Here is a 53936-nt window from a genome sequence, read left to right on the forward strand (position 1 = left end):
CTTTATCCTCCCTCCTCGCTCCTGTCTGGGACAGGACGAGCTGGGGCGTTTCTCCGTCATCTCCTTGCCGGCAGGTTTCCGAGCAGAGGGCATCTCTGAATGGTGCCTCGGCCTCCAAGGAGGCCGGGCAGAGGCTGCCTCCCTGCCAAGCAGCATTCCTGCATGCCGAGCCATGCCGTGCCATGCTGAACCATGCTGTGCCAAGCCATGCTGTGCTGTGCCAAACCATGCCGTGCTGAGCCATGCCGTGCTGTGCCAAGCCGTGCTGCATGGGTGCCCGCACCTGCAGGAAGCGGCCCATGGGGCTCGTCCGGCCGCTCCGCGGGCAGCACGGCGGCTGCTTCCTCATTCCTGGCAGCGTCACCCTCTCCCGGCTCTGTCTCCACCACCTGGTGTTTCCACCAAGCCTGGCAAGGGTCCAGCTCCCTCCTCGCCCGTCCCAGACACCCTGGCAGAACCTGTGCGGCTCCATGTGGCTCCGGGAGGGCCAGGTTGGCTCCAGGAAGGAAACCAGCCAGGCCTAGGCTGGCGATTTCATCACTGAGCCCAGGCGGGCTCCTACCAGCCCTCGGCTGCTCCTTGGGGCTCACGCAGCTTCACCAGGTGGGACATGGTGAGGAGCTACGGCATGGCCAGAGGAAAGCAGGTGGTGCAGAGCCGGGGCTCCCTGCACACACACCACGTCCTGCAAGAGCTGCTCCAGCCTGTCCCCACGCGGCCACCTCTTCCTGCTCACGTGCGCGCCGCACTTTCCCTCCCAGCCCGCCATTCTGCTGATTCCCCAGCCCGTGGCTTCGTTCCAAGCCGAGCCCCCAGCATGAGCCAGGATTTTAAAAGCCCTCTTCCTATTTCGTGTTATTTATGCTGTTGGCAGGGGGAGAGGAGGGAGGCAGAAAGCCCTGGCCGTGCCATGAAGTGCAGCGCGGTGCGCAGAACCAGCCAGCGCTGTGGCTGGCATTTCCAACCGTGTGCTTGGGGCTAGTAGGGGGGCTTCTTTAATCCAACAAGCAAGGGCCATGGTAAGAGTCCCCAGCGGGGAGCAAAAGGTGCGGGAGGTTGGCTGGGACTGAGCCGAATCCTGGAGATGGGAGCCCAGGGCAGCAGGGCACCGTGCCCCGAGGCCGCGCGGGGCTTTGCTGATGCCGTGCGGTGCCAGTCCCAATTGCGGCAGCCTGGCCCCAGGCCCGGCAGCCGGGTTTCTGGGTGGCTCCTGCAGCAAAGTCACTGCTAATTAAATGTGTTCGAAAGGTTAGATCATTGGCTGTGATGATGGCTCACCTTTGACCATGCCTGTGCCAAACACATCAAGGACCAACCAGGAGAGCTTCTTCGGTTTCCTAGCACAAGGCATTCTTTTAGGTGCGGGATAAAAGCAATTTTGCAGATACTGCATCTCGCCACCACTTGGCCAGAGCAGTTCTGCTGGAACACTGCGGGCTTCCAGAAATTAATTGGAGTCAAAAATTAATTTATTTAAATGAAAGTTGCGGTGAAGCGGCAATCCTGGAAAACAAGAATGAGTACAAGTTTCCTGCAAAGGAATTAACTCCAACCATGCAGCCTCCACAGGGAAATCCCTGCTCACCTCCTGGTTGCTGTAGGTTGTCCTCCTCACCATCCTGCCGGGCCTTGTTTACATCAGCAAAATCAAAGCCTTACCTTTTAAAGAGAGATTCCCACTTTTCTGCCTATCCCTGCTCACTTGGATGTTATCTTCATTTTTATCTCCTCCCTCTTCCATGCACCTGTTTATCTAACCTGAATCTATTTCTCTCACATTTCTCTCACACGTGGGAAATGTTTTCTTTAGCTGCCTTTGCTGTGTTCAGACTCAAAGGGAGGGTAATTCTTTGTAGGATTACTGTGATACGTAGATTTACTTGGCGAATCCTCCACTGCAGCGCCTGGCCCCTAACTGCCCTGGTAGCCAGCAAGCTGCCAGGTTGCTCTGAAGTTGCAGGTCCGCATTAGGCAACTCCTTCTTGGCTGCCACAGGCCAACAAGTCGGACATGTCCTGTCGGAGCGCAGGTCCCATCTCCACCCAGCCCATCGCTCTCCTTGCCCAGCCCCAGAGCAGATGGGAAAGTGCAGCCCCCTCCTTGCACCCTGGGGCTCTTCTCTCCTGCTTTTTCATTTTGAAACCTCTCCACGTCTCCTTTCAACCCATACGCGCAACAGAGGAGCTGCCCACAGCGTAAACCTATTTAATTGCTCTTCTGTAACCGACCGGGCTGCTGAGTGCTGCTGGTGCTGATCACCAGGTTGGCTGTGGTGACTTCCACCCTTCTGCATGTGTTATCTCCACTCGGGCCGCAGACGTTTGGAGGCGTGGATTATCCAAGGGTTATCCCATGGATTATCCTGGGCGTTAACGCCGGGGCTGTCCCTCGGCGCTCCCTGAGCAATGTTACACTTGTTCCCCCCATGCTCTCCTGCTGTGGGCTGTCCCATGCCACCGCTGGGCCTCCCAGGCCTCCCAGGCCACCACAGCCATTGCTGGGTGTCCCAGGGCTACTGCGAGGCTCCCAGAGTCATTGCTGCCTGTCCCTGGGTCACTGCCAGGAGACCAAGGGCCATTGCTGGATATCCCAAGGCCATTGCTGGGTGCCCCAGAGCCATCACTGGTGTTCCAGCATCATCTCCAGGGCCACCTCTAGGTGTCCAGGCCGCCTCTGAGCGCCCCAGAGCCATCACTGGTGTCCCAGGACCACCTCCAGGGCCGCCTCCAGGTGCCCAGGGCCAGAGCCTTGCACAGGACGGGATTGGGGCACACGGATCTGGTGAGGATGGGGGCACTTTTTGCGACTTCCCAGAGGCTGGGGGACCCTTTGCAAGGATCCCAGACGGAGTGGGGGACACCCTTTGCGCGGTTTCCCGGTGGGGGGACCCTTCGCATGGATCCTAGACCGCGGCAGGGGGGGGACCCTTTGCGCCATTTCCCGGCGGGGGGGACCCTTTGCGCCGTGCCCAGACGGGGAGTGGAGGTCCCTTTGCACCGTTTCTCGGTGGGGGGACCCTTCGGGCCATTTCCTGGTGGGGGGGACCCTTTGCGCCGTTTCCCGGCGGGGGGACCCTTTGGGCCATTTCCCAGTGGGGAGATCCTTTGCGCCGTTTCCAGACAGGGAGCCGAGGTCCCTTTGAGCTGTTTCCCGGCGGGGGGACCCCCTTTGCACCGTTTCCCGGGGGGGGATCCCATTTGCGCCGTTCCCAGACGGGGGGACCCTTTGGGCCATATCCCGGTGGGGGGGACCCTCTGCACCGTTTCCCGCGGGGGGACCCCCTTTGCGCCGTTTCCCGGCGGGGAGCGGAGGTCCCTTTGCACCGTTTCCCGGCGGGCGGACCCCATTTGCGCCGTTTCCCGGCGGGGGGACCCTCCTCGCGGCTCCCCGCCGCGCCGGGGCCCTCCGCGCGGCTCCCCGCGGCCTCCCCGCGCCGCCGCCGGTGCCCGCCGGTCCCGCCCCCGCCCGCCCCGCGCCGCCCCGCCCCGCGCGGCTCATTCATGCGGCGGCGCTGGGCGCGGGCGGCGGCTCAGAGCGGCCCCGGCGCGGCGCGTCCCGCCGGGCCTCGGCGCATGTGAGCGGCGGCCGCGGCGGCGCCGGTGCCGGGCGGCGGATCCGCCATGCGCTGGCCCCGCGGCCCCCGCGGCGCCTGGCGGCTGCTGCCCCGGCGCTCGCTGCTCGCCGCGCTCTTCCTCTTCTCGCTCTCCTCCTCCTTCCTCTACTTCGTCTATGTGGCGCCGGGCATCGGTAAGCGGCGGCGGCGGGGGGAAGCGGGGAGCGCTCGGCAACGCGGCCCGGGCCGGGGGGGGACCGCGGGGCCCCGCTGCAGCATCCCGGGGGGGGCAGCGGGCCCCGCTCCGCCCCGCGGCCCGGCCCGGCCCTGCGCGCTGCCCGCCGGGCCCGGGGGGGCCGCGCTCTGCCCCCCCATTTCCCCAAGATGCGCCCGCCCTCCCTTATTTATTTTTATTACTTTTAATATTCACGTTTGCCTTGCGCTACCTGCGCGGGTGGGCGGCGCGGGAGGTGCCCAGCCCGGCGGCGGGAGCTGCTGCTGCTGCCGCAGAGTTTGTTTGGGAAAAGTGGCGGATTGTCCAAGTGGCTGTGGTCTGCAGCCTCCCCGGAGGAAAGCCCGCTCTCTTTTGTCAAGTGCAAGGAGGAGAAGTGGCTGTTTTTAGAGTGGCGAGTGTTGCCTTCTTTTTTATTATTGTTATTTTTTTCAGCGTTCTGTGCCTCTGAGGTGCTGGGTGTAGCTGTGTCCCCAAGGGACTGGTGGTAGGACCCGCGTGGTTGCCTGTCCCTCTGGCTAATGAGAGTTTCTCCTTGAAATGTCATTGGTGTTTGCTCATCATACATAGCGAGGAGATCCCACTGAGGCCCATGCATGCTCCTCAAGGTGACTTCTGTGGGTTTTATGGATACGTTATGTCCTGTGGCTGCCCCTGAGCCTTTCATGGGGTTAAACTGGGCAAAGACACGTGCTCTGGGCAGAACCAGCGGCAGGGCTGTCCCTTGACTCACCCCCGGGCCCTGTGTCCTGGCCTTGGTGGCCACTGAGCTCCCTGTGAGGCTCTGCATCCGTTCGAGGACAATTTCCTACCAGCGCTAATGGGCAGTGTGACCGCCGCGAGGCCCCTCTGTGAGAGCAGCGTGACTCTTCCCGTGAGCTGCCGGCGAGGCCGCGCCGCGATGGCGCTCGGGGTTGTTTGATCAGATGCATCCTGTAGCCCTTTGTATGGCAGGACAGAGGATGTCTTCCGCAAAAACTGCGGTGTGGAGGCCATGGCTTTGGAAACACGTGGCTGGTTCCCCTGCTCAGGAAGCGCAGCCGCTGACCCCCGTGTTGTGAGAGGCCATGTGAACAGTTGTGCACTGCTCTACGGCAGGTCTTTGTGGAGTTCATCTGTTTGGACTGGGACAAGGAATTTCCTTGCTGCTTATCAGCCCCGTGGCAGGGCGCGAGGGGAGCTCGTAGCTGCTGAGGGCCTTTCTGTAGGCGTCTCCTGGGCCTCCAGGGCAGCAGCAGTGGAGTTCCAGAAAGGGAACCTTTCTGGCGAGGATGCTCTTGTTCCTTTGCTGCCCACTAATTCACTTTGTGCTGCTCCAGAAGGCTTCTGTCATGGGTCTTAGAGCAATCAAAGATACAGCAAGCTATAAAGTTTTGGGATTTCTGTGTGTGTGTTTAACACATATGTATAAATACATAAGCTTTCTGCAGGGATGTTTCCTTCTTTGTGGATCACATGAAGCGTGTTCCCTTCCAACCCATGCTCTGGCCACCCTGCCAGGTGGCAGGAGGAGGGAGCAAAGCAAAGGTGCTCTCTGCTCCTATCGGCTTGTGAATGTGGGGGATGTTCTGAATCATCGTCCCATCAGGTGACAAGAGATCTGGTTCGCTTCCCCTCCACCCCCTTCTCTTCAGCCAAAAATGTTCCGTCACAAAAACCCAACCCCGCGTTCCCAGAGAGGCGAAGCTCATCCTCTCGACTCGTGGAGGGAGGTTTTTTCCTTAGGCTGACGTGATAAGGAGAAACTTGGAAGCGACTTGGATTTTACTGATAGGAAGTGAACTGTGCTCTTGATGTTAATAAAGCTACCGCATGGGGTGTGAAGCAGAAATGTTGTAAACTGCGTGTTCTGCAGCCCTGGCAGTGTTTGAACTGGCTGACACCTTCCCCTTGCGGTAGAGGAGGGCTGGTCTGTTTTTCCTTCGTACTCTGGAGAGCTTGGAGAAGCCTCTGTCGTAATGCAGGGAAGAGGCTGAGAAAGGGCGAGTTAAGCTATGGGAAGAGGAATGCTTAATCAAATTCCTTCACCATCCTTGAAGCAAAAAATCCATGTAAGCAGGATCTGAAGTTGAGGGAGCTCGCTGCAAGTTTGAAACAGCCAAATATATGGCCTTAAACGGCTTTAATTTGCTTGTTTAATGTGTAATGTTAATGAATATCTGCTCCAAAAGCGAACCTCAGCTTTTCTGGGGGGAACAGACCATGCAGAGTTGCATCCCTTCTGCGCTGCCTTGGTCTGAAGTGAGCCCGCCCTAACGCAGGCGGTGCCACCGCGTCCTTGGTGGGGACTCTGCCTTCCCCCGTGGTGGGCGCCGGGAGGCAGCGCGGGTCGTCGTGCTGGAGCTGGGTGAACCCCCTCGTGTTGGATCTGCTCTGAGGACCTTTAACTGTGTGCGATGCAAGCCCTGGGCTGAGGCTGGAGAGAGATCTGTGGTGTAACTGAGGCTGGTCGGGGTTAAGCCGCAGGGCCCCAAACTTGGGAGAAAACATGATGCTCGCGCTTCTGGGTGCTGCCTCTGCTGCCCCAGCTTCTTAGCATTGAGCTTTCACCTCGACAGCTGCCTTGGCAGCTAGAAAGGATAGAGGGGGAAGGAAAAAAATCTAGAAAAGCTGATGCCCTTCGGGGAAGGGGAGCAGAGAGCCCTCTGAGCCTGGAGGCCACTCAGGACAGCACAGGCCTCCTGGGTGCTCCCCACGCTGCCGGGTCTGGTACCCGCAGGGTGTTCGAGGCCGCCGTTTGCCTCGTCCCTGCCTGGCCTCGCTCCTCACCTAGGCCTCCAAACAAGATTTCTGCGTATGAAACCAGTAAGTCGTCTCACGGTCTGGAGCGTGAGCAGCGCAATCCAATGTAAACAGCCTGCATCTCCTCTGCGGCGCGCAAATAAAACGTTTGTGCGCGCCGTCCCCCGAGCTGCCTCCTTATTTACTTTCTCGGCCCGAGCTCCCGGCTCCACCTGGAGTGAGCGGCCCCGGCGCTGGCCGCGGCGCTGCGGGCGGCCGCTGTCCCGGCCCCGTGCCGCGCTGCCATTGTGCATTATGTGCAGCAGCTGCTCCCGAGCGCGGCCCTCGTTAAAGCCGCAGCGGCTCCGGCCCAAGGAGCTGCTCCCTCCTACCCAGTGCTGCCCGTTCGTGTGCGGCTTGGGCAGCTCCTCAGGATGGCGAGGAAGCAGCAGAGCTGCTGGGGGTGGTGAGGTGCATTTCTCTAATCTGCTGCCTTCCCCTCACCTTGCTCCAAGGCCTTGTTGTGAACTGCAGCGGTGCTTGAAAGGGCTGCAGAGCAGACTCGGTTTTAATTGCAAACAATTGTGCTGGCTGAACCTTTGGAATAAGTCGCAGGAGTTGGCACGTGGCTCGGCCGGCCCATGCGCTCCGTTCTGCTCCGGAGCCCGGCGTGCCGCCGTGCGTGCGCTCGCCCAACCTCAGGGAAGCCTTTCCTATCTCTGTTTCAACCGAGGCTTTCATTTTCAGTCACCACAGTACCTCGTGCTTCCAGTTTCTCAGATAGGTCTGTGCCTGGATAAGCTCAAAATAATAATAATGAGGTAAACGTGCTAAATAACGTGCTGTTCACAGGCGTGGAGCGAGGGGGACGCACGTGCAAACAGGCCCTGACCCCAAGCGTGGCGCTGAGTCACTCCTGTTTGCTCCCGCTCTGCGTTTCTTGCGTTATCCTTCCGAGGGCCACCGATCTGCCATGGAGCTATGGGAGGAATCCTGGGCTGCCTCGTGTTTCCATGGCAGGGTGGTTAACAGAGCTTTCCTGAAAATGTCCTTTCTCGCCAGCAATTGTGCTCTTTCAGCAGGGACTGGGGAATGGAAGGAAATTCGGCTTTGCGGCTCCAAGCAGCAGGGCTCTCGCAAGCCGCTTGCGCTGCAGGGTGGTGTCTCATCGTGGGGACTTTCACTTGGGCAGCAGGAATTTTTCAGGCCTTGTACTAGAGCCTCTTGGAGGGTTGTTGCTACATAATCTGGGAGGAGGGAGGTCAGAGGCCTTCACTGGGCTTTGGGCAGGAGCTTCCCGTTTTCCCCGAGGGATCTGTCCAGATTGCCGCTCTTGCAGGAGTCTGGGTTGTTTTGCCTGTAAACTTGGGCTTGTCCTGGAGCTTGAATCTGACAGGAAAATAATGCAGAGAATTTAGCTGATTGCCTGAAATATTGCTATTGCCCTCTTTGGGAGAGAGCTTTAATTCCCTCTGGTTTTGTCCTCTCAAAACTTAACATGAATTGCTCCAGACCTGTCAAAGGGGGTGTGAATTACCCCTGTTAGGCCTGAATCAAAGTCATAACAAAAGAACTTGATTTTGACAGGTGAAAACTCTTTGAAACACTGTTCATTCGATACCGCATTTTAGCAGTCGGCAATAAAATACTGTGGTGATGAACGGCCACTGCATTTTTGGTACATCTTGTTTGGCACTTTTATCCCTCATAAGAATATTACAGTGCCAAATGTGGTTGATCAGTTTGGTTATTTAATGCATCATCCTGGCAAATCTTTGGTACAGAGTAGTCCAGTTTTGAAAATACTAAAATATATGTTTTTTTCCCCTGTTTTGGCCCACGCTTTGGCTGCAGGGGTGCAGCGCGTTGCCCCGATGGGTACCTGGCTCCGGAGCTGCCCCGAGCCGGGTGCTGCTGCCCGGCTCCGCAGGCCGAGCGTGCCCATGTGCCCGGGATGCTGCCGCTTTGTGTGCGAGGAACGAGGGGCAGCCCCTGCTTTGCAGCTGGCGGGAGCCTTGCTGGGGTTTCGTTCTCCTCGCAAGGATGGAAAGTGACGGGGTGGTGCAGATCAGAAACGAAACCAGACTTGCACTGCAGCAGTTTCACCTTTAACTGCTTCGATCATCCTCCTACAATGTAGAGAAGTGTGGTGTTTTTCTATGAAAATACTGGCTGCGCTGACCTCTTTTACCCTCTTTGCTCTGCTGAGCAGAGCTTTGGAAACCAAAGAAGGAACAACCCATTTTCTCAGTATGTTTCACTAAGGTTTTGCAGTTCTCAAATACTGCATTGAGTAACCGGTGGCAGAAGAGATATCCATGAGTACTTCTTAAAACTGGAACTGGAGTTCGTGGCTCTGCTGAGTTATATGTGGAGGGCAAGTCTCAGCAGCTGGTAGAAACAGTCCCTTCTTCTGGACTGATTAGTTCTAGGACATGAAGTTTCTCATACATGTGTGCAACGAGGAGATTCTCTGCAGCCATTTGCACAGTTTTTACCATGCTGCTGGGCCAGGACCCTGGAGATGCGACGCATCCCTTGGAGGCTTCGTTTTGGTCAGGGCTCAAAATCTGCTTCCTCTGAGAGGGGAAAAATCCACTGAATTATGTTTTTCTTGGCCTGTTAAATGCCTTTGCCAGTGGTCCGTGCTGTCTGTCAGGTGCTTCTGGTTTGGGTCATTCTGCTGGTGGTTTTCTTGGTGTTGCAACTGCAGGTAGTGTGTGAATGGTTCACTTCTTGTCGGCCTTATCTCGCAAAGGCAGAACTTGTGAAAGCTGATGAACAAGCCACAAAGGCTTCCACGTAATGGTTCGTGCTTGCAAACCAAGTGCATCAAAACTTTAACGACCTGCGATGGACCAGACCCTATAGAGCAAAAACACTAGTGTGTCAGGCCGGATTTCCAGGGAAAAGGGTAGGCAAATTTTTGCATTTGGGAAAGCTAATAAATAACACGTATGAGTTTTGTGGCTGCAGAAGAGCTGCTGGACCCTTTCCGTGGCCTCGGGGCAGCCAGCAGCCGCGGAGGTGGCGGCTGGTGGGAAGGACACGATTTCAAGGGGCTCTCGGCCGCTTCTGGTGGCGGGTGGCCCTGCTAGGGATAAAGGCCCAGGGGCCGCTGCTTTGTTCCCTCAGAGGCGTCTGCCTCTTTTCCAGGTGGACTCATTAATTGCATTAACTCGGGCAGCAGCTGCTCCGTGAGGGTGCGATGGGCGCCCTGGAGATGGTTGTGGAGGACAGGGATGATCCGGGGCCGCGATCCGCTTCCCCCGGGCCTGGCGGCGGCACCGCGGATCCGGCTTGGCGCAGGGTTTGGCAGCAGCCCCCGGCGAGAGCTGCTGGAAGAGAAATGCGTGCGCCGCTCTGGAGCAGGAAAGTCTTCCCAAACGGCTCTATTTTTAAAGCATTGTTGTGACTTGCAGCAGAACATGTAGTCGCTTTGACACCATCTTGCTGGGTTAATTTGGGAGCTGGGATTATTTTCATACTAGCTTTTCCTGGCCTTGTTTGCATTTGGTCTCTTCGTCTGACCGCGTCTTTGGCTGCATTTTGAGCGTCATTACAGTGGCAATGCGTGATTTAACGTTCTCTTAGTGTGTTTTAGATACTGTTGATATTGGTCCTGCTTTGAGATGGGCTAGAAAGCCTGTTATAGACTGAACTGCTGAAGTGCAGAAGTGACTTTATCTGAAGTGACTTGATCAAGGAGATGCGATACAGTGAGGAAGAAAACTCAGCAGGCTGAGGTGCCTCATGGTGCCCTGTGTGTGGGTTGAGGGGGTGGCATTAAATTGCAGTTCTTAAATCTAGCACTTCTAGTAAGGCTAAGGCTCTCGCTGTTGTTTTAGAGCTGCTATTTTGATAGGAAAGGTAGGCCCAAAAGGCGGCGGGGCGATGTAAGCACCCAGCAGCCACCGTCTCTTGCAGCGTCCTCGGGGCTGTGCTCGGGGTCGAGGCCTTCCTGGCTTCGTCTCGGCTTGGTGGCTGAACGAGCCATGGGAGACGGTTTAGAGGGTTGCAGCAGCTGTGGGCAGCTCATGCACGGCCAGAGTTTCCACGCACCTGACTTGGCACCGGGCCGTTCCAGGGCACGTAAGCGCCGCTCCGTCGTGCGAGCGTCTGGCTTTGAAGTGCTGCACGGTCCCGAGCCGGCCCTGCGTGCACGGAGGGCTCGTTTTGGGAGTGCTGTGCACCCTCACGTCACCCTCTCCTCCTGCCCTGGCGTCCGGATGCCGAGGAGCACGGAAAATCCGTGTGGAGAGAATGTCACTGCACACTTAAAAGGAGGGAAAACAAACAGACTCTGGAAAAACCGCTCTGCACAGCTCCCATCCCAGGCTCTGGTGCATGCAATGTGCTCCAAGCAGCGCTGCTTGCATATCTAGGGAGTCTTACAGCAAAATAATCGATCAGTTTTACTGGAATGCTAGCGCCATCCAAATGATCTCTTTGAACGTGGGCATTGCCTGAGCTGTTCTGCTTTGGACCAAACTCCAGTGAGATTTGAACATGCTGATGCACTGCCAGAATGCTCCTGGTAGGGATGGATGGTTCCTGTGCAAACAAGACCGCCGGGCGTGCGCTCTCCGCTGTGATGTTGGGGACAGGAGAGCACATAAACTTAATTTATAGCGTCTCCCTTCCGTGGTACCTTTCGCCAGCAGGTGCTGAGAGGACCTGGCTCAGGATGCTAAGTGATGAGGACAGATAATGTTTATAAGGTGCCTCTGGCCTCTTCAAACTCTACAAAGCGTATAGAATAAAATGGAAAAACAAACATTGCGTTGGGCTACGCAGTCAAGTGCTGCCTGGCTCCTGCTTGCCCACCTCCTGTGGAGGGGGACGGCCTGTTCTGCCTGTTCCTTCACTGGCGTTGGCAGATACCAACACGAGCACCCCAGGGATCTGTTGTGCAACTCGTTCGTTCAATAAAATAGCAGTTAGCGAGGGTTCACGGCCATTAATTCTGGTAAGCTGGGGAAAGCAGGAAGCCACAGCAGGCTGATGGCTGAGCAGAGCCACCGACCCCGCCGGTCTCCTGGTGCGGGTGACGTGGTGCCGCGCGCGCTGCTGCCTTCCCGCGGTGCCGCGAGGCCACGCGGTCCCCACGCGTGGGGCGCCCGGCCCGCGTGGGTCCTTCTGCAGGCTCTGCTCCTGCTGGCGCCTGCGGGACGGCAGCGAGTGAGCAAAACAGCAAGAGGCATCAGGAGTCAATAACAGAGGTGGAGGCTGCAGTTCAACTGGCTAAAACGGAGCGGGAAAACCCCCGAGTGAAGCAGTGTAGTTGTGAAAACACCCCAGGGGCCATGCCCAGGTGTTGGTGCTCCGTTCAGGACTGCGGCACGGGGCTTCAGCTCGGAAGGGCCGCGCTTCCCGCAGCAGCCGCGCGGTTCCCGTTAGCCGGGCGGCTGCGAAGGGGAAGCCGCGGGCGCCCGCCCGCCCTCCCTGCTGCGGCCGACGCGTCCGGCCGCCCGGCATGGAGCGCTCGCACACACGCGGCTCTGTCTCTTGGGCTGCAGTCAGGTTTTTTTTTCCCCTCAGTGTTTTTCCAACTCATGTCTTGCTGCCAGAGTCGGTATTAATAATGCATGACTTTTTTTTTCTTCTTTCTCACCCCCCTCCGCCTCTTTTAAATGGTGCTTCCTTCCCGGCGTCCCTTTCTGCTGCTGAGTCAGAGAAGATTGTTATAGCAGCAACCTCTGAAGCAGTGAAATGCCCCTGCAATGCTCAACTGCTGTCATTTGTCAAACGCGGTGGCTCTGCGGGCAGCCCTTTCCCTTTCCCGACGCTGGTGGGGGATACAAATGCCAAAGGAATGATTTCTGCCGCACCAGCTGGTGCCTGGCGAGCTCTGCGCGCTCAGCAGCACGTTTCCTCCGTGCAGCACTTCATTAAAGGAGATTTCTCTCCTATCTGCTGCTTTTTTTTTTTGCTTTGTTTTATGAAGTCCTGTGAAGATTTTCTTATCTGCCTGAGAATGTGCTTTGGGATTGTGCCCGAGCGCATGGCTCTTTATTGCATGTGTGTGCGCGTGTGTCCTCCAGATTCCTAAATTGCTTTCCCCCTTCCCTGTGCAATCCCTCCGAGGGCTGTGCCTGGGTTTTTTTAGGGTAATTGAGACCACAGGATCCTCCCAGCGTGTTAGCACAGTCAAACCGACTTGCAGTCGCCCCACTCGGCAGGGAGCCTCAGTGCCGTGGGGCTGCAGGGCTCCTTCCACGGGCCCCATCCTCGTGCACCGTATCCACTGCATGGGAAACGCTCGGAGAGGCGGGCGGGAAGAGCGCTGCGGCGTTCGCATTCCAATTGCTCCATTAAAATCTCCCCGGGCGCGCGGGGCCGCGCGGTGCCGGCTCTGGGGCCATTGCTGACCCGCGGAGCTGCTGGCCGCGGCTCTCGGCGGGAGCGCTGGCAGAAACCTGCCAGGGGAAAACAAAGTTTAGGCTTCCTTCTGCTTCTGGGCTTAAAAATAGATTCCTGCTTTCCCCTGCCAGATACATATTTGTCTTCAGAATGGTCCGAAAGGCTTTCAGTAGGCTTAAAACCTCATTTTTTTGGGGCTGAGCAGGCAGCAGTGGGGCGGGAGGAGCACGAGGAGCCATTTGCGACGGCACCAGCGTGGGCCGGTGCTGCAGACGGCATCGGGCGCCCTCAGAGCGCGGCTCCTGCTCGCAGGGCTGCCCTTCGAGGTGGGAAACCAGGCCTTTCTGTCGAGGCCTTAAACAGCCTCGACTGCTTTTCCCCCCTGTGCTACTGATTCATCCTTTCCAGGGAAGGAGAAGCGTGACCGGCAGAGCACAGAATTCCCGCAAGGAGGCTGGTGCCCTCCTGCCTCCCGCGGCGCCGGTGCCCTCTCTCGTGGCAGAGCCCTTGGGGGTTCCTGGCGCTTTGCTGGCTCTCGGTACACGCCATGCCATGCACTGAGGCCGTGTCTGCTGGCAGCGCTGCTGCAAGTGCCTGCTCTTCTTGCTGGCAGCTCTTTGCTGCTGCAGGGGAAGCTGTGCACGAACCCCTGTGCTTTGAGTCAATACAATCTTGCCGGAGCTCCGAGTCCTTCTGCGGTGGCCGCCGGCTCCTCTGCACGGAGCTCCCTGCTGCTCCGGCCCTTTCGGTCCCCAATGGTGCCAGGGCACCTCTGTGCTGGAGCCTGCCCTGGTGCTTTCCCGACAGGGAAATAAAACACCACCTGCAACTGGTGAGACGAGCGACTTGCTTCTCAGCTAACAAGATTTACGTGGATTATACTATGTATTTAATCAAGGGCTAAGCTCATTGCCGTCTTTGAAATGGATCAAAGCCCTTGAAAATGCCAGCGCAGAGCCTCGCTGAGGAGCAGGAATGTTGTTCAGCGGTTCCCGTGTGCCGGGGGCTGCCCCTTTCGGGAAGGGCAGGAGTTCAGCAGGTGCGTTTGGGGCAGCAGTGTTATCCGGGTGCAAAACCAGGCAGGAAAAGTTGGAAGCAGCGAGGGGGAAGTGGGAGCTTGTAAATGGTGTTAGTCATCTGACATCCTGCAGGATTTCAGGAAAACATCTTCCTTTCCTCGCTTTGCCAACAGCAATCTGAAACCGTGTTTCCAGGCACGTAAGACCCTATGTGAGCAGATAAGGGAGACTGGCTGCCTCTCGCCGCTCGTTTGCCTTCCATGAAGCAGCCCTTGTCTGAGCTGCCTCTGCGCCTGCTGCAGCTCAGATGCTCCGGTGCGCCCGGAGGAGACTCCCTGCTGCCCTGGGGGCCTTGGTGCTTGCAGAGGGTCTGTGCCTGTCTCTGCCTGGGAAAGGCAAAAGCTGTGCTGGTAGCAGGAGGGTTGTAAAATAATGAGGTTTTCCTGGCTACTCCTCCTGCCTAGGGGCCTTCACTGGGCAGACCCTGTGCTGGAGGCTGCTGCGCGGGAGCCGTTGGGCAAGTTGTGTCACATCTTGCAGAAAGAGGTAGTTTTTCAGGGTAACTGCCTCGCTGGCTGTGCCGCTGGCCCGCGGTGGCCGCAGCCTTGGCTGGGAACAGCCGCTGCTTGTTCTGCGTGGGGACAGCGCGTGGCTCGGAGACACGGGACGGGGCTGCAGCGCGACACGAGCGACGCGCCTGGGGGACCAAATCTCCGGCCACGACGTGTCTTCGCGATAGTCCCGACCGGCAGCGCCGCTGTGAAGCCCGTTGTGCTGCGTCTGACGTGCCGTGCAGGAAGGAAGCTGTGAGCCGACAGCGCGGGCTGGTTTCAAAAAGCAAAATCTTTGTTCCCCACTTGTCGCTTTGCTGTGCGCTGGGGAGCAGCGTGGGAAGAGGCAGCCCAGGTGCGTGGCTGTCGGTGTGCGAGCACCGCGCCAGCGTCTCGCGCCTGCCCCCGCGGCGGGGAAGCTGCCCCAGCCCGGCCACGTGGGCTGTATAAAACCCGCCGATTCAGGTCCCCTCTCCTTTTTTAACGTGGAAAGTTGTTGCAGTTACCGGCTTCTCTTGCTGCTGCTTGACAGAAAGGGGGCAGCTGCAGGCGCGTGGCTCCAGCCCTGCGAACGTGACTGTTGGCACCTTCTCCAATGCAGAAAATACCCACAGTGGAGACTGGCTGGTCTGGAGGAGGCTGTGTGGTAACGCAGCTCCTGGGGCTTCTGCTTTTGAGGTGAACTTTCCGCTTTTTTGAGGTGAACCGACCTGTTTAGTTCTTCCTCAGCAGGTGCACGAACTCTCGGTGGCACCTGCTGCTCTGCTGGGCGATGCTCGGGCTCGGTGCAACTCGACCCCTCCAGCTCTTGGCCCTCCTTGTCTGAGCTGTACCCTGTGCTGCAGGGTGAGCACGGGACACAGGCGGCTGCTACATTGACTGCAGTCGCTGTCCCTGGGTTTGGGAGCTCTCATGCCAACCTGGCCGAGGCGTGTGCGACCAGCAAGTGCAGAGCGTTCTCTGCTCCAATTTAATCAAAATTGCAAACAAGGCTCTGCCCTGATTCCTCTCCAACCACTTGCATGTCCCCCGTCATGTTTCTCAGCTGAAGTCAAGGAGTGGGCAAGCATCCTTGTTGGCAGGTTTGCTGGCTCCCAGATGCATCCAGCAGTGCCTGCTCGCTGCTCCTTTGGGCTGTTTGGAGTGGTCTGGTTGCAGCCAGCGGGGTGGCTGCCCGTGCCCTGCGCGGTGCCACCAAATCACAGTACCCTGCTGCAGGGCTGAACGTCGCTGCTTTGCTGCAGGGTGCTCTGCTTTAGTGCTGCCTCCACCTACTGTAGAGGAAAGAAAGAGGTGGGTGGAAAAAAAAGCCAGTCAACACTGTAATTGTTGTGTTTACTGTTATACTATAGAAAGCTGAAAGCAAAGCACAGCTAAAATGCCTAAAGCTGGCGTGCTGACACCAAACCTTTTTTTATATTCTGCTTCTTTCCCCTCCCCCTGCTGTGATCCCTTGCCCTGCACTTGCTTTGGAAGTGGTGGCCATGGTGGCCTCAGCACTTGTCACTGGGGCCGTGCCCAGGGCACAGCAGGTTCTCTGCCATGCTTGGGGCTCCTCGTGGGCATTTTCATTGCACCAAAAAAACACCAGCGAGAAGAGCTCCTGGCTTCTGGCAGAGTGTGGGCGCTGCAGAAAGGCTGGAAGCTGCTCGTGGGGGAGGACCTTCCTCCAGGCCCTGCAGCACCAGCTCCTCGAGGGGCTGTGCTGGCAGCAGAGCAACCTCAGCTGCGTTTCCTTGCTCACCCACCTTGGTAAATGGGGCAGTGACTCCCTGCCTGGTGATAGAGCAGATCAAAGAAGACAAATTGCAGGATGAGAAGTGTGGTGCTAATAGGTCTGTGTGTACAGAGCCCTGGCAAGGGCTTGTCTGCATGAAGGAAAGGGGTGAGAGGGGCGTGGCTGTATTTAGCTAGAATACCTTGCAGAAGCAACCACAACCTGGATAGGTCAGATTACGCCATTTATCCACTCAAGTTATCTAAATATCTGATTATCTGGTGGAAGGTGGAACACGGGATAGCAAGGGCTGAGGAGCTGAGGAGGAGGCCGGCCGGTGCAGGGGGAGCTGGGCAGGCACTTGGAAACAGTGTCTCTGGGTGGGAGCTCCAGCTGCTGCCTCTGGAAGCCCCCTTGGGGTGCTGTGATCGCCCTGTGCAGCGTGGAGATGCGTTTGGAGCTGTGCAGCCTCCCAGTGCCTCTTCCTGGGGTGTGAAGGACACGCGTCATTGCAGGATCCCAGGGCCGGGACACGGACGTGCTCCCAGCTCGGCTCCAGAGCGGCCGCCGTGTCTCGCCATGGGGACAGCAGACCTGGGGCTGCTCTCCAGGGCTTGGAGCCTCCGTGTCGCATGTGACTTTGCTTCTAGCTGTTGTGTGTCTCGCCCGCCAGTTCCACCCCTGGGACGTGGAGGGCAGCAGCGTCTTGGCCTGCCTGGTGCTGCTGGTGGCCCCTCTTGGTCCCAGTGCATTCCCCGCTGTGCAAATGTGACCTCCACCTGCGCCTTTGGGCTGAGCGCCGGCTCTTCCCGCTGTGTTCCCTGTCTCTGGGGTGTCCTACTCTTGTCCCTCCACACACACTGACCATCGCTGCTCCTGCCCTGTGTGGTGGCCTCTTGGGGGACGTGTGGCCACCCTGACTTCTCTGAAGCAAGTTCAGCAGTTCCAGGGTGGCGCAAATGTGGCTCTGACCTCATCTGGGGAGATGGACTTATGGATGAGGCCTGGGTTCTCCCGACCCTGTTATGATAAACGTGGGTTTAGATCCCCTGACAAACATACAAGTCCTGTAAGAGAACTTCAGCTCATCTGTTCCACCTCAAGTGCATGTGAGGATCTTGCAGCAATGTTTTATGGTGCAGCTGAAGGGAGATGGTTTTGTCTGATTCAGCAGAGCATTCCCAGAGGTCTGGAGCTTGTATTTCTTCAGGACACAGTTGTGTGAAGAAGGATCATATGGAGGAACTTTGGCTTAAGTCATCAAGTAATTAGAGCTGTAACACAGATGAGGGCTGGTTACCCTGGGCCAGTCACCTCGGCAAGGAAGGGCAGCCACTTCTGGCGTGGGCTGTAGTGTTGGATTGACTTACTGGGATTCTGCAAACCAGCGTGGGACCCGACATGACTTCCTCCTTGTCTGGAAGCCCAGCAGGACGTACAAGGTGCAACGCGCTTTCCGTGTGTGCTCCTGGGGCGTTGCAGGACAGCCGGATTAGGCGTCCTGGGACTTGCTCCACAGAGCTTGCTCACACATGTACCGTGGGCTTAAATGCCTGCATTCCACTCAATGTGTGCTCTGATGGTGGCTTTTTTTTTCTCCTATTGATTTAAAACCAGTAATATCTGAATTGCATGCAAGCTCCCCAGCCTTCACAGAGGAGGGTTTTGCAGGCAGGGGTGACATTTCCCTCGCTCCCTTAACAAATCCTGAACACCGGGTAGAGTTTAGGGCTCCAGGTGCTCTTACTCCTTGCTAAACTTGCTCTCTTGATAGCCTTGTTAATGCTTATCTAAGATTAATATATAACTGGCCATGCTTTAGACATAAATCCGCAAGTGTGGTGCTTGTGGTAAAGGGCAGTACGAATTTGGCTTCTGGTGCCAGCAAATTTTATTCCAGCCTTTATTCCGATAAGCTGCAGGGCTTTCTGCTGGGCAGCAGTGCTGTGGGTAAATGTTTGACGGCTCCGGCAGGGAAGGGCACATCCGCGGTGCCAGGATCCCATGGGAAGGGCGCTACAGCCCCGGTTCCTCCATGGGCAGTGCTGTCCATGCCGGAGCATCGAGGTGCATCCTCTTTGTTAGCTTTTTTCCTTCATCCTTAGGGAATATAGCAGCTGTACTTGCTTTGTTGATAGTGCAGTTCTTAATCATTGCAGTTGAGAGCAACTCTGAAATCATATTGCAAAGTCCAAGCTGCTGCATATCTTAATGGCACTGTGTGGTGAAAAGTGCTCTCCTTGGCAAGGAGCTCCAAGCTGCTGCCTTTTTAAATCTTGGAAAATAATCCGTGTGATTCAAGAGGTTTAATTTTAGGGGTTTTTTAGGAGTTGCAAGGAGTTACACTCCAGCAGACTGGGTCTGACTACATACATTTTCCTTCTCTATATGCTGCAACTGTTATTTTTCCCATACCTTGTAGCAATATGTAGAAAAGAAACTATAAAGGGTTGGATAGTCTGGAGATCTTGCTACAAGTAAACCCTGCATTAGATACAAGGGTAAATCATGCTTATTGCAAACTGGCCTTTATGCCTTCCAGGCTTGAAGGAGTTGCACGCTGCTCTTTCACTGACAGATACTGCCCGGAGCGTTTTAGGTCAAGCTGGACCTGAGTGATTTAGCTGAATCACGGAGCTGGGACATCCAACGCCAGCTAATTTGGGGTTTTGTGGTCGTGGACGTGTTTCTGCTGGTTGGGTGGCCATTTGAGCGTGTGGGACAGGGCGCTTGGATGGTGACGGGGTGAACGCTGTCACTGGTGCCCACGCGGAGCAGGGCTGCCTTGCACGCAGCGCGGGCGGCCCCGGCCGCGTCGGAGCCTCCCGACATCCGTCTTGACGAGAAACGGCTCCTCTGGGAGCTGCTGCGTGTGCGTCGCGGGCAGAGCAGCTGGGGGACAAACCGCCCCGTGCGCTCGGCTTTAGGAATCGGGTCGTGCTTTAGCCATAAATGGCATTATCGGCTACCACGGGCCCTGCCGAAGGAAGAGCGCAGCCCTCGGTGCTGCAACCGCAAATCCTGCGCTCGCTCTTCCGCCTGACAACTGGGAGGGTGTTTTGTTTCATGCATGTTAACTCGAGCAGTCAGGGCTGGTTTAAGAGGCAAACCACTGACCAGAAACAAAATCTTGGACCCCCATTAGGAGCAGCTCGGCTGCAGCAAGCATGAGGCTGTGCATGTGATAACCCTTTTTGCTCAGCTGGGCTGGACTTGTAAAACACGGCTGGAAAATCAGGTCTTTGTCCGTTCGCTGGAATATCCTAAACAACTGGCCTGTTCTCGCTTTCATCTGTGGAAGCCGGAGCGTTAACACTTCAGAAAATGAAGGTTGGGCTGCATGGCAGGAATTAAACGTAACAGCACCAGTAATTCCATGACACTGTTAAAATTGTCAGGCTAAAAATAATATATAATCTCCAATGGGGCATAGTTAATCTGCTTCTAATTTGGAAGATTAACAAATTGGTGATTCCAAATCTGTTTAAATGGTGTGGGATGTGTATAGTAATTTTAATTTAAAACCCAGCCTGTCTTCTATTATCTGCTGTGGTCTATCTTTATTCATGCAGTCCTTTTCCAGTATAAGCAAGCTAGGATTAAAGCTCCCAACTTAATGCTCTTCCTGAAAAGAATAACCTCAAATTCAACTTCTCCTGTGTGTCTTATAGCTCCTTATTTGATGTATGTCACGGTGGCATAGGAGATTGTCTGCAGTATATTGATTTATTATTTTCCTCTCCTGACATTCAGCAGAAGTGATTCCTGTGTTCCAGGAAGAGAGGGGAAAATCACGAGTGGTTCCAATTTGCTTCTGTTTCTTGGTGTCCCCCTGTGCAGAGGCCAAAGCTGTACAGGATGTGTCCACCTTGGGTATAGGGGTGGCGCCTGGGGGGACCTGCATGTGCTCTTCTGCCTTGTGTGTCCAAGAACTCTTACATTGCTGACATTATTGCGCTTTTCTTTCCGTTTAACTGAAGCTCCCTCTTCGCTCACCGTGCACCGAGGTGAGCAGCAGGCTCAGGCTCTCCTGCTCGGCGCACGGGAGCGTCTCCTGCTCTGTGTCCCAATAAGTGTGAGGAGCAAGTGCTGAGCTGCTACATGCGCTGCCCGTGTAGAGGTGGGCAACCATCTCCCTGTGCCGCGGAAGGGCCTTTCTGTGTGTTTAACTACACAGCGAGCGCGGAGCAAACCCGCGCTCTGAGCACTAGGCGAGCTGCTCCCAACGATGCCCCTCTCAGCAGTGATGCCAGCCCTGGTGTGGAGCGAGGCCCGGGGTGAGCGCCACGCGGCTGGGAAGGGGGCAGGATGTGCAGGACGGGATGCGGTCGCGTGGGATTGCACCACGTGGGCTGCCGTTAGAGCAGGAGAACCAGCATCCGCCTGGGAAGGGCGACACGAACGCGGCCAAATGCTTGTTCTGCTCGGGGCTCCGGCCTGCGCGCGTCGCTCTGCCCTTCCTCGTGCACAGATGTTGTAGCGGGTGCCCATGAGCGAAGCTCTTCTGGTGGGTCTGGGGACACGGGACGCCCCGCTCTCCCCTCGGGTCTGCCCGGTGCCACCCGGAGGTGCTGCCCTGGGTTCTGTGCCTGCCCTGGGTTCTGTGCCTGCCCTGGGTTCTGTGCCTGCCCTGGGTTCTGTGCCCGCAGCACCGCTTGCCGTGGGGCCGCGAGTCGAGCACAGCCGGCGCTCAGCCCCTCGCTGTCGGTTTAACCAAGCCTGCCCGTCCTGGGCACTGTGATTTAATATTCTTGCTCTCAACTTCATAAGCGGGCCTGATGTTTCCTTTGGTTCCCCACCAACTTCCGTTCTTCTTCCTTGCATCTGTCTTGCCTATCAGTGTGAAAGGCTTCTTCAGATGAGCACTTCAATGTAGAGAATGCTCTGTTCCATTGAAAACATGATAATCTACTTTTTCGCCCTATATGCATAGGTTAGGTTGTTTTGCATAAACCTCTTGGTTCTGCCAGGAGCTGTGGCAATGCTGTTGGCATTGCTAGTGAAACTTGCCCTCTCTCTGTGCAGATTATTCTAATGGCCCTTATATTATTTTTTTTTCTTTCCCTTGATAAAGCCTCCACAGACTAATTTTTCCAAGTCTCCAATATCTGTATGCAGATCCTGACAGTCAGGTTTTGGTCAGACATCGCTGCAGTCTCTGATCTTTTCCCACTCGCTGATAAACCATGTTTCCCAAAACTGGCAAGTTGTAATTACCAGCTCCAGGCTGCTGCGCTGTTAATTCTTGGACCACTTAACGTATCAAATTATTCCTTCCTGTGCTATTTATACACAAAGGGCTAAGTTACAGTAATGACATTAAAATTAAATTCTCCAAAACTAATAGGAGCCTCTTATTTATTATTTTGGCAGCCTGCATATCCAGGGAATTCTGTGCTGCTGAAGCTGAAGACTAATGGAGACGGGCCTCCTAGCACATTAATAATGGGTTGCTGCTAAATTTCCTAGTTAGCCTGTTTACCAGTTAAGACGGTCATGTGGCTGTAACTATTTCAGCTGTCTGCCGCTTCCTTGGAGGCTTAGTCTATGGTAAGCGTGATTAAAATCCTTTGTATTACTCAATGTAACGGAGCTGAATCGCTGCGAGGGATCTGCTGGAGGAGCTTAACAAAAGGCTTAATGTAGACGTGACTCCGCGGGCTGTGCTGCGTCTCCAGGCCCTCGGAAAGCTCCTTGCGGTGTCAGGGATGTGGCCCTGGCTGTGACGGGAGCTTCTGCGCAGCCCCAGCAGCACTGCGGGTTGGTTTGTGGCACGTTGGTCACAACGAGCACCCTTAGGGCAAGGGCTTGCGGCATCGCAGAGGTGCTGCAGCCTTTCCTGGTGGGGCTGCAGAGAGAGGCAGCACCTTCTGCTCCGCCTGATACAGCCCTTGAGAGGCTGTTTGCATCTCCCTGACCTAGTACTCGGGCTGGCTGTGCAAGGCGCTCTAGAAAGCAGTTTTGGGCATGGTAGGTCCTTGCAGACTATGCTGCAGGAGGGAAAGGCTTCAGCAAAACGGATATAAGGCACAAACAGCCCCTAGGCCCTTCTGCTGGATCGAAGGGCTAAAGAATAGAGAATAATGCTAAATATGGCAGGAAACCCCTAAATCTTAGTGCAAAGGAAGACGCGCGTCTTCCTCAGGAAAGCCTGGAGCTGTGCCAGGAGTCGATAGCATCCGCACGTGGCGCTCCGGCGGCCGGGACCGCGTGAACCACCTGGCCACCCTTCCTGTGTCCTGCGCTCGTCCCCTCGGCCACCCCCTGCGCTGTGTGGGGACACAGCGGACACCCCTTGCCATGGTGGCCACCCCTCACCACAGCGATGCCACCGGGAAAGCTCCTTTCCGCACCCACAATGAGCACGGGGCTCTTCCCTCCCCATGCCGGTACTAGCATGAATCATCTCTGAGCTTCTCCTGCTAAACCTCTGAGTTGGAAATTACTTGGCTGCTTCCTCTAGCACCTCTTATCCAAGTGAAATTAATTTTCTGTGAGTCAGCTGTTTTGTAGTTAGAAGTGCTCCTAAAATACCCACTGAGAGAGGACTACAGGAAGCCTTCAGCTCTCGCTGAGGAGGGACCCACTCCAACCACTCTTCACCTTCGTGGCCGGAGTGGGTCCCTCCCTCTGGAGCTCTCCAGCTGCGGATGGGACGAGGCTCCTGGTGGTTCCTGGGCTCGTGAGTGTCCGGCCGGAGGGAGGGCCTGTCCTGGAGCCGGTGGGTCCGTGCGTGGCAGTGCAGCGGGGCTGGCCCGTGTGCCGTGGAGGAGGCGCTCCCAGCCCTCACGGTTCTGGTGGTCCTGGCCTGGGGTCTGAGCATCTTCAGGGCTGGGGATCCCCCCACAGCTGGGGCCGCCCGCATCGCGCTTGGCAAAGCGGCCGCGTTTCAGGTTTTTGAAGCAGAAGCTGGGGATGCAGGGGAAGTTTGGGCCCGGCTTGGCCGCCCTGCACCCAGCTCCAGTGGGCTCCTCTATGCGTTGCGTGGGGGGAGAAGTGAAATGCTTTAAATCTGGCCCATGTGGCCGTGGGAGCTGCTTTCCTTTTAGCACCTGGCGCGTTGGCAGTGCCGCTCTTCGCAGGTATCCCCTGAGCTGCTTTGCTAAAGGGATTAACATGCAGCATGCTGGGCAGACCCTCTGCCCCTCACGCTGGGCGGATGCCGGTTTGTCCCTGCCGCTCCTTCTTGCTTCAGCAGACCCAGCCCTGCTTTGCCCAGCCCAGCGAAGGCTGCAGGGTTCGTTCAGCCTCGTGCCTTGCTGCAGCAGTTTGGGGTGGCAGCCGGCCCGCAGCGCTCCCTGCTCTGTCCCCAGCCCGGCGCTGACGAGCGTCCTTCCCCTGCCCTCCGGTTGCCCTGCTCCAGCAGGGAGAGGAGCCGGGCGCTCCTCCTCACGCTTAGCTCCTTGGCTTTCTGGAAAGGGAAGTGAAGTCGCTGTTTTCTCCTCGATTTCGTGATGGGGGTGGCTGAGTTGAAGCTCTGCCTCACGAGTCCTGGCTCCTGGTACTGTTGGTGGGAGCTCGGGGCAGGCTGCTCTCCCAAGCCTCTCCGTAGGACCCGGCTGCTCCAGGGCAGCCGTGCAGGCTGCGGAGTTAACGCGGGAGCCGCCGGCGAGCTCCGTGCTCGCCCTGCGGCAGCGCGGAGCTGCTCCTCCGCTGTCCCGCACCTCCTGTTCCAACCCACAAGTATGTGCCAGCCCCATGGCTTATTCACCACTAAACCCTAAATAACTCGTTTCCTCTAGTGCTTTCCTTTTTAAAGGGACTCTCATTTCCCTAAATCTCGCCTTGCAGTCGAGGCTGGCACAAGCCCAGTCCACGGGCCGGGCACCTCCTGTGAGCTCGGCAGGGTCTCGGGCCGCGCGCGAGGCTGCGTGTGCAGAGTCTGTAACGATGTTAAGGTGGTGGTGCCTTAAAGTGTCCTTGGCGGTTGTCCCTCGGGGTCTGCTAGGGTGAAGTCCCCTTCTTTCTGCCCCAGCACAGGCCTTGCTGTGCGTGCCTATAGGCGCTGCAGGAGCTTCTTGCCAAAAAACCGCACAAAAGCACGTGTTTACTCTGTAGTGGTCATGAAACCATCCAATAATGAGTCCTTGTTACATAGGTACTCCCAGAATAAGGCAGATGAATGAAGTGAATTTAGGTAGAGCTTTGGGCACAGCAGCTCCTGCTTATTGCTGTGCTGTTGTAATAAATTACTTGAATAAAGCCTACTGGGCTGGGAAAGCTGCTTCAGCTGAAAAATTTGGGGCAAATTAATCCTTGTGGATGACTCTGCATTTGCATTACACGCTCCTATGACTGCTGCTGCTGTCACTGCCACAAGATGAGTGGGAGGAGGTGGACTGGAAATATACATTTAAACTGGCATTTGAAGCAATTTAGTTGCCAAGCACTTATTGTGCCTTGTTTCAATATTCTTGCACAGTTCAACACCTTGAGCTGCTCAAGCTCTCTGTCATCAAGATGTGCCTTCAGCCAGCCTGCATGGAGCCCTGGCTCCGGGCTCTGGAATGACAAGCTGTAGGTGAAATGATGGAAGTAGTTATTAATCTTCTGTGTTATCTGGGCTTGAGGATAGCAGTTTTGAATTGCTTGATGTTGGTGGTTTGTTCATCTGGATGTTGATGCTGAAAGAGCAGAACAGGCACAAGGAAAAATATTCTTGCATGGTGCACTGAAAAATCTATTAGGTGATTCCTGAACGCAGCTCTAAGACCTGCTCTGCATGGGCATGACTAATGACTCCTGCGCTTATGTGCCCCTTCAAATATTTGCTTAAGGTGGGGGGGTGGAAAAGCTGTGATTGGGAAATGCAACTCGACAACCTTTCCAGACATTGACTTGAATTCTGTTGTATAAAAGGAAATAAAACTGGACTCTGTTTGTCAAGTAGGTAGTGCTTATGCAACGACCTTGCTCTGTGATACTGGTACAATGTCCAGGATGCCCTATCTAATCTGGGCTTGTGATGACTTCAACAGTGAGTTTTAGCTCCCTGGCACCGGCAACCACCATGTCAGGCTATTACAGGTTTGTGATATGCCTGGTATGGGGAACCAGCAACAAACTATTGATTTCCCAAGCTGGAGGGCATTTCCTCAGTTACTGCTCTCCCACACAGAGGGTCTCTGTCCATCCCTTGTCTTTTCAGCCTGCCTGGCGTCTTTCTTGTAGCCCGTTTTGATTTTGGTTTACTTATCAGTATTGGATTAGCCTTCTAGCCTTTCTTCCCTTCTTTTCCAACTTCAACTCTTCATTGCATCTGATATTTGAGTCCAATGAGGACAGAGTTACGGCGGAGCCTGGCACAAAAGGGGGTAGAGGCGGCCGTGTGCTGGGGCCGCGGGTGAGTGTCCCGCACAGGGACGGGGCTGCTGATGTCGCCGGGGTTGTGTTCAGCCTTGTTTGCGTTGGGGCTGCTCCTGGCGAGCACCGAATGTCGGCTTAGCTGAAACTAGAGCAGGTGGAGTCAGAGCAGTGACATGATGTAGCGGTCGATGGAAAATGTGCGATAGTGAGAAAAACGGCCAGGGTCACTGACCAGAAGGGCTGTGCCTTGAGGGTGACTCGGGCAAAATGCTCCCTGTGGCCTGGCTGGAGTGGGAAGGGGTTTTGCTGGAAGCACAAGCAAGGAGGCTATTGCTTAAAGGCTGCCTTTACCCTCTCTCCCCTCCTGCTGAACATACCCAATGGCTCTTGATTGCCAAGGTGGCCATGCAGGGGACAGCACACAGGCTGTCATTGCGGTCTGGTCCACGTTGGCTGGCACAAAATAAATGTTTCATCAGTATTGCCAGCGCATGAGAACACGGACAGGCAAAGCGGGTGATCTGGGTAAGTGTTAGAGCTCCTTAGGTTCAGAGTTGTGAAAACACAGTGCGACTTTTCCCCCAGAAGAGAGTTTAACCAGAGGAAGCGCCAGAATCCTCGGGGCTGAGGTGTTTGAATGTCAGGGGACAGCTTGAAAGGCAAAGCTGGGCAAGGCTGGAAGGCCCTCGCTTTAACCACTGAGCTAGCCAAACAGTGACTCGTGTTGATCTAAGGAGAGGTCAAAGATTGTGAAAACGAAGTTGTTCTTATCTCAGGTGATGCTTCCCTGTGGTCTGGGAAGGGATTTTCTCATCCAGTTGTGTGATTGAGTTTATTCATCTAATGATACCATCTAATTAGACGTTGGTGCTTGCGCAGCAAGAGGTAGTGCTGTTTAACCTCTCATGCTGAATTACAGCTGTTAGCAACAGCCATATGCGTTCCTCTTGTTAATCGGACAGGTTTCAAATCATGTCTCATGCCCACACTTGAAAAGTCCTGCGCCTTTGCTAGCTTTTATCAGGTAACCTCAGCACATGCAACCCAGGAATCCTCATGGCAGGAGGAAGCCAAAAGGAAGCCGAGTGCTGGGAAGGATTCCAGAAGACTCATATTTCTCTTTTGTATTTCTTTCCCATAAGAGCGGATGCTCATTGAAATACTTATTTTCTGTTTCCTTGCAGTGAACACCTACCTCTTCATGATGCAAGCCCAAGGCATCATGATCCGGGAGAACATGAGGACGATAGGAGCTCAGGTCTACGAGCAGGTGGTCCGCAGTGCCTATGCCAAGAGGAACAGCAGTGTGAATGACTCAGGTGTGCCTTTCATAATTGCCACTTTAATCAACGTTTCCCTTTTCCCTGGAAACTTCATGTTGACTTGAACCATGCTCCTTTAAAGGAATTAATTTTTGTTTGTAAATGGGGGATGTGAGCACTAATTGATTTTCTCTATTTATTATTATTTATTCAAATCCTTTTAACTTGTATAAAGGGTAGAAATCTTGAAAGGTCTCAAATGACTGGATATTGAGCCAAAAGTTTGCTTTTGAGGAATTCAGCCTGTTAGCTCCATCCCTATCTGAGGATAAAGACTTTAAAAAACAATTGTGCAAGGGTCTGGCTTTACATTTTAAAGTGCTCTCACACACTCATGCACGCAACTATAACTTCACTTCCACGGAAGAGCCTCCTCTCATAAGCTCCGCAATTTCCTTGCGAGGCTGAACCGAAATGTCTTGGCTGGAGCTCTGCCACAAGCAATATATTGAACCCCGGCTGGAAGGAAGGGATCAGAGTAACAGGCTCTGACTCCTGACTATTTTCCATGCTACAATGCTAGGAAAAGGTTTACTGGCTTAGCTGCATGGTAAGTTTTGGTGTAAACAGGGTATGCGGAAGCATAAATGTGTATGTTTGCATATAAAAGTGCAAGGTATTTCCTTGCGAGGGAGGGCAGGGCAAGCAGGTGTCAAGTTGAGGCACTGTTTGCTTGTGTTTACATGTAACTAGTGAGTCAGGAGCACCACTGGGCTTTGGTGATGCTAGTGATCCTCAACTGAGCTCTGCGCTTGAGGAGGAACCAGAACAGGTTTTGTCAGTGAAAAGGCAGAAGTTTTTCTGCAATAAAAGAAATACAATATCCCTTCTGCTCGATCTCCCCTCTGGAAAAGTGTCCGTTCCTGGAGCACTGAGTAGATGGTACGGCCATTTTCCCAGTTGAGCTGCACTTTGAGTAGGAAAGGTGAAGAAAGGGTGAATTTCCAAACTTTGCAAGTAAGTTACACCCTTCTCGGTCTTCTCCTCTAGTGCTGAAGTCAGCCAGAGCTACCAGTTTTATCTGTTTTAAGGCTGGAAACATCAGCTAAAGGAGACCAGAGGATGTAGCTAGCGGTGAGGGCTGAAGAGGAGGCAGGTCAGCTCCTCTGCTGCTGCTGCTCGAGGTGAGCAAAGCCCCAGGGACCCTCTGAGCCCTGCCGGGCAGCTCTGCCCTCCGCAGAGCTCTGCAAATCTCTCCTGGGTGCAGTGGACAGGGAAATAGTTACCACATTAGCAGCTCTGATACTGTTATTACTGCTACTGAAATAAATGGCTTTGCTCATGCCTCGGATCCATTTCAGTTCTGCAAACTCAGATTTGTACTCACTTCTGTCTGGAAAGCTTGGAGCAGTAAGAACAGTTTTAATGGGCACAAGTCCTGTGTGACATCCTTGTGTGACCTCCCTGGTAAGAGGGCCAAGGAGCACGATGCTGGTCATGACTTTGGGAAGGCATCCTGGTTTTCTAGAGCTTCTTTGCTCAAAAAGCAACCTTCTTGCTGCCTCCTGGAGGTGACAAATGAGGCAATATGCAGCTCCTCAGACACTTCTTGCCTCGTCAGACCCAGTTGTTAGCTGGGTCCCTGCTCCAGGCTGGATGCAGCACCTGGGAAACAGGATGCTGCTAAAGCTTCCTGAGCAGCAGCCTCTCCTAAATGTCACGTCTGTCCCCTAGATGTGGCCTAAACAGAGTGGCTCGTGTCACAACGCTGTCCTGCACATGTGGCTCCCTGGCCTTGATTCCTAGGCAAAATGAGAAATGATGCCCAGTGCTGACTGACGAGGTGCTGCTGGTCTGCTACAGTGTGTTTCTACATTTTATTTTATGCCCTTAGCTTTTTCTATAAACTACTACTTTCTTTTAATAACTTTTAAAGTGTTTGATAATGGATGCAATAAGCGATTTTCTCTTCTGAGTGAAGAGGTGTCTCTTTTGTGCTTTAGCAAGCAAAAAGGACAGCACTTACGCATAAAGGTGGAACTGAGGTTTTCTCTGTGTTGTCAGCACATGATAGAGGGCTGAGCAAGTATCAAGAGCTGTATCCTGGTGATTGGAGTTTAATGGGGATCTGGTTCTTGGAATTTAGTTGTAGCTAGCATCCAAGATAACAGCTATTGTATTTGGAAAGCCCTGCGATTCTGTTTGCAAGTCTGTCTTGAGTCTGGCTGAGGAGCTTGGGTGCTGCTCAGTCTAGCAGATTAAAGGTGCTAATGATATGATGCCATGTGCAAGCAACAGAGAGCAAGCTGCAATATCAGGCTTGGTGATGAGTTGTCTTAGTTGATATAAATGAAAGATTTTTGACCTTGCAGGTCAAGAAAACCTTCCCTGCTTTGTTTTAAAATGTTTAAATTATTCCTTCTCTCCCTCGCCCCCCACCTTGAGATAGCATAAAGGCTGTAGTAAAAGAGAATAAAAAAAGGAAAAAAGTCACACTCTAGAGCTATGAAGATCACAGTATGTTTATGCAATTACTGAAATGTGCATATCTTAAAGTAAATCTGATATAGATTCTTAGCTCTTAAGGTTAGCTGATACACTCTTTTCACTACACTGTAAACTGCTCTCGGTGTAAAATACGTGAGACTTCCTTTGTATTGATATCTTTTGAACCTAAGTATATGCTTTAGTTATTTGAAAGGCTGTAACTGCTGTGTTTAAAAAGTGCATTTTACAGGGTTTAGTAAAATAATGTAAAGTGCTGCCTGCCTGCTCCCAGTGTGCCATGTGCCCCAGGTCACCTGCAGCCGTGGCTCAGCTCTTAGATGGCTCTGGGGAGGGGGAAACACGAAACCAGCTTCGTCTGTTGCTGCCTGAATAACAGCTGGTTTGTAGTGTGGTTATGAGAAACCCATATGGCTTTTGCTTTGGGTCAGTCTAGTGAATGTTGTTCTGCTCACAGGTGCTTGTATTAAATGCCCTTTAAGGGTAAGGGGGCTGGGAAGGATCTGGCGAGCTCGACCTCGTGGGTCAGGAGCACAAGGGAGCTGGTCTGTGTCAGGCTTCTGCTATGCCTCTTTTGGGACTCCTTTGGGAATGATGTGTGCTCAGGTCGAGGCTCCTGTCCTTGGTGCCCTGGGATCCAACAGCAAACCCTCCGTGAGGGTTTTGTTCCTCTCAGAGAGCAGAGATGCAGCATCCTCAGCAGTAGCTGATGCACTGCTCCATCAGGCAGACTTTTCTAGCTCTAACCTGAAGGGTGGGACAGTCTAAACATGCAAAACTGGTGCATTTGGGTGGTGTCGAAAGCAGAAGTTTTGTAGTTTTGTGGTTACCCCAAAACTTCCTTAAATGTCCAGAGGTGTAGCGTGTTACCAGAAGGTAAAAGGAATTGAAAGGATGAGGGCTGTGAGGAAAGGAGCTCATGGGTGCCACTGACCTGCTGGTGGGACCTCCTGGCCCGTGGTGGTGCGGTACGGTGCCAACCAGGTGAACGGCCGTGTGATGTAGCGGGGTGGTTTTTGCTGGTCCTTTGAAGAGGCTCGCGAGCAGCAGGACTGCGCTGTGCTGAGCAGGCCGCGCCCCCGACGTCCTGGCGCGCGTGCCAGGGGACTGTCCTCCTGCAAGCCTGGGTTAGGACAGGAGCCGCTTGAGGAGCACTTCCCCTTTCGTCTCTGCTGCAGCCCTTGGGGGACAAAGTGTTAAATAACTTTATAACTTTCCAAGGGCCACGTGCTCCTTCCGTTTGATCAATTCGCTCGAGGTGAAGCTCCGAGTCCCTGTGGGATGAGGAAAGAGGCCGGCTCTGCGGCAGGGCCCGCTCTGGAGCCCACAGGGCTTCCCCTCACGTCCCAGGGCCCTTTGAGGGTGCAGGGGGAAGCCCAGTCAGGCGGTGGCTGAGACAAGGACCTGCTCTGCATGGGGATGCCCGGGTGGCTTTGGGGACGGGGCTGTGTGGGCAGTGACGTGGGGAGGTGGCTGGAGAGAATAAAGACCTGTGCTTCAAGTAGACTCTTTTCTCTTTTTTTTTTTCCTATTTTTTCCCCACCCTAGATTATCCTCTTGATTTGAATCACAACGAAACCTTTCTGCAAGCCACAACTTTTCTTCCTGAAGACTTTACCTACTTCCCAAACCATACATGTCCCGAGAGGCTCCCTTCTATGAGTGAGTAGCTCCGTGCCCCGTCTCCGACATCGCAGCCCTCGTCCTGGCTCGTGTCCAGCCCCCGTCCTAGCTGGGGCCCCTTCAGCACCGGCACGGCTTTTGCATGCCGGGTTTTGGGAGGCCGGTGTCCGAGCCTGGAGCATCCCCTGCGAGGGGGCCAGAATTTCTGCTGTAGCTGCAGCCCTGACACCCCCTCTACTTGCTCCTGCATGTTTCTGGGCTGTGTATTCTGGCATCCTTCCCCTCCTGCCGTGTTGTGTTTCACTTTCTTCTCTTTAGCACCTGTGCGAAGGCAGGAGCGGGGAAATGAATGGATGGGCTGTTCTGCAGCCGCGCTTTTCCTCTGGGAAATCACTGTTTACCAGATCGCCCAAATTAATCCCTTCTATGTCTGAGGCACTTCTCCTTTCTGGGGCAAGAGCCTGTCGCTTGGCAAATGCGAACAAAGGAGGAATTGTGTCCCATGAGTCGGTGGAAATGCCTGGCCAGCCCCTTCCCATGGCCAGTGCTGAGCTGGCAGGCGGTGGAGCGGTTGCTACTTCATCCCTCGGGCTGGTTGGGCCAGTCCCAGCCCTGGTGCTGTCGAGTGCAAGGAACTGCTGAGCCCTCCTGAGTGAAGCTGGGCCTGGATTCCTCTTGGCTGCGGCAGGTCCGGCGGGCTGCAGGGTTTGCAGTGTGGAGAGCCTCATCCGGCAAGGAGCAGAGCGGAGCGGGCAAGCTGAGCCGTGCCACGGGTATTCCCTGTCAGCCTTGGTGCCTGGGGAAAGACCAGCCCGTGTTCGGCCCTAGCACTTGGTGCTCTGCCCAACTTCACTCCTGGTTGCATCGAGTGGGGTAGGCGCCGAGCGGCACCTCTGTGCGTTCGGATGGGAGCTCTCACCTCTGCGTCTTTTCTGCTGCCTCTGCAGAGGGCCCCATCGATGTAAATATGAGCGAGATCACCATGGAAGATATCCACCAGTTCTTCTCCAAAGACCCCTCTATCAAGCTGGGAGGCCACTGGAAGCCGAGCGACTGCCTGCCGCGCTGGAAGGTAATTGGGGGATTGGGTACCACTGCCGGGCGCAGCAGGAGGGTTGCGGCTGGTGGCAGGAGACCTTAGTGGGGAGCTCCAGCATTTCCAGCCTTGATGAGCTGCAGCTCCAGGCAAATGAACACATTGCTGCCCGCAACGCAGCACAGCAGAGCCTGGAGAAGCAGAGCAGTGAGATGGAGGCTGCGATGGTGACGCCTGAGTCACCCTGGCTTTCTGCAAGGACTGCTGAGGAGGCGGGCAGGGAATTTGACCGTCTGGCTCCCGGCCACGAGCCTCCAGCTTGCCCAGTTCTCTGCTCTGGGGACACCTGGCCCAGAGATGGAGGTGGCATCACTGGGGATTCCTGTCTGGAGGGTGGTGGCCTCTGGGCATGTTGGTACCAGGACCTGGCCTTGCTCTTATGTTGGTGGGTAGAACTGAGTACGGCGACTCTTAGTCTTGCTGAAGGCCAGGATTACATTTAATCTCTCTTAAGCAGCTGTTTCCCAAAAGGTGGTACTGAAGCTTCCAAGCAGCAGTGACGGGGGGGTTGGAGGGGTCTGTGGGCTGCCGTGAGCACTGTGTCCTGGTGTGGTGATGGGCGTGCTTTCCCCATCAGGTGGCCATCCTAATTCCATTCCGCAACCGCTACGAGCACCTTCCCGTCCTCTTCAGACACCTGATTCCAATGCTGCAGCGGCAACGTTTACAATTCGCATTTTACGTCGTTGAGCAGGTAGGTCGGCCCGTGTGGGGGCTTCCCAGCTGGTTTGTTGGGAGGGTCGGCCACGCGCGTATGGAGCGTTCGACGACGGGAACACGAGCCCGGACACCGACGTGCAGCTCATCGTGCCTCACCTGCGAGCACACGGAGCTGCAGGGTTAGAGGGCTGCGTATGATCGCTCCTGAGGTCTTGTTGGGGAGCTGAAATCATCCCCCTCGGTACCAGAGTGGTGCAGTTGAGAAATTAGAGCCTGTCTTTCATCTAAAAAAAAAAAGATCTAGATTTTCTTAAACTCTGTTTTGGAGGAGACATTGGAATTTTTTTTTGAACAAGATCCCTGTTAACATGCCACCAAACTTAGATCTCCTTGTCCTTTTGGACAGTGTCAGACAAAGAGATAGTGCAAAGTGGGGGTTTGTGTGTGTGGTTTATTTGTTTTCTGGGTGGAGTATCTGAGTAAAACACTTCAACATCCTTTTTCTTGCAGTTGTACGCTAGATTAAATATTTAAGTCTTATTTAAGTCTTGGAATAAGGAACTAGTGACATTAACCCAAACCACTACATCTTTTTCTGTTGAGCAATGGAACTGGGAGTCAATGGCACGTCAGATTCTCAGTCTTATTTAGAAAACAGCACAGGCAAAGCAGGTGCACTCGTATCGGGCTCCCCTTGAGAAGAAATTCTGTCTCTCCTAGGCTGGTAACCAACCCTTTAACCGTGCCATGCTCTTCAACGTTGGCTTTCGGGAAGCAATGAAGGACCTGGACTGGGATTGTCTCATCTTTCACGATGTGGACCACATACCAGAAAACGACCGTAACTATTACGGATGTGGACAGATGCCAAGACACTTTGCAGCCAAGCTGGATAAGTACATGTATCTGTAAGCACCAGTGCCTCTATGCTATAGGAAGAGATAAGAAGCCAGTGTTAGACGTACACTTTTTCCAAAGGGACAGAAAATCAATTTTGGGTTCTTTCCCAAGCTTTGCGCAAAATAAATGCAGAAGAGAAATACAAGAAAACATTCTCATGGGTTTTACTCACTGCAATTGGGGGAAGCGCTGCTCTGGAAAACTTGGAATTGGCAATCGGATGAGCCTGGACCGGCTGCAACGGCCGTTTCCCTGTGCCCTCCACTGACCTCTTCTCTCCCACACAGGCTCCCGTACAATGAGTTCTTTGGTGGAGTGAGCGGCCTGACCGTAGAGCAATTCCAGAAGATCAATGGCTTCCCCAACGCGTTCTGGGGCTGGGGCGGAGAGGACGATGACCTCTGGAACAGGTAGCGCCGCGGCTCGCGCTGTGTCCCGAGGTGGGGTGACGGGCATGCAGGTGCCAAGTCTTTCTTGTCCATTGACCTTACATTGAAATTATATCGGGGAAGGTTGTATATGCTATAAAGAGAATTATTTTCATCTCCTCCAGCCAGTGCTGGCCTGGGCTGTACCCTGTTTGCTGGCCTGTTTAAGTGATTTGGTGGGAAATGCATTTGAGTGGGTGGCATTCCAGCCTGCTCAAGCAATAGACTGGATGCCGACAGGGAAATGCTGGTTGTGAAATTACTGGCCTCGTGTGCAATATCCCATGATGATGATGTCAAACTAATCCCTGGGGGAACTCCTGAAACCTTAAGGTGCTGAGTGCAACGTAACTTGCCTGGAGCTTAGATTGGTGTGGGGGGGATTTGCATAGTTTATCTGCTTGATGGAAAGACAAAGTTACTGCAGGAACTGTAAGAGCACTAATTGCACAGTCTGGACAAACACTGAAGGCAGAGCAAATGCAACAGTTATTTTTTTTCCTCTCCCTTTTCTTTCTTTTCTTTTTATCTCTCCCCTTTTTAACACAGAGTGCAGTATGCAGGCTATACAGTGACTCGACCAGAAGGAGACACAGGGAAATACAAATCGATTCCTCACCATCATCGGGGTGAAGTGCAGTTCCTAGGAAGGCAAGTGAAACTTTAAAGGGCTTTGGGATTCTCTCTCTCTCTCAAAAAAAAAAATCTGAACCATGTTCAAGGTTTCCTGCAGCTGTCTAAGGGCAATTACAGCCTTAACTTGTGTTGTGAAGGAAGCTGCTGCTGTAGGAGGATAAGAGAGCCAGGACGCCTAGATTCCTCTGGCACATTTAGTGCCCTCCAGCCCTGGACAAGGGGTCCTTCCTTTGTGATTGTAGCTTCCTGAATGTCATTCAAGAGCCTGTGTTGTTGGCCGTGCGACGTGGCTTAACAGGCTTGGGACATCCCCCGTATCTGGAGGAGGCTGGTTCTAAAGGATAGATTCAAATGAATAGACCAAATGGATATATCAAAGCACCTTCTGTGTGGGTTTTTTTTTTTTTGTGTGTGTGTGTGTTTTTCTAGAAGATTCTGATCCAGATGTTTCAGGAAATGTTGCTTAGCTTGCAGAAGGCAGGCACTCTCCTGGTGTAGCGTTGCTAAAGCATCGGGTGTCTCTGGAAGTACTGAGTCAAATAGAAACAGAATTTGCATTACAAGTTCTGTTGCAGCAGAAGCAACTTCTCCCTGCTCCATCATTCTTCACTAGTGGGAAATAGCCCTTGTTTTGAGTTGGAGGGTGCTGCTTATGCTGCTTTTGTCCTGTATTGGAGTGTGTGGCGGGGAGCTGGTGAGCAGCTCCTGGCACGCGGAACACCGAGACGGAGCAACTCCAGTCGTGATGCTGCCTCTTCACCCCAAGCTGGGGTTAATATGCAGAGCCCTTAAGTTCAGAACTTTTCCTCTTGTTGAGACTACAGACATCTGACAGGAGGAATAACTGTCCCTGAACACTGGAGCTCAAGCACTGGGCAAACACTTTGTCTTTTTTTCCTCAGAAAGCTAAATTCTCCCTGGTGCTTTCTAGGAGGGCTCTGGTTCCCTCAACCATGAGCCAGAACTATTTCTGAAAGTTAAATGGTTCAGTGAACGGCCGAGTGCAGTGAAGGGCCTTGGTGGAATTTGAGTCCTCCAAAAACTGTGCAACAGAAAAACAGAGAAGTATCTTTTTGTCTTTTCCTTTTTTTTTTTTTTTTTTTTTTTTTTGTTTAAACAACTGCAGGAATTAGCACTCATAGGTCACGAGCTGCTGCATAGTGCAAGCTTTGTTCTGAGCGGGGGCTCCTGTCTGCTGCTGGCATGAGAAGGGACGGCAAGGAGGGTTTACTTTGCAAAGACTCTTTGAACTAGCTGCAAATTCAGAGGAGAAATGAACTTTTGTGCTGATCTTCAGTCTTTTCCTATAGTGGATTACTTCTTTGGGGAGTTTCCATTTAAGGTTATACACATGCATTGGCCCTATTTTTCATTCTTATGTTGGACAGTACAGCTGGCAAGAGGTAGTTCTTGTTTCACTCTTGCGAAGATGAAGGAAGCCTGTGTGTGTGTTTTTTAAATAAAAGCCACATTCAGTCAAATCCCTGAAAGGCTGGAGGTGCGGTAGGACGGGCTCTTCCTTCAGGATGTTGCCGGGCCCTGGGCACGGGGCAGTGAAGCCAAGGGCTTCCTAGCCCGTGGCTCCTCGTGCTCGCAGCGAGGAAGGAGGCAGCATCTCTTCAAACACCACGAAGCCCCTTGAACTGACGCTTCCCAGCTGCCTCCCGGCCGCAGCCACGAGCCGGGTTTAGGGAGCAGCTTAGCCCTGGATCAGCGGTAGGGAGAGACCCGCGGCGAAGCGGCCGCTGGCGCGATGTGGAGCGGAGCTTGACGCCCTCGCTCCGAGCGCTCCGTCCCCTCCGCCGCTGCAGGGCCCGTCCAGCCCGGCTGCTGCCATGGGCGGTTGCAGGGGGATTTTTCACTCCTTCCAGCTTGCAGCGCTGGCAGCCGCTTTGCTCCCAGCTCTCCATACGCCCAGCACCATCACAGCTCTCCCGGCCCTGCATCCTGCCAATCGCTTTCCATCTTCACTGGAAAAACTGTTTCCTGCCAATGTCCTGTGACCTCTTCGAAGTCAGTGTTGCTGCTTCCTTATTCTGCTTGACCCAAATCCTCCTCTTCCCTGTGCCCTGTGTGTTCCTGGTGTTCTTGCCGTCTCCCAGCCCCGTGGGGGTCCCAATCCCGGTGCTCAGCATGGCTGGGCTGCACTGCAGCTCATCCGCAGCCCTGGCCTCCTGAGGGGCTTCTGCCTGTTTTCCCCCTCCTGCCTCAGGTCTTGTGTCTTGTCGTGCTGCGCCCAAATTTGATCAAGGCCCTTGTGCATCAGCAGCAGTTTCCTTCCCCAAAATAAGATTGTTTTAGTTTTACTTCCTTATCCCCTCTCACTTGCAGGCAGTCCACGCTTGGGTGGACCACCCAGTTTCCTCAGAAATGACCACATCACCTTTTAGCTTCTGCTCATCTCCTGCCGGAGGGGCTCGCTGGCCAGGGAGCGCTCTTGGTTTTGGGGAAACAGTTGTTGATTTTGCTCCCTGACACTTGATGGGCTGCAACTTTCTAAAGCATTTGGGGTGTTTACGTGGGACGAGTAGGTAAAAGATGGCAGGCAGCTTTAACAAGGGCTCAGACACTTTGGTTTGTGGCTTTGGATGGAGGTCAGCTCTTGTAAGGGTGTTTCTGTAGCTGTGCGCAGCTCTGCGTGGTGCAAGGAAGTGAATCTGCTGGTCTCTTGCTCTCTCCAAACAGGTACGCCTTGCTGAGGAAGTCGAAAGAAAGGCAAGCCCTAGACGGCCTCAATAACTTGAACTACTTTCCAAACGTCACGTATGACGCGTTGTATAAGAACATCACTGTTAACCTGACACCGGAGCTGGCTCTGGTGAGCGAATATTAAGAGGAGAAAATAACTTTGCTCTGCCCTTCACCAAGAAAGCACCGTGTTAGACTTTCTTTTTTAAGGGTTATCAAGGACAAGAAATACTTTGGCTAATGAAGGATCACAGTATTTTGGAGAATAAGGCTGAAAGTGCACGCACAAATTGTCCTTGCTGTACCAATCCAACCCAATCCTCGTGCAGCGAGCTCAGCAGTCTTTTTCCTTTTCCGCCACTCGCTTTCCGGGTTTCAGGACAACGATTTGAACTGCTGCTCTCGTCTCACATTCCACCTCCAGCATCTCCAGCGCCGGGGCTCGACGCAGACCCGCGTCCCTCCCCGCGAGCCGGCTCGGCCGAGTGACTCTGGCTTCCCGACTCGGATGGTCGGAAGCAATTCAGTCAGCAGCTGCCCCAGTTGGGAGATCAAACAAGACTTCTGATACCGTTCTACGTTCGTGCGGTTTTTTAAATGACCTGCTTGAAGTATATACAACAGAATCGCTTCTTAAAGAAGTGTAAGTGTAAATATGCTGTGTAAATTGCCCCTTTTTATTTTCTTCTATGGTTCAGATCCAAGCTAGAGGTTTACATAAGGTCACTCATTTTAGTCCTGGATTCTGTAAGCACTTGTGTGTGCATCACTGTACTTGTGCAAGTTGTTCCCTTTTCAGCCAGTGAGACTGCTTGCATGATTTAAGCTATGCATATGCATAAATGTTCGTGGAACAGGGCCCTAAACTTTAAAATGTAGCGGTTGATAAATGCAGCCATGTCATCACTCATTGCAGGAATCATGTGGGTGGCGCTTTCCAGGGAGTGGGAGGAAATGGGAATACTCAGCGGGGTGGGGGGAAATCCCATTTCTGTCACTTCTGTTGCATAATGTGTAAACTAGTGTGAAAGCCATAGGGGATGGAATCCGCTGCCCGTTGCTGTGCGTGCCCCTGGGCTGGCAAGCACCAGCTTGGCAGAGTGCTCGAGTTCCCAGGCACCAACCCCGGGCACCCGCGCGGCCCTCGGGATGGGGCAGCGGCTGCTCTTCACGGGATCTGCCCCCGTTGGGAATTCTGCAGTGATTCCTCTACGGTAACATTACAGTTTGGGGTTTTGTTTTATGGAATAGTATTTTGTATTTATTGTGTAAATTTAACAGTACACTGAACTAATGTAAATTAGAACTAGGTAGGACACTTGGCTATCAGCCTTAACCACCTGAAAGCACTTGCACAAGTGCAGCGAGTGGGGTCCACAGATTAGTAATAGTGAGAAAAATGAAGGACATATAGATTAAGTTCCTGAAAACATGAGTACCAAGAACTCAAGGTTTTGGTTCAACATCCCATCCCATCATCTAAATTTGAAATTCTCCTCCCACTTTTCCCTTCCTCTTCCTTTTTTGCAGCTGATTTGAGATTTTTGCGTTGTACCTTTATAAAGTTCCCCCCACCCCATCCTTCTTTGAAATTGAGTCCATTAGTTACACAGCATGTACACAGTCATTTTTACTGGACCTCTCTGATTTAAAAATAATACCTTGGGGGTTACGTTTTAATTATGTATTTATACATAACAATTGTGAGTATTTGACCTCAGAAGTACTTTAACTTTCTTTTTTTATTGCATTGTTTGCCTTCAGTTTCCTTAACTTTTCATGGTTTACATTGGTTTTCTTGGTTCCGTGGACGTATGATCCCCATACACATCTGTTGTGGGTGTGACTGCCCAGGGCATTCCTAAAGCATATCAAGAAAATGTTAGTTTAGAAAACATGGAGTTTCTTGTTGTGTGGATCTTATCAGGCAGTATGAGAGGACAGTGAGCCTGCCCTTGAAAAGCACTGATAAGCCTGTGATTTAGGTTTAAAGTCTTTAAATTTACATGTGCTTTAAAATTGCTTCGTGAGGGAATTCAACTCGGTTATTCGTAGGCAGAGGTGAGGATTTGCTTTTTACGGCGCATATAGCAATAAAGACTTTTGCTTCTGAATCTTGATCTGGGATTCACGTGGACCCTTTTCAAATGCTAAACCCTCGTTGCCCTGCCCCTCACTTCTTTAATCTTGAGACGTTGCTAGAAACCTGTCTTTGTTTAATGGTGCTTCAAACAAGGAATGTATTTCAACTAGTCCAAGTTCACAACCGCAGGAATCATGCATGTGTGTGTGAGTAGGTGTTAAACTACCTTAGTTTGAATCCTCAGCCTTTGTGTACCTGACATCCACTGCACCTTGTGTTGAACAAAGAAAGATGTTACCTCTGCTCAGAAATGCACTCGTTAAAGGTTGGCATAAAAGGGTCCATTTCACCCCAAAACAACATCACTGTTCATAGTTCCTTTGTTCTAATCACCTTGGATTTTTTTTCCCTTTTTAAAATGTGGAATATCTTTAAAATGTGCACTGTTAAACTTATTAGCTATGTCAAATACTGTATAGTAAATGTATCTGTTTAAAAACATACTGTCAAGCGCATGTGCTGTTATGGTGTAAAAATTCTCGTATTAAAGAACTTGTACATATTCTGGCAGCTCAGATTCAACAAGGCCACTCGTTTGCCCCTTCCATGTCACCAATGTCTGTAGCCCTGCAGGAGGCAGGTCGTGTTCAATGCTGATTTTTTTTTCTTTATTTTTTTCTTTAATTAAATGAGCCATGTGGGTTTTATTTACAAAACTATTTATTTACAGCTCATTATTTGTAAAGCTCCACTTCTCTAAGGGAGGTACGGTCTGAGCAACAGCCACACACTGCTAGTCACTAGTGGCTTTAAACTATAAAATATCTTTCCATCATCATGGCTTTTGAGCTTACTGTTATGTTTTTAAGAGGTGCCAGGGGGACATTTTTGCACTGAAGACTAGTGTTTTAAAACACGGACACACACACTTTTCGGCAAAGCAATCCTTTGTGTCATTACATTTATTTACCCATGTGTTTGTACATTTTTGTATTTGTTAATTTATGAATGATTTTTTCAGTAAAAATACATATTCAAGAACAATGCTTGCGCTGGTTGCTTCTTTACAAGAGCTGCTTGGCCCTTGGAGGGAAGGGGAGCGTCTGGTGCTGGTGCTGGAGCAGTGACTCGTAGCAGAGAAGACCCCCAGCAGCCACCGTCGAGGGCTGTGTGTGGTTCGGAGCAGCAGAAACAGGTTGGTACCCCCTGGCTCACCTGCCTTTGGGCAGTGCAGCGCTGGGAGAACCTGGTGGGCAGGGGCCATTGCTTTATTTTGGTCAAAAAGCCCAGCAGGCAGCAAGAAAGTTTCCTGCAGCATCTCTGAAACATCCTTCTCCTGCTCCATCATGGGCAAGTACTGCTTAAATAAATAGCTGGCAGCCTCTGTCAGTCCAGGCTTCACCTTTATTTAGCTCTGCCTCTTCTGGGAAGTTTCCTGCCCCTCTCAGCACTTGCTTTTTGGACTTGTGGTGGCCTGCAGGGACGCACTGGATGAGGAGGAGCGTGGGACAGAGTGATGATGACCGCCTTGCACCAAACCTTGGCTGGCTCGGGGAGAGGATCAGCCAGAAATACTGCTGGGGAAAATCTGCTAGTGCTTGGATAGGAAAAACAAGTATTGTAGGGAAAGCTTCCAGCCCACAGCCCCAGCGCTGCTTGATACGGGAGGCCACCAGCACCTCCCTTGGCAGCAGGGCAGCTGAGTGCTCCGTGCCCGGCCAAAACACCAGCTGGGGCCATGGAGAAGTTCCCCTGGAGAAATCCTGGCCACCAGTGTGTGGCAGGGCTCACCAGGCCCCACGAATACACGTTTTTATGGTGTTTTCTGCTGCAGTGGGCAGAGCCCAGTGGAGGAAGGAGGATCGCCCTTCCCTGCGCTGCAATGACCCCACTGACTTGTCAAGTACAAACACTTAGTGAACATCAACATTTTGCATCTATTTGTTGCTCTTTGAAGCATCTACTCTGGAAATTGGACTCTTTCGAAACATCTAATAAATGCTGTTAAAAGTGAAATGACTCTTCCCCCCTCCAGAAGACTTCTGCGGCAGGGTCATCTCCTGTGGTGGCTCTCCCCGGGCAGGCGAGCCAGCTGTGGGCAGAGGCAAATGGAGCGGTGTCTCCTGCCAGCTCAACAGACACAGGGTGCTCTGACCTTGTGCACCTTGATGTACACTCACGAGGTCAACGAATCTCAGGACAGGATTTCTGGCCAACGAGCTGCAAACCAGCCCTGCGCACGGGTTCCCTTTCAGAAGGTCCACGTGTCTCAAGGGGGCCCTTCAGCCCAGCACGAGAGAGGCTGCCCTGGGAAGCAAACACCCACGGGGAATTAAGCCTCAGTGTTTCTTCAGACACTCCCCCCAAAGCAGCTTTTTTTCTTTTTTTTTTTTTTAAGGTTAACATTTTCTAGTTACGGTAATTTTCTTCCCCCTTCACGTTACTAATTCCCTCCGGGGGCTGACTCCAGGCGGTGCTGTGAGTCACCATCTCCTCCTCGCGCTCTCCCTGACGTGCTGTGACGCTGGCTCTGCCGGCGTTTCACTGCTGCAGCGTTTTTCTCCTCCACTGGCCATGCTGAGCCCTTCCCGGCCACCCCCTGCAGCTCTTGAGCGAGCCCGAGGAGGTGCCACCGCATTGACTGCCCCGGGGCGAGCGCCGGGTGCTGTCACCACTGCTGAGGAGAGGCTCCTGCTAGGGTAGGAGTGGCAGGAGAAGCCAACACAGCAGCAGCGAGGTCACTGAGGGTTATTACAGCTCTTATGTAACATCCCTTAATAAATCCTGTTATGGAAAAGCTCCTAAAAAAAAAAAAAGAAAGAAAGAAAAAAGAAAAAAATCCTTCTTTGTAAAGAATCCCTCAACTCTGAGCTGAAAGCTGCTGCCAGATCTTGCTGCTCTTCCATGACCCATAAACGTGGCTCTGTCTGACGGCGTTTTCAGCAGCTATTGCCTCTGTTGGTGCATTGCCCGCGGGGAGCCGGGCCTGTCTGCGGGAGGCTGCGCGTGGCCCTGGTCCTGGTCCTGCCTGTGGCCCAGCAGGGCCCTGTAGGGCCCATTGCAGGGTTAAGGCCGGGACTGCGAGGTTGGGAGAGCGGACTCAGCGTCGTGGGCTGGCGCCCAGCACGGACTGACATGTGGAAACAGCCCTTGGAAAGGCTCCTTCCGCACCGGAGAAACGCAGAGTGGCCAAAGGCACCTGCAGGGCAGTGTGGGGACACTGGTGCCCTGAAGTCACTGCCTGCAGGGCAGGGCGGTGGGAAAAGCCCTCCCTGCCCTGGCTCTGCCATCCTGCAAGGCGGCTTAACTGCTATGGGCTGAGCCTGGGGATTGTTAACAGTTAGCTGGGATTTCAGGCTGGGCGGCCTGGCTGGCAGGACACAGGGCCGTGACAGCTGTTACACGTCACTGCTGATGTCTTTGTGCTCCTGCCACATTGCTGTGGAATGAGGAAACCGCTAAAAGGAGGGGGAAAAATAGACCAAAAACTCATCCTGTATCACCTGAGCGCAATGAGAGCAACCACTTCCCCATGGGTGCCAGAGACCTGGGCTGTTCATTTACCCCTACTGGGATGGATAGAGCTGGGTGAGGGACATGGGATTATTAAGAGGCACTTCACACTGCTCAGCAATTGCTCCCAGGTGCTCCAGGCTCCTGCCTGCCCTATACATCAACCCCACGTGCCTCTCCCTTTGATTAAATTAAAGCAGCTCATCTCATTATCCGGGTGCTGGCAATGGATCCACCACAGGGTATGTGTGCACAGCCGGCTCTATTGTAAATAAGAGCATCTCCAGCCTGAGACCTAATCCCCTTGCCTGAGCTGAGATCTTCCTCTGATGAAGCAAATTCATTCATAATTCAGAACTTCTTCTCGGAAACTTTTCATAAACAATTGAAGCCATCTGAAGGTGCCCCCATCACCACCGTCCGGGAGAAAAGGGAGATAGCATAGACAGTTTTAAATATAAATTGTTTCTCTTGTGGTTTAGAGCAGGAGTAGGGGAGAGAAAAATCAAGCAGGAACTCTGGCGTGGGACCTTCTCCAGGCCAGGATGCCCATCCAACTCCGTGTGCCTGGCCATGGCATAATGGTGACACCTCAGGGCCAGGGCCAGGGCCAGGCCTCGGCCTCTTGGGCTGGTGCCAAGACACCTGGGGTGGCAGGTCGTGGTTAAGGATAATGAAGTCATTAGTGATAGAGCCAAATGAACCACAGGTGTGGGGCTGGTGATTGCCTGTGATGGGGAGCAGGTGAGGGCAAGGGGAAGAGGAAAGACCAGGGAGCGGTGGGGTTATTTCAAGGCTGCCCTTAGCAGGGCTGGTCTTGGATGGTTTCCTGGCTTGAATAGCCCCAAACGTGTGTGGGAGCAAGTGGGAAGTTGTTTAGGATGAAGGAGGAGCAGAGCAGCAGGTTGTACCCAGCCAAGGGGGCTGTCCAGGTACTTTAAGACCAGCCGAGGTACCCAGCTGCTTCCCAATGCTGCTTGGCTGGGGCTCATGTGGGGCTGGCTACCATGGGGCGCCATGACGTGTACCGGAGCAGGCCCTGAACCTTGTGTTTCACTCATGGAAAGGCCCCCGGAGAGGCTGCGGAGATGGGTCTGGCCACTGTGCGCAGCACAGCCAGTCTGAAAGCCCCATCTGGCGGCAAGGAGCAGAGGGGGAGCCGCCAGGGCCGCGGATCACGGGACAGAGAGGCCTGCGGCAACGGGAGCGAATCCCGTCCCCGGGGCAAGGGAGGCCGAGGCCCTGTGCCCCCGTGCCGGGAAGGGGCTGCAGCCCCTGCAGCGCTCATGGTGTTCACCAGCCTGACGGGATGCGGCTCTTCCCTCGAAACGTCTGCTCCTGCACTCACATGGTTAGCAGAAAATATGTACGTGCTTTGCTTATTTTAAATGGTTTTGTGGTTATAGAAGAAAAAAGCTTAAATGTCACCCAATTCAAATCCAAAGATTCAAGAATGAGAAGGCAGGTAAACCCTCCAGCATACACAATGAAGAGTAATAACCCTGTGTTTTTAGGTGTGGATCCTGGGTGCAAATCCTTGTGCCTACTTAGACACCCAAGGGCCCTGTTCAACTGTAGCAAGAGAAGTGCTTCCTTAACCCTGTTGCTTGTGTCCTCTGGTTCCTGTGTGTTAAATCGAAGCTTCAAAAATTAACTCTTTCTTTCTATCATATACCTTCTCTCATGTGTGTTCACGACACATCTTGTAGAATTTTTAAACATTTGTGCTTGGTTTTTTAACTGCAATCTAGCAAAAGAAAAGGGTATGGGGGAAAACATGGGTTTGGAGAAGGAGAGATCCTGCTCCTTGGAGCTGCTCTGTTTGGAGCTGTGGCCTTTCTGTGGATTAGCTACAAGCACCCAAATGTGGGGCCTTGAGGCTCTGGCCCTGGACACTGGTGGTGACAACAGGGGGAGATGTCCTCTCACCTGCACTGAATTTCACATTCCCACCTGTAGCCAATTGACATGACTTATTTTGACCTGTTTTTCTCACTGTGTGTGGGGAATTTGGGGAAGAGTGGGGTCCCTGTAGCCCGTGATCCCTAGAAATGTGTGTGTTGTTGTTTTAATGGTGACAGGCCAAGAAGGAGGTTACAGCTCTGCTTCAGTGTCTGCTTTGGGCCATGGAAGAACAGCGGTGAGGTCTGGCCAAGGCTCTTGGAGATAAGCCCAGCTCCCTGCGCACTGACCCTTTGGCTCAATGCTTGGCTTCGGGGGCAGAGAGCCATGTCGTCCAGAGCAGTGTGGTCTTTAGAGGCTCATGAGTGGTCCAGCTGTCTGTCCACACACCGATAAGCAGGTAGGTGACCTGAAACAATTTGGGAAGGCATTTGGGCATGTTAAATGGAAGGTGGGGATCTATCTGCTTTAAACACCTCAGTGCTTTTCTCTGTGAGCAGTTCACAAAGAATATCATAAGTAAGGCTTAGCTCACACATTCCTGCGGTGTTTCCAGACCCTGTAAAGCACCACAGAAGAGGTCACTCCCCTTGGAAGGAAATTCTGCCCTGCTTCCAAGGAACATCTTATCAGGCCAGGTGCCGCTTGGGATGCGGTGAGTTCTTGAACTGCGTGCTGGAAGTCTTTCAAGTGCTGTCTTCTTGAGAAGTTACAGCTTGTGTTTTTCTTCCGTATATATTGCAAAGTCTGACAGCAGTTTATATTGGCGTGTCCCAGTGGCCTTCGTGTATCTATCTTGTATAAGTTAGATATGAGTCAGTTCTTTGGAATTTCTTTGTGTGTTCTTATTTGATTAAAAAAAAAAAAAGTGTTTGGTGCACAACCAAGCGACACTGTCCTGTGGTGCCAGGGCTGGACAAGGCTGCTTTGGGGCAAAGTGGGCAAGGTGGGCAGCTCAGCACAGGGGCAATGATGCTGGGGCTCCTGTGCTGCACGGAGAGCACGCGGGTGGCCACACTGAGCAGCGGGAGCCATTTGCTCACTTGTGTGCCTGCAGTGCCTGGGCAACGTAGTGCACTGAAGTAGTTGGGCTAAATCAGCACAGTTTCATCCAAAGGCATTAGTGCTGCAGTGCTCTGCAAATCCCCAGGGTAAGCCTGTGGTAAGCTGGGGGAAGTCCCAGGCTGATTACGCGTCCTTCTTGGCAGGCTGGATCTTGGAAATGACTGAGGTAGCATGAAAAGAGCAGTGGATCAAGTTGGGTTACTGAAATCCCGGTGTGACTGCTCACTTATGGCCCCGGTGCACCCGAGCAGCATCACGCAGTGCTTGGTGTCTTAGCAGCTTCTTCAGTAGGAATTGCTGAGCTCTGTGCTGTGGCAATCCAAGCTTTCAGCTGCTCTGTGGGCCCCACTAACCTGGCCTTTCTCAAACTAAGGCCAGAAGGATTATTGGTTAAAAATGAAATGTGTGCTGGGGTGTCCTGTGGCCATGGAGCAATCTGCTGGCCCTTTTCAGCCCTCTCCTAGCTGTGGTCTGTTCCCCTTCCTCTGATGTCCGTGATGGATTGCAGAAACCAGAGCCGATCTCGATGCAGTGCCTGGTCCCTGCTGAACGCAAGGGGATGCTGAAGCTGTGGACATGCAGAGCCACCTCCACCAGGCAGGAGGCTCCGAGTAACGATTCCCCAAGTTCCCTCCAGTCTTTCCCACTCGGGGAGGTCAGAGCTGCCGCACGGCAGCAGCGACAATGTCCGACCCGGGGCAGGAGGAGCTAACACAGCTCTTGGGCGTTGCTGTCCCCATCTGTGTTTGGGTAAGAAGAGTTTATGCCCTGCTGGTGTTTCCGCTCCTGGCCTTGCTGAGGCAAAGCAGCCTGGGGACGAGCCCCTGGCCAGGGCGTTCTGGGTGAAAGCAGCAGCTCATGGGCACATGGTGGCACTGCTGGGACAGGTTTGAGCCCGCAGCCTTCTGCCGTGGCCAAAGCGGCACCTCCGGGCCGGTGGCCACCCGGGTGCCTCGGGCAGCCTCTTGCTGCCTCATCGCTCCGGTTCCTGCCCCAGGCGGCAGCGAGGTCGCTGCTGAGGAGGTCGCCATGGGCTGGGATAGCAGCTGGCGCAGGGGAGCTGGTGCAAACCCACCAAGCAAGGCTCGCGTTTGTAGCAAAACTTCTGCAGCAAGACTTTGCATTTCTGCTTGGATTTTTGCTCCTGTCTGCATGTGCCTGAGGAGGAGATTGCTGCTGCTAGAGAGAACCCTGAAAACTTATCTCAGGGAAGAGTGTGAGCAGCCAAGGGAATGAGAGCCTCTGGCTGCAGGAACATCTGGAAGAGCTGGGAGCGAGGGAAGGGCCTTGCAGATCCCTGCTGCCTGGTCCAGTCAAGTAAATCCACTCACTCAGGCACACAGGATTTGGGGTAAGAACTGGAAGGACTGGCCCATGGCCAGACTAGCACAGCCCGAGGAGTCTGGAAATACGTTTGGAAAACATTAAGGAAACTTTACTAGGGCAAAATGCCAAAGGAAATAATGGTTTCCTTTCTCCACTGAGTTACAAGAATAAAGCAGTGAGCTCTGGCAGATGCAGGAGTTTCATGGTAGCTGTCTGAACAGTTGGGTGTCCGTTAAGTCAAGGTGCAGCCCTTGCCTCCCTCTGCCAAATGGACCAAGGTTGCTGCTGGGCTGGTCTTGCATAGGCCAGTGCCAGATCAGCTGAGAGGTCAATATCAAGAAATGGGGGAAGAAGGACAGGGCTATTGCCTGCAGGTGTCATCAGGGAGAAAGCAATGATCCCTTTTGAAATGGTCTGTGCTTCTGTTGCTCTCCTCGGTATTACCCGTAATTGCTGGGGAGAACCTGCTTTAAGACCGGCACTGAAGCAGATTGATTCTACATCGACTCAACTCTTGAGCACTTTGTTCTTTTTCTGGTTTGACCTCTGCAAATGCATCTTCCCCGATGACATTGTGGTACACGGGGAGCTGCAGCTCTCCGATCACAAGACAAACTTGCTCAGCTCATTCACAGCTTGGTGGCCTGCTGCAGTGTAATCTACCAAAAGATGAAAGATACTTTAATATTTCGAATGCATGACCAAGTGTGCTTGCTTGAAATATGAATAATTGAAGGCCCACGTGCATTTATAAATGCTTACTTTTTAATTAAAAAACAACCCCCTTCTTGAAAATGTAGGCAGCTAAAGTGGCATTGTGCTTACCAAAAAAGAATGAATTATTTATACGATAGGCTCTGCTCTCTAAATTACTTAGGTTTAATGTACTGCATAGGAACTCTGTATTGATAACAATGCTATTTTGCTTTCCACTTAATCATCACAGTGTTGTTTATTTATTTATTAACAAGAACAAAAATACCCCATGCTGCCCGATCAGCTCTTAGCCTCTGCTGTGCTGCTGCTGGGGCAGTTCCTTTCCTTTTGCTGTAGTATTTGGTGCAGCAGCCACATGCAGAGTCCTGGCTGTAGGTGAGGGTACTGGTAAATGCTGTTTAAACTTGCACAAAAATCAAAATATTTCAGAAGTAAAGGTCTCGGGATTTGTCCAAGTTGCTCCTTTATTGGGTTTCATTCTTCTTCTGCTCACCTACAAGCTCTTGAGCGAGCTTCCCTTCCCTTGCAAACTGGGGATTTGCAAGGTGTCTCTGAGCCCCCAAGCCTTTTAACTTGCGAGCTGGCCACCTAGTCCTGGGAGTACAACCATGAGCAACGCTCAGGAGTTTCGAAGCTACTCACTCTCCTTTAAAGTCAGCCCCGAAGAACTGTTTTCTGAAGCACTGGTTCACAGCATTGCCAGCACAACCCTTTTCCTGTTTGACAGGATGATGGCATTTGCAATGACATTAGGGTTGATGTTAGCTCATGTTTTGCCTTTTGTGCTGTTTGGGAAGTTCTGTTGGTTCCACATCATCTGCTTACAGTTTTAATAACTCTCACTCCTTTAGAGTGTTTATTTTTAGGGTAATGTAGATCCTGCGGTTCCCTGACTTCTCCTATTTCTCCTAAAGCATCCTGCAGCCATAGCAGCCTTTCTAGCTACTTTTTCTACTTCACCTTGAGTTAGAGGACACACTGCAAAGCAGATATATGGATTTACACAGGCAGTAGTAGATATGGTGCCTGTTGGGTGGTGATGAACTGTGTACTTCAGTCACCAGTGACTCATCTTGCCGAGCCTTATTTTCCTATAATTGAATGTAAGGGAATGTTGGACAACTTAGAGAATGTCCAAGGGTACCTCAAATGAACACGCTGCCCTGTGCCCTTCACCTGCAATTGTTGCCCTATGTGTAAGCTCAGTGTAGCTGTGGCCTTCCTCTTTTCTATATAATCTTATAACTTTTCCTTCAAATTAAAAATCAGATGCTACAAATAACAGCTAGCTTGGCAGAGCACTTAATCCCTAGGGAAGGGCTTCAATTTCTTGCAGAGCTCATCTCGTTAGCTTGAAGGAACTTGGAGGGTGACTGTGTTTGCCTCTTGCTGGCTGGACCAAGCCCAGTATTAGCTACCTGCAGGCAGGATGCTGTTGAGGTGCCTCCTGTTACCCAAGCCCTGGAGGTGACCTGTGTAATAATTTGGGTTGTAGGAATGGAGCAATAGGCCATAAGAGTCAGCTTGGCCATGTAGTGTCACAGCTATTCCCCAGTTGAGCAATTTCCCCACTCTAACAGCTATGGTGTGAGGCAGAGCCCGGCCGCTGCTCCTGCCGTGCTTCCGAGTCGCTCCGTTGCCATATGCTGATCCCAACAGAGGAGGGATCTCTGTACCAGTACCAACATAGTACCATGTATTCTTAATAATTACACACTGCTCTGGTATTAGGTGCAATTTTCTGGCTTCTTTGTAGCTTCTTAGTGAAAAAACAAGTTGGGACTCTTGGTAAGTTGTGCTGAGCTACTGCTAGGTCCAAGCTAAGCAGCCTTTTTGTGGAGGCACCTGAGAGACAAAGGAATTGATGGGCTGCAGTAAAGGTATTATTACATTATGCCACTTCCTAAGCGCTGGGTCATTTGACAGATTATTAATAATTTTTGCTAATTTAAGATGAAAGGACATTCCCTGGCAAGAAAGAGCAAACTGTGACAGTTTTGTGGGGACACTGTGAACTTTTGAGGTGGTTTGGTCATGAAAAAGACATGTCTGTGTGTGAAATGGGATAGTTTCTGGGGCAAGAAGAAAGCACTACCCACTTGCAAATCTGTAATTCTGGTTACCAACAATCAAGAAAACTTTGATTGCTGTAAATAGCTACTAACTTGGTCAGAGGAGAATGTGTGTCTAGGAGAAATTAGGACAGCATAGGAGAAGTTGTGTGCCAGATTGTGGTTCCTAGCTGCAATCCTAAATGTCTCCAGCCATCCACAGGTATCCAGGCAGAAGAGGAAAAAGAACAAGCTCCTCCCCTGGGCTTAGTAAGCTCCAAATGCAGGATTCAGGAATTCAAGCAATGACTAAAGACCTTGTACTTTTAAACAGATCAGCATATATTTTTTTAAATGCGTGTGTGAGGTTTTCATAGGAAAATCACAACCGTGTAGGGCAGGAAAGGACATGGAAAGGCACCCTAATCTATCCTCCTACACCAAGGCAAGATCAATATGTCTAGACCATCCCTGACATATGTTTTTGTACCTTGTTCTGGAAGGTCTTAATGATGTCTCCATCCTACAGCCTCCCTGGGCAATCTGTCCTGGTACTTTACCATACTTGTGCTTTGAAAGTTTTTCCTAACATCCATCCTAATTCTCCTATCTTGTTATTTTTGTCTGATTGCCAGTGGATATGAAAAACAAGTCATTACTCTCTGCTACAGAAAATTCTTAAGAATTGAGGACTGTTATCACATCTCCTCTCTGCCTCTTCTCCTCTCGAGTTCTTTGCCCCGCTTCCTTGCACGTTGCCTTAGAAGGCGCTCCCGATCTCTGGTCACTCCTGCTGCTGTCCCCTGGACTTCTGCCAGTTGGGTCCTGTCCTTCTTGATGAACCACGTCCAAAGCTGGACACAGGACTCCAGCTAAGGCCTGGCTGGTGGGGAGGGGAAGATTTACTCTATGCATCTCACACAACACTTCTGTTTAGACATTCCAGCATGATAGCTGTAAAAAGAAAAAGCAAACATAATGTCCTGGTTGCCTTTGAGATTTTTACCATGCAAAGATGAGGACCTTATAAGTACACGGATAGATGCGCTGAGACTTTCTGCTGCTGGAAGAGGCTGCGCTTATGTTTGGGGGCATATTTATTTCTGCTGGGTTCTCCTCATTTGCTTTTTGCTCCTGGGGAAAAATGGATTTCTCACCAAAAGCAGGTTGTTCAGACCAAGTGCCAGGCAAGAGGCTGGTGACTTATGTGAACTTCACATGGGCTTTGTGGGTGAGAGGGTGGAAGCAGCAGCGTGAGGAGCGATGTGTGTTGTGATGCTCGGAATTCCAGTTGCCATAACAACCTGATGAAGTCCTTAAATATAGAACCAGTTTTTACCCCATATCCCCCCTCCATCATTTTCTAACAAAGAAGTGAGCTGGTTTTGCTTCCTTCTGTGTGCAACCTGTTATAATGCCAAATGTCAGAGGTAATGCTGGCTTTATGGTAATGTAAATCCCCATAAGTACAGTGTGTGAGGTCAAGAGACCTGCTAATAACTGGTTTAATGGCTCTACTCCATTTAGCGATTAAGGAGGTGGACTCCAATTACTAGTTTTGCTCAGTGAAAACCCTCCAAAAGGTTAGGCGAAAAGAAAAAAATCTTCTTCCAGGAGCAGGAAGGGTTTTGTTCCTGCTGCAAGTCCCTTGTGGCTGCAGCTTTCAGCCTGGTGCTGGGCAGGAAGTTTGATCATATCAAACTGCTCAGGCCAGGGACCTGTCTTCATTTTCCAAAGGAAATATTCCCTTGCAAACAGCTCCTGTTGGGAACAGAGACCCAGTGTGCCAGGGCTGCTGGGCACTGCTTTCCATTGGCTTCTAGAAGAAATTGGTCAGCAATGTATTCCGATGTCTGTGAACCCCCAGCTTGTTCGCTCTCCCAAGATGGAACCATTTCCTTCTTGGTGATGTTGTGCTGCTGAGAAGTGGTTTACAGATTTCATGGCCTTTTGCTGTCTGCAAGTAGATCCCCAAGTGGTTTCAAAAGGAGATTATGCTTTTGTTTAGTATTAAAGAGGTAGATCTTGGAAGCTGAAGTGAGAAAAAAATCAGACTGGAATTAAAATGTCTTTTTTTCTTTTTAAGGCTAATCACTCTATTGGTAAACTAAGAATGTTCTTCTTTAAGTTTATCCTATTAAAAAGGAGGGGGGAAAAAAAAGGGAAAAGAAAGAAACAACTGTCCCTTATTCTGCTGACTGTGGAACAGGGGACAGTGTAGGGTGGTGAATGACCAACCAGAGCCACTTGTGTGTGTAAACTCAGGATAAGTTTGCAAGGTCCTTGCTAGGACAGGTCACTTGGTCGCTTGCAGAGTGCCCCTCGCCTCCCCAGCTGAGCTTCCAGCCGCAGCAATGCCAACAAATTCACAAGGCTGAAGCCCTGCTACACTGGGAAACAAAATCAGTACACCAAAAATTTACCCAGTGCCTTCACCATCTCCTCTGTGTGATTATGCAACAAAACTGTTTGTTAAAATTGTTTATTCCTCAGTGAACTATATAATGTTTTCAGAAATGCATGCTTATCTTTTTAAATTAAATACAGGTTTTTAAACACTATAGATGAGAGACTCAATCAATGCAATTTATTTATTGATGCAATATAGTGGAAAAGCTCCCAGGTTTCTGAATCCCTTGCAGTGTTTGTTTCTATAATTTCAACCTGTTTATTATGTTGAGGGGGATATTTGGATTGTAGAGTCAAGTAGCTGACTGATGTGAAACACTAAGATTAAGGTTTTGCATGTAATTCTAGTTCCTTTCCCTTGTTCCAGATGTAACCTGTGAAAGACAAAACTATCCTCTTTTTTTCCCCAGTAATGATCCCATCTCAGTTAATGTACTTTGCCTGCTTTGACTGTAGGAAATAAGTAATTTTTCTGAAACTGGCTTTGATTTTTACCAGAGATGAACAAATAACACGGAAAATTCCAACTTGAGCAGTTTTCATTTTGACAAAGTCAAGCAATTAAATACTGAATAGAGAGTGTATCTTCTACGTGTAAGAACAGAAGGCTGTTCTTCTGAACCACCCATTTTATAGTGTTAGGTTTGTTTTCCTCCTGTTAACATATATATTTTTTTTGGCTTGTAATGGAAAGACCTCAGGTCACAAATTTCAGGGTTCAACAAGAAAATATCTGGCTTTGGGATGGTACAGACAGAAAAGCATAACATGGTTCAATATAAATTGCAAGGGCAGTAAAAAAGCAAAGACTTGCCTGCCATCAGCTAGTCACCTTCTTCCACATTTCTCTAAGTTTATTGAGAATTGCTGCTGTGGTAGTTCTAGACTCAACCGTATTGACTAGTCCTTTGGGAAGAACAAGAGCTAGCAGAAAAAAATTGCACTCAAATCCCTGTACATTGACTTTGGGCTGTAGCTTTAATGCTGAGCGACTGTGAGTAGGGGCTTCAACACATTGTACAGTCATTTTTAGTAACTAACCACTACATAGCCTCAGAATGAACTCTGCATCGAGGAGGCATATTTCAGGGAAAAATGGAGCTGTCAGAATATAGTGTGTAACTTGCAATTAGGTTTGCACATTCATCCATTTTCTTGCAAATCCTCGGGTACATGGGGACTAAATATAGCTGATGGATCCCTGTGCTCAAGTACACATGAAACTGGGCTTTTATTTCTACAGAGTGGGCCTGAGGGTGCTGGCAGAGAGTTGATGTTCCTTGATGGCAACATAACCAGGGAGAGGCAGGGGAAGATGCTCTGGAGGGATGTGGCCTCATGGAGTACGAAGAGCGGCAGAGGGAGCTACCTGATCGTTTCAGGTGGGGAGAAAAAGTCCCATTGGAGGCCCTGAAGACCCACACACAGTAGGGCTGAACAGGAGGAGCTCAGGAGGGTGTTTAGGAGTCTCTGCTGTAGTTACTTTGGCCTCCTCAAGGGCCAGATCTGCTATATGTGGGTTCAGAGCAGCTGTGGTGCATCCTTCCAGCACCAAAGCATTATTGCTCTGCACAAGTTCTCCTCTGCCAGAGCACTTATGTTTAATATAG

General features: G+C 52.4%; 1 protein-coding gene across 1 annotated transcript; it reads left to right on the forward strand.

Moving 5' to 3' along the window:
* Window positions 1-3636: 3636 nt before the first annotated feature.
* B4GALT5 (beta-1,4-galactosyltransferase 5) lies at window positions 3637-38078 on the forward strand. Its single transcript, XM_088528583.1, has 9 exons — window positions 3637-3747; window positions 26647-26781; window positions 30778-30891; window positions 31800-31924; window positions 32526-32642; window positions 33329-33516; window positions 33796-33918; window positions 34486-34587; window positions 37258-38078. The coding sequence occupies exons 2-9, from the start codon at window positions 26664-26666 to the stop codon at window positions 37403-37405; spliced, it is 1035 nt and encodes a 344-aa protein (XP_088384709.1). The 5' UTR covers window positions 3637-3747; window positions 26647-26663; the 3' UTR covers window positions 37406-38078.
* Window positions 38079-53936: the final 15858 nt, after the last annotated feature.

This window comes from Tinamus guttatus, unplaced genomic scaffold, assembly GCF_059628265.1.
Source record: "Tinamus guttatus ecotype Peru unplaced genomic scaffold, ASM5962826v1 Tinamus_guttatus_pri_ptg000027l, whole genome shotgun sequence".
NCBI classification, from domain to species: domain Eukaryota; kingdom Metazoa; phylum Chordata; class Aves; order Tinamiformes; family Tinamidae; genus Tinamus; species Tinamus guttatus.

Excerpts from the sequence above, each read along its gene's own strand:
- B4GALT5 (XM_088528583.1), top strand. The coding sequence starts at position 26,664 with ATGATGCAAGCCCAAGGCATCATGATCCGGGAGAACATGAGGACGATA. Across the intron at positions 30,892-31,799 it reads CGAGAGGCTCCCTTCTATGA|AGGGCCCCATCGATGTAAAT; the intron begins GTGAGTAGCTCC and ends CTGCCTCTGCAG. Across the intron at positions 32,643-33,328 it reads CATTTTACGTCGTTGAGCAG|GCTGGTAACCAACCCTTTAA; the intron begins GTAGGTCGGCCC and ends TGTCTCTCCTAG.